Genomic DNA, 72,089 nt, shown 5'->3' on the forward strand with positions numbered 1-72,089 from the left:
GTATAGTGCAGAGAGCATCTCCTTAGTCTTGGTATAAGGTCACCTATGAACTATAAACTCCTTTTCTCTACCCGCAGTCAGGTTAAGTTCCCAGGTTATGGGGTTGTGTATTTGTTGCTTTAGGTCCAGGTCACATGGTTTGTGTATGTATTTGTTACCCTTCCACTTTGTTATCCACATATGAACGGTTGTTGATCAGCTACAAACTACATTCACTAGTTCACTCTGTTGGCAATTTGTTGCTTTTGGTCTGCAAGTACTTTCGGCTATAGGTCTCAGTTACCTAGTCGCCTCCAAAGCAGTTACTGACAGGACAGCCACCTCATGTTCTGTTATTTCTTCTTTCACTGCTATTGCTAATTGAGGAACTCTGTGTTGCCCTCGACCGTTTCTGCTGGCAGGCTGTTCCATGTATCAACCGGCCCTCTCAAAGTTTCTTCACGCTACTCTACACTATTACAGCTTGGCCGTGTGTGGCTCTTGTATCTGCAGGTTACATTTGTTGTGTTTTTCTGGTAGTAGGCACTGTTACTGTTCTCTCGCTGGCCCCCGTACTCTCGCTGGCCCCCCTTTTTATTCATTATTGGTGCTTGTTATTTAGGATAAGTGCCCAGGTCATGTGGTTTGTTTATGCAAATTTGTCACCTTTGGTCTTCAAGTACTTTCTGGTATAGGTCTTCTTAACGTGTCGTCTAGTCCGTTACCAAGCGGACCACCACCTCAGGTACTGTTATTTCCTCTTATTGCTAATTCAGGTACTCAGTGTTGGCCTCTGCCACTTCTGCTGGGAGGCAGTTCCACGTATCAACCGTCCCGCTCAGAATTTTTCTTCACATTACTCTACACGATTACAGCTTGGCCGTGTGATAAGTCTTGTAGGTTTTTATGTTTTCACTGTGCTGCTTGTTATTTAGGATAAGGGTCCAGGTCACATGGTTTGTTGCTTTTGGTCTTCCAGTACTTTCTGCTATAGGTCGCCTCTTAAGCAGTCATCAAGTGGACCACCTCCTCAGGTACTGTTTTTTTTTTTTTCTCTTGTTGCTAATTGAGGTACTCGGGTTTTATATCTCTGTCTATTTTCCCATTTCTATAATAAGATTGCCGTCAGGTGGGTTCCTGTCATTACATCCGGGCCCCTCCTCCAATAATTGGAAGAAACAGATGGTCCATGGGGTTGTTAACCTTAGAGTGTCAGGTTTAGTGAGTCACATAGGAGGCAATATTACAGAGACCTCGTTACGTCACCGCATAGGTAGTTGGCCTCCTTGAACTAGGTAGTTGCCCCCCCCTCGAGGCAATCTCCCCTCCTCGTTTGGAGGTTACGCCCCTCAAGCTAGTATTCGTGCCTCACTATTAATTAATTAGGCCTCCCCTCTACGTTTTTGTCCCGTTCCATCGCAGAGCTTGGTTAGATATTCAGTTAATTCAGATTTAGGTCTGGGGTATCTGTCCAGGTACCTTTGCATAGACATGTCATTCCTATCTGATCAGGAGGATAGGTCCTCCATTCCCCGTTCACACGCTCCGGGATCAGAGTTTGCCTCCTCACATTCCCTCCGTGCTCAGACTATGCCTAAATCGACGGCTGTATTATCAAGGTGAGACATTCCATTCTCAGCCTCTGCCAGCATAGCGGAATTTTTCCGCCTACTGTTTGCTAGTCCCCTGTCTTCTCCTCATAGATCCAGCCCTCCACAATCTAGTTCTGTGGACTGGACGCAATGAGGGACATGCTCAACTTACTAGTGGTATTAGTCTCCTACATTCTTGCGAGGTTGGTCAATTTTGGAAGCCCAGCCTGCACCGGCAGGCCCGCCCAAAGCTATGTACCCCGGGGCATTATTTCCCAAGCAATGTGTATCTCCTATTAGTGTGGAATCCGTTTTTAAGAGAAGTTGCTGTTTTCATCCCTCCCCGGAATTAGTGAATTCCTGATTAAGGGTTTATCATGTTGTTCCTATACAGGTATTGTGGCTGTACCTCAAGAAGCTTCCATATGTACAAACCTCATTTCGGCCTTAAGTAGACACAGATGCGGAGGATCTTCTCTTGTTACAAGAGTTGGCAACAGGGTTTTATTATCGTCCCTTTGATTCCCCTCCTTTTCCGACCTTTAATACGCCTCTGTAGGTACAGTATTCAGGCCATAGTCAATGGGGATAAACCTCATGGTTGTCAAAGGCAGATATTACGGATGCTTTTAAGTTGTTACCCGTCCATCCAGATGTGTGGCATCTGTATAGGATTAAATGAAGGCAGTAATACTACTTTACGACTTGTTTAATTTTTTGGGTTCTAGGAGTGGTCTGAAACTCTGACATTTTAGTTGTGACTTTGTGTTGGCTCCTGCTGAATTCGACATCATACAAGCGAGCCTGGTCCCTGTTTTGTACAGTTGTACGTTCGTTGCCTCCCTCCAATGTTTATTCGATTAGCACTGTCCTAACCTTCGCGGCCTATTGTTATTCTAACCGAGCCCTTTCATTTAGCTATGAAGCTTTTTCCTAACAGAAGTCCAACATCACATATTGTAATTCTTAAAAGATCCCTCTTTGGTTTCTTCTCATCCATAAATATCTTATTAGAGGTCTGCAAGATCAAGCCAGTGAAGTCCCCCAGTCATTTACCAATTGATGGCGAGTAAGAGCTTTGCTAATGTTAAATGAACATCCCGTTTTGCCCTGGTACATGTATAATCCTTCAGCTTCTATGTAACCTTTTTTTTTTTCCTCGGATGCAGGCAGCTTGGCGAGCTGGCTACTGTACTTAATTCAGCTTTGGTTCTTCAAATTTCCGACTTGTGTCGTTCTGTCCCTCGGTCATATGAAAACGAATCAGTCCAGTCCAAGTACACAAATTACGTTCTTTCCTACCAATGCCCCCTGGTGCCCAGTTGCAGTCCTGGGACGCATATTGTTTTTCTGGTACAGTAAGCCAGCCTTTTTTGGTTAATGCGGTGAACTGGCCATTACGCCTTATTCTTTGTTATTTATGGAAGTCTCGGACTTGTGTCCTGTTGCTAATCATTTTGTTCTGTCCCTCGGTCATATGAAAACTAATCAGTCCGGTCCAAGTACACGAATTACGTTCTTTCCTACCGATTCCATTTGGTGCCCAGTTGCAGTCCTGGGAGCCTTATTGTTTTTCTGGTACGGTAAGCCAGCCTTCTTTGGTTCATATGACCAGGGAAACGGGCCATTACGCCTTATTCTTCGTCATTTCTGAAGTCTCGGTCTTGTGTCCCATTGCTGATCATTTCGTTCTGTCCCTCGGTCATACGAAAACTAATCAGTCCGGTCCAAGTACACGAATTACGTTCTTTTCTACCAAGTCCATTGGTGCTCAGTTGCAGTCCTGGTTGTTTTTGACTGGGAAACCGAGAGCCAGTCCTCTTTTGCCCTTCCCCAGGGAGCTGTTGTCGTCAGTCACCTTTATCAGATATGTTAGGTTATTACGTACCAAGATTGGCCTTAACCCGCTCGCATAATCGAGGCAGCCTCGGTCGTTGATCGCCTCCTAAACGCTTTTAAAACGGGCGTCCGCCGCCATACAAAGTATGGCGGATGTTGACGCCCCGTGGAGGGGCCAGAGATGGCCCCTTCGTGCCGATCGCGGCGTTGCTGAATGCCTCGAGGTCGAGGCATTCAGCAACGCTTTTTGGGTGCAGAAAGCGAAAGTAGATCGCTTTCTGCACCCGTTTAAAGACGTGCACGTCAATTGTCGTAAAGCACATGCTTTTCCGTGTCGTGCCAGGACCGGCAATTGTCGTTAAGGGGTTAAAAGGAGAAATACTACCACAACAAGAGGACACAACCATAAACTAGAGGGGCAAAGGTTTAATGGTAACATCAGAAAATATTACTTTACGGAAAGAGTAGTGGACACATGGAATAGTCTTCCAGCAGAAGTGGTAGATGTTAATACAGTAAAGTCATTTAACCCCTTAAGGACCGGGCTCATTTTTCGTTTTGTACCCTGTGGGACCGAGGCTGTTTTAATACTTTTGTGGTGCTTGTGTTCAGCTGTAATTTTCTCCTCACCCATTTAGTGTACCCACATAAGTTATATATTGTTTTTTTCAGGACAAGATGGGCTTTCTTCAGATACCATTTTTTTCATACTATTTTGATTGTATCATCTTATTTACTATAAAAAAATAAAAAAACATGGTGAAAAATTGAAAAAAAACACATTTTATGAGTTTTATTTGAAAAATCTTTTACTCACCTAAAAAAGCAAGTAAAAAAACTAGCTAAATAGATTCTACTACTTGTCCTGAGTTTAGAAATACCCAATGTTTTTATGTTTTTTTGCTGTTTTTTGTAAGTTATAGGGCAATAAGTACAAGCAGCGTTTTATGATTTCCAAATCTTTTTTAACAAATCTGGTCTGCCTCCATCTCCTCTTTGGAACATCTTTGAAGCCGGTTAACTCAATTTAACCAATTCAAACCATATATTTTTGAAAACTAGACACCCCAGGGTATTCCAAATGCTGTTATTTTAACCCTTTCCATGCACCAATTATACAACTACACTTTGTCAAATTTTGTAATAGTAATTTTTTTTAATTTTTTTTCACACAAATTGTACTTTAGTTATAGATATACAGGTCCTGGTATATGCCACTGTCAAACAACACCCCAATGTGTGTTCAGGAACATCTCCTGAGTGCAGTGATACCCGACATGCATGGATTTGTCGTGTTGTTTGAGATTTAAAATGCCACATTTGGGAAGTGCGCTTTTTTTGTCCATTTTGGAAAGTCTGTACCTATGCCCTATCTTTGAGCTCAGCCACTCCAATTTACCCCATCAGCCATTTTTTTTTATATTAGACACCCCTTGGGTATTTGAAGTGCTTTTATTTTAACTCTTTGTTGAGATTTTTGAGAAATTTTAGCACTTGCTCAAAATAATAAACTTTATTTTTTTATTTTATTTTTTTTAATACTTTTTTTTTTTATATATTTTTTACACATTTTGCTGGTACTGGATGGTTCATCTAGTGACATCACTGCATAATTATTTTTAAATGTTCGCACTTTTAATTTTTTCCATATTTTTTTTTTTTTTTTATATTTTACTAATCACATTGTGATTAGAAAGCTGGGCTCCATTGACTTGCATGGTTGAATGCAGTACCTGTATTCAACCTGCAAGTTGAGCCAGAGTTCTCTAGACCATCTAGCGAACTTTAAAAACTTGGTTGTTTCTTTTACAGGGCGGCCGCCATCTTGCTGATGGCGAAGAACACCGGCAGCTGCGGCTGTGACCGCTCTCTGGAGCGGTCACAGCCCACCCAGAGGTAGGTGTTTGGTGTCGCTGGATGCCTCCTGATCGAGGCATTCCACGCTTTTAAAACGGGCGTCCGCCGCCATACAATGTATGGCGGCTGTTGACGCCTCGGGGAGGGGCCAGACATGGCCCCCGATGCCGATCTCGGCTTTGCTGAATGCCTCGACATCGAGGCATTACAGTAACGCCGTTTAAGCGAAGAAAGTGATCGTTGATCACTTTCTAAGCTTATTTTACTTTTTGACGGTTCAGGACCGTCAAAGGTCATTTAGTGACCTTCATGTCATGACTGTCCTGAACCGGCAAAGGTCGCGAAGGGGTTAAGCAAGCATGGGATAGGCATAAGGCCAAGCTAGATATAGGATAAGGGCAAGTACTAAAGGAAAGTACTCAGAGGTTGGGCAGACTGGATGGGCCTACTGGTTCTTATCTGCCGTCACTTTCTATGTTTCTTTCTATATTTCCAGCAGAACTAGACTTGTTTTGTGTGCAGAGAAAATCACTAAACGCTCAACTACATTTCCTACTTTTGTACATAAAAAAATATCTGCTTACAAACATCCATCTTTTGATTACAATCTTTTGATCACATTTTTTTTGTAGTCAACATGATTGTTATTGTACTGTCTCTTGAAGACCAATGTGTACATATAAAGCATATTAGCTTTCAATTTAACTTCACAGTATCAGGAACCAGGGGTGTGGGAAGCCTCTCTCCATGCCTTCCTCGTAGCGAAAGCTAGCTATGAGAAAAGTAGCCCCTCTGGTTCTCGGAGTAAAGGTGCTCCTCCTGCATTAATGAATCTCCCAAAGAACCGTACCACCAGTCATGACATAACACACAGAATGCAAAATAACACACCGATGGTTTATAAAGCTACTTTACCAGTGGTGGGGAAATATGACATAAAGGCAAGGAATTGTGCACACACATTCGCAAATAGACATTTTCCACATTTCTTGATCAACTCTACACTCCTGATAAATTCTTCTTTACTTTAAATATATATTTTAAAATAATTGTGATTTTGTGCTGCTGGCTATAAGTAGCCAAACATGCAGGTTTTTTTTTTAAATATATATATATATATATATATAAATTTTTTTATTAAACTTTCCAGTTAAAAAAAGAAAGGTAAAAACGGATTGCCTTGCAAGGGAGAAGAAAATCAGAACCTGTACTCACAGAGGCTGCTGAGATAGAATACACAGGGGAGAGATTCAGGGGAACAGGAAAACACCCAGGACAAACCAACAACAGAAAAGTTGCAGGGGAGGAGGAATAGACCAATTTCAACTATGAGAATTGGAAACTTGTTCCATGACCTCACTAGTTCAGAAAAATTGAGATTGTGAATACAGTTGGGTTCTCTAGAAACCTGAATTCTCAGTAGGATATGATTTTGAATTGAATTTTGATTGTAAGATTTCCAAAGAGTGTAGGTAAAAAGGCAAAGCTTGAGACTTTGTTACACTGATTTTTTATGATATAACACTCGACCTAACAATTTGGTAATGATTAGCTAGTATAAGAACTACTCTATATCATCTACAAATACTCTCTATATTGTGGTTCTGTCAGATAAACATTGCTAGGGGTTCAAGGGATAGCACATATGGGAGTGAAGACAATGGACTTTTGGGCCCAGTTTGGACATTTCCACTTAGGGGTGTACTCACTTTTGTTGCCAAGGTTTAGACATTAATGGCTGTTGAGTTTTTTGAGGGGACAGCAAATTATACAGGCTGTACACTCACTACTTTACATTGTAGCAGAGTGTCATTTCTTCAGTGTTGTCACATGAAAAGATATAATAACATATTTCCAAAAATGTGAGGGGTGCACTCACTTTTGTGAGACACAATATGTCTTCAACCCCCACGGTAGAGGATTTATAATGTTTTTCACACTATTAATGTAGCCATCCTGATATATCCCTGAACACTCCCACTATGGTGGGTAAACAGTGGATAAGATATGAAGAATTTATTTTGGGATAGGATGCACAGCTCCAATGGGTAACATGTAAAAATGAAATATATGTTATGTCTGTAATTCCTTTAGCAGTGAGAGAATACACATATTCTCCAGCATATGTCAATACTTGGTGTTAAAATTGAAGGCTCCATAGATGAATTGAGATAATATCAGGTTAATAATAAAAGGGCTTGAGAAGGTTGGGACAGCAAGCACCTGATTAATTTTATGGTATTTTACTTATATTTTATTAAGCTGATACTTATTTTTTTGTTTTGCAAGCTCAACCAGATTGCATAAATACAATTTAGGGAACAACCCATCTAATGCTGCAGATATAAGCTAATAGGCTATTCATAAATTTAGTTAAAATATTACCATTTTGAGCATTCAGACCAAATTATGTTTTCTTGATCCTGTAAAAATTGACATAATTTTGATCCTATTATAGATGCCTAAAACTCAAGGCTTTGCTAGTAGTAAAATCTGAAAATATAAACCACTGGATTGCCTATAAATCTCGCTAAACTATAGGTAATAAAAGAAGCTGTGATCTCTTATTCATGATAATTGATATTACCTTGATAACTTAAACCTTTAAACCTGTAAACTTCACCCCCCCATATGGTTTATTATTTAGTAAGTGACTTAGTATTATTTGCCAGTTTGATTTTTGTTTTTTGTTTTTTATAATCTCTGCTTTTTTTCTATCATGTCTCTCTTAGTACAATGTTTATTTTTATCCTTAAATGTTAAATGGCTGAACTCACCCCACAAAAGAAGGTAGCAACAGAAGAGGACCTTAAATCTGAATCAGATATGTTATATTTTCAGGAAACTAATTTCCATAGATTAAAACATTCCAACATATACAACAAACACTATCCTATTTAATTTCACTTTGTGACTAAAACTGTAGGGTGTATCAATATATATAAGCAACTTTTCCCTCATAGTTAAATTAGTAGATGCCAACCGCACATTTTTAATATTAAACTGCATAAAGAATTATATACACGATTCATTGGTTAACATATATCCTCCAAACGCTAATCAAATATCTTTTCTGAAAAAGAATAACAAAGATATCAATTTTGGATGGAGAGTTTAACCTAACGCTGGAGCTCGCTTTGGTCTATTTTGTGTTAGCAAACAGAACTAAACGTATAGATAGACAAGGTCCAAAATTAGGCACCCTAATGAGAAAGATTTTTCTTTCTATGCAACACCTCATAACACATATTCTAGTACTGGTTGTTTTATAGTGGATGCATTCAATATTGGAAAACTTGAATCGAGTCATATGATCATGCTCCCATCACAATAACAATTACCGAACAATATCAATTGAAAAGCACACATTATTTTGAAACATATTTTGAAAACCCTACATTGAAGAGATTTCTAATTGTACCTCAACAGGAAACACATTCTTTCTGGACTCCAAATCAAAAGCTACAACTAGCAATGTTTTTGTAAACAATCCAGTAATATTCTTCTTTGCTAATGAAAAACAAAAAAGCACAAATAAAACCCAAGCCCATCAATTAAATGCAATAGCAAAACCACCGTGAGTATGTCAATTTCACATCTTTGCTTAAATCTAAAGCAGTGAAAAGGCCTTTCTACAAGTCTGAACGGATGTCCCCTTGGTCTTGGTACAGTCATATTAATGAACAGGTCATTAGAACCAGTGGTGTCTCCAGCTTTCATATTTAGGCCCCCAAGATGGGGGAGGGGCAGGGACCAAAATAGAGGGGGGCAATTATAAAACACATATATATATATATATATATATATATATATATATATATATTAGACATGCATTTTTTTACTATATAATATGTACTTTTCTCTTTGAAGTGAACTGGCCTTTATTTTTCATTTTTTAATATTAGACCCTGCTTCCAATATATATTAATATTAGACCCTGCTGACCAATATATTTTATATTAAAAAAAGAATTGGACCCTAGGCAAGCATTTCTTAGGGTCTCCTCCACGCTCCCTGGCATGCAATCACTTCCTCCGCTCCCACGCCCCCAAAAAATTTGCCACACTGACTGTTGATTAGGGGAAGACTGTCCTGACCCTACCATGACATTGAGAGGTCCTCTCTCCCGTAATCATCCCCAAAGCTCTTTTGTACCTTATACACCCTACATGCCACTCTGCCATCAGATATGCCTTATGACCCCCCAATATGCCACTCTCCCTCCCCTAGACTACCTCCACTTCTGCCCGACACTTCCGCTTGAGCTTCTATGATGGGGAGCCAGAAGGTCATGTGACACCGGCACTCCGTTATTGAAGCCCCAGCGGAAGTGGAGGGCAGTAGCGGAGGTTGTCTGAGAGGAGGATCCAGGTCCCCTGCAGCGCTGCGAAGGGATCCTCCTCTCTGGGGAACATCTGTGCGATGCACGCAGACATCCTCCGCTGCTGCTGGTACTTCCGCTGGAGCTTCTTTGATGAAGCACCGGAAGGTTATGTCACGCCGGGCCTCCATTATAGAAGCCTTGGTGGAAGTGGAAAACTCAAAAATACCTGCCCCGCGCCCAGAACAGCATGTCTCGGGCAATCCGAATTCCGCATCCCTGCACTGCCTTGGGGCACTGGGTAGAAGTCCGCGAGGGCCAGTGAGGGGGCCATGACAAATCAAGGAGGACAGCACTACCCCCCATACATGCCCATCCATTTGTACTGTTTGTACCCCCCTGATGGTCTCCTTGCCACTATATAAATATAAACATATGTCCCTCTATATCCTTGTCTCCACCAACATAAGTCTACAGAAGTAAGATTAATGTGGTATTTAAGTGCTGGGGGTAATAGTATATGCCTTAAAATTGTACTCATGAATAACTGTATATTTATATTGAACTATCTTTCCTAGATTTTCAGTCATACATCGCTTGGCATTATGAATTACAGATACAAGTTTGCTGTGGTTGTAGCCACCGTTTGGGTGTTGAGCATTTTGTTCCATCGAAGGATTGTTACGGTATGTCTCATTTCCTTAACCGCTATATTTAATGTCATTGCTAGAGGGTTTTTTTGTTCTTCAAAAATTACGTTGTTTTTATACTCTGAAGCAGCTACAAACTTGTTTTTGTATTTGTTTAGGCACAAAAAGAAAATAATTCACTCCTACCCCATCAATTGCACAAACTTCAATTGACAAAGTCCTTGTCCATGTTTTTTGTCCCTCTCCATCTCACTTTCACCTTGAGCTGGAGCGACTAGAGAACATGTTGCAGTGTTAATCCAAGCACCTTTCTTTTATAGTATTAGTATAGTAGTATTAAATTGCTGTACAGGGCAGCCATCAGGGGAGGTACACCCAGTTACTTGGTTACCTGTCCTGGCCATGCAGGGGGCCTGGCCACCATGCTCTCTCACCTAAGGGTTAGCCCTGCCTGGGAGGAGCATGAGAAAGAATGTGTGTATGTAAGTGTACAGTGGGTGTTAATGTGAAGGCTGATGTATATTAGCCTGTAGTTGTGGGAGGGGCTATGGTTATTTAACCAACGCCTCTCCCTTCCACAGCTACGTTACAGCGCCTAACATTGGCTGATGCAATACAGGAAGAGATGTCATGGAACTCGTTGCTTGCTATGTCGTTTATTATCTCATTTACGAGGTCTATGTGGGGTTTTGTTGTTGTTGTTGTTGGTACAGACTGCTTTTTGTATGCAGGGCGCTGCGCAGGTGCTGTTAATCATACATAAACCTTCCCAAGCCTGTTTTCACTTTCTTCGTAATCTCTACATGTTTCCTTTACTAACCGTGCCTAATTACAACATCTGTGTTAAAGGTGGCAGTTCACTGGAGCTATGCTGGGTACTTTTCTTGATTCGGATTGTTTATATGTATGCCTGGCCACACAGGTGCACTTCTCATACTCAAACGTTACTAAGCCTGTTTAACCCTTTTACTATCAATACCTGTTGGATACGTCTAGTCCTGCACTACACATCATTAAGCACGCTCTTTCACCTTCATGCTTTAATACTGTTCAGCTCATGTTACTATGTCTGCACTTTTACGGAGGTTCATTTCCTTATCCAAGCGTATTTACAGTCGCTCGCTATCTCGTTCTTGGAGTTACTCATTGTATGTTACAGCTGGTCAATTACATTGTTTGTTGTTGGAGTACTTTCAAAAATTACTTAACTCCAATTAATTCATGTACACACCATTTGTGGATAACAATCAGCATACAAGCTACATTCACTAGTTTACTCTGTTGGTCTCCTACCGCTTCTGCTGGGAGGCTGTTCCACGTATTAACTGGCCCTGCTCGAGAAAATTTCTGTTGCTAGAGTCAGATAGGGTTGCCAGTTAACCACTTTTTTTTTCTCCATCTTTCTTCATTAACCCTTTGTTCGCTGTTAGTGCATGTTATTTAGGACAAGTGCCCAGGTCACATGATTTGTGTATATATACCGTATTGGCTCGGATATAGGCCGCCCCCGTATATAGGCCGCACCCTAAAAGTTTGGTGCTTTTTTAAAGAAAAAGTTTTTTTCTTTAAAAAAGCACCAAAAAAACATGCTGCCACTCTGTCCCTGTCTGGCACCGCACGATGCACTTAGACAACCTCCCGTGCCGGCACCCCCCCCGTGGGAAGTGCTGGCAGGGGAGGCTGTCTGAGCGTATCGGAGATTAGGATGCAGGTCCCCTGCACCGCTGCGGGGGATCTGTATCCAAACCCCGCTGCCTGCCCGGCGCCCGGGACTGCATGGGGGAAAAAAGTGCGGCCTATATTCGAGCCAATACAGTAGATTACATCCACTGCAACACCCTGATCTATACTTCTACTTATTTTTCTTTAAAAAGCACCAAAAAAAATGCTGCCACTCTGTCTCCCCCCCCCCGAGATATGCTGCCACTCTGTCTCCCCCCCGAGATATGCTGCCACTGTCCTCCTCCCCCATCGAGAAATGCTGCCACTGTCCTCCCCCCCCCGAGATATGCTGCCTGTGTTCCCCCCCCCCGAGATATGCTGCCACTCTGCCCCCCCCGACTTACCAGAGGAGACTCCCGGGTGTCTTGCGGGGCTGGCGGAGGACATCTACGCAATACGCGTACACAACTTCCGGTGCCGGCACCGGAAGTTGTGTACGCGTATTGCGTAGATGTCCCCCGCCGGCCCCGCAAGACACCCGGGAGTCTCCTCTGGTAAGTCTTGGGGGCAGAGGTAAAGCTTAGACAACCTCCCGTGCCGGCACCCCCCCCCCCGTGGAAAGTGCTGGCAGGGGAGGCTGTCTGAGCGTATCGGGGAGTAGGATGCAGGTCCCCTGCACCGCTGCGGGGGATCTGTATCCTAACCCTGCCCGGCGCCCGGTACTGCATGTCCTGGGCATCGGGCGCTAGACCCCGAATATAGGCCGCACCCCAGCCAATACGGTATATATTTTGTTGCTTTGGTCTGCAAGTGCTTTCGGCTATAGGTCTCCTTTACCTAGTTGCCTCCAAAGCAGTTAATGACGGGACAGCCACCTCATGTTGTGTTATTCCCTCTGTCACTGTTATTACTAATTGAGGAACTGTATGTTGCCCTCGGCCGCTTCTGCTGGCAGGCTGTTCCACGTATCAACCGGTCCTCTCGAATTTTCTTAACGTTACTCTACACTATTTAGCTTGGCCATGTGATAAGTCCTGTATGTTCTTATGTATTCTTTGTGCTGGTTCTTGTATGTGCAGGTTACATTTATTGTGTATTTCTGGTAGTAGGCACTCTCGCTGGCCCCCCCTCTTTTAGTCATTATTGATGCTTGTTATTTAGGACAAGTGCCCAGGTCACGTGGTCTGTTTATGTATATTTGTCACATTTGGTCTTCAAGTACTTTCTGTTACAGGTCTTCTTAACTAGTTGTGTAGTCAGTTACCAAGCGGACAGCCACCTCAGGTACGGTTATTTCCTTTTATTGCTAATTCAGGTACTCATTGTTGGCCTCTACCGCTTCTGCTGGAAGGCGGTTCCACATATCAACCGCCCCGCTTGGATTTTCTCCTCACGTTACTCTACACGATTACAGCTTGGCCAAGTGATAAGTCGTGTAGGTTTTTATGTTTTCACTGTGCTGCGTGTTATTTAGGATACGTGTCCAGGTCACGTGATTATTGAGGTACTCTGTTTTATCTCACTGTCTGGTTTCCCACTCCTATAATTAGATTACCGGCAGGTCGGTTCCTGTCATTACAACCGAGCCCCTCTTCCAATAATTGGAAGAAACAGATGTTCCGTGGGGTTGATAACTTTAGAGTGTCAGGTTTAGTGAGTCAGATAGGAGGCAATATTCTCTAGACCTCGTTACGTCCCCGCTTAGATAGACGGCCTCCTTCCTATTGAACGTTTGGAAGTTACACCCCTCCTCGTTTGGAAGTTACGCCCCTCCGCGTTTGGAAGTTACGCCCCTCCGCGTTTGGAAGTTACGCCCCTCCGCGTTTGGAGGTTACGCCCCACGAGCTAGTATTCGTGACTCACTATTAGTTAATTAGGCCTCCCCTCTACGTTTTCGTCCGGCTCCATTGCGGAGCTCGGTTAGATATTCAGTTAGTTCAGATTTCGGTCCAGGGTATCTGTCCAGGTTCCATTACATAGACTTGTCATTCCTATCCGATCAAGAGGAGAGGTCCTCCATTCCCTGTTCACACGCTCCTGGGTCAGACTTTGCCGCCTCACATTCCCTCCGTGCTCAGTCTATTGCTAAAGCGACGGCTGTATTAACAAGGTGATGCATTCCTTTCTCAGCCTCGGCCAGCATAGCGGAATTTTTTGACCTACTGTTTGCTAGTCCCCTGTCTCCTCCTCATAGATCCAGCCCGCCACAATCTAGTTCTGTGGACGGGGCGCAATGAGGGACATGCTCACCTCACTAGTGGGTGGCATCGGTCTCCTTCATTCACGAGAGGTTAGCCAATTTTGGAAGCCCAGCTTGCACCGGCAGGCATGCCCCCTTCCTCTTCTGCATGCCCTGCCACCACTGGTTGCCATTTTAGTCTGTACATGCTACTGCATATTTGCACTGATGCCATTGGGCCCTACCAAAGCGATGTGCCCCAGGGCATTATTTCCCAAGCAATGTTATCTCCTATTAGTGTGGAATCTGGTTTTAAGAAAAGCTGCTGTTTTTCCATCCCTCCCTGAAATTTCTGATTAGGGTTTATCATGTGGTTCCTATACAGGTATTGTGGCTGTACCTCAAGAAGCTCCATAGGTACAACCTCATTCAGGCCTTAAGTAGACCCAGATGCGGAGGATCTTCTCTTGTTACAAGAGTTGGCAACAGGGTTTTATTATCGGCCCTTTGATTCCCCTCCTTTTCCGACCTGGAAGGTTAGCCTGATTGCTATTGCTGTAAGCAAATTCTCAAATCGAACAGGCCGATTTTGAATTGTCTGCCCCTTATTCCCCATACGCGCTTCAGCATCAACTCCCTCATTCCGGCTGATGAGTTTTTCCTTAAATGCGCCTCCGTGGGTACAGTATTCAGGCCAGAGTCAATGGGGGGGAGGGGGGTAAGCTCATGGTTGTCGCTCCACGTCCGTGAGTCCGTTACATGTCTGCTTCTCAGGCTCCACATCCGTGAGTCCGTTACATGTCTGCTTCTCAGGCTCCACGTCCGTGAGTCCGTTACATGTCTGCTTCTCAGGCTCCGCGTCCGTGAGTCCGTTACATGTTAGCTTCTCAGGCTCTAGCTCCGGTGAGTGGGACGTTTAGAGAAAGGATAGAGTGTGAGCCTTCTGGTCTCACTCATCTTCTTCTAACGCATTGACGATTATACGCAAACTGTTCCTCAGAGCTGACAATCTGATTTTATCCGCTATTAATTCATGGTGATCACAGTTAAGCCTTTTCATTTAGCGATGAAGCTTTTCCTAACAGAAGTCCAAGATCAAATATTGTAGTTCTTCAAAGAACCCTCTCTGGTTTCTTCTCACGTGGAAATACCGTATTAGAGGTCTGCAAGATCAAGCCAGTGAAGTCCCCCAGTCATTTACCAATTGATGGCAAGTAAGAGCTTTGCTAATGTTAAATGGACATCCCGTTTACTCCTGGTACATGTATAGTCCTTAAACTTCCATGTAACTTTTTCGGATGCAGGCAGCTTGGTGAGCTGGCTACTGTACTTAATTCAGCTTCGGTGATTAAAAGCTAGGCAGATGGAACTCCTCCTGTTTCCCTCTTTATATCTCACAACCAATCTCAGAATGCGTAATGCCTCTATAAGCTTGGTCATTCATATTGTCATGTTATGGTACAACTAACTTTGTGTCTTCTTCTTTTTGCCCTCTATAGGCCTACCTGGTATGTCGGTCATGGCACACCTCAGACCGAATGGACCCTCTCTTGGTCTTTGGTTCTCCGTTCCACTAATCCTATTCGTTTGCCCCTAACACAAATGTGAAGGCTGATGTATATTAGCCTGTAGTTGTGGGAGGGGCTATGGTTATTTAACCAACGCCTCTCCCTTCCACAGCTACGTTACAGCGCCTAACGTTGCCCTCCCTGCCCCCCCTTATTCATTTCCTTTTATTTCCGCTTTTCTCCTCTATCCTTTCTTTCATTTTCTATTTATGGGGGGGCCCTCTATAGGCCTACCTGGTACGTCTGTCATGGCACACCTCAGACCGAATGGACCCTCTCTTGGTCTTTGGTTCTCCATTCCACTAATCCTATTCGTTTGCCCCTAACACAATATAGTTATAGCAGGGTCTCAAATAAATACTGCACCCAGATGCCACTAAACCAATGCTTGCCCCTGTTCTCATACAAAAAAATGGTTCAGTGCTGGGAATAGTCTTTGAACGGAGGTGTAGGCAGAAAGTGTTTAAAGTGTTTGAAAAAAGCCATTTCTAGGGTGAAACTTGTTATGTTTTATCCATTTTTGCTTTTATTATCTAATAAAGCTTTGGAATTTTTCTTATTTTTGGACCTCCATTTTCATTTTTTCTTGACTTTTATCTTGTTTTTTTATTTTGATTTTTCTCACTGGAGCTATTTCCTTGGTGGGGAAAATACCACCCATGCTGATGAGGATTGAGCAACCGTTATTTGCTCTCACAAATGTGAGTACTTTTTAATTTCTTTAACCCCTTCAATTCCAGGGTTTTTGGTACCTCAAGTCCCGGAGCAATTTTGCTATTTATGTGCTATGTCGGTACAGCGATTATTCTCTTTTCCTGTGAATAGTGTACCCATGTAAACTATATAATGTTTTTTCAAGGAGAGATAGAGCTTTCTTTTGATACTAGAGTTAGATGATTAGCTGAAAATTTAGAATGAGAAATTTAGTAAAAACTAGTGAAAATTAGAAAACAAAACACCTATTTTTTTTTATATATATATATATATATATATATATATATATATATATATAAATGTTCCCTCTGAAAAATTAGGTAAAGTGATGGAAAATCCCTTCCAAGTTTATCAATTCAGGTGTCATGATTTCAGAAATACCTAATTTATATAGGATTTTCCATACTTTTCCAGCACTTATAGGTGTGGTGTTTAAACCAAATATAAAAATATAACAAAGGTTTGTCTACAGTCAAAGGTATTTATTATAAGGTAACATTTATCTCATATACACACGCATAGCCAAACCCCACAGGACAACCCCCTTTTATCTCTCTCTCTATACATATAACAATTCCCTTCAACACAATTTGATCTCACCCAATGTTAAGCCTCCGGATCCGATAATAGCTCACTGCTGGGAGCTGACTCTTACCACATCCACCATGGAGGAAAAGGAAAAAAAAACTGAAGGAGTCCATGTGTGGTATTATATTATATACCCTTCATTTGACATCACATCCTGTTTCATCACTTCCTTTAGTGAACTATGGGAGGGAAGGATTCTAAGAACGCCCACCTTAACCTATTCCCTTTGTTTATGGGGAGAAGACAAGTTACCACAATAGGGAACATACTATAAGGTGTACATTATTCGTAGAATTTTTATGCTTATGGCTTAACGGGTTTAGGGGTTGTGAACGGGGACAGGAGGGTTATACTGGGTAGATGTTGTGTTAGGGCAATGGGATGTAAGGTTTTTTTTTTTTTCCTTTTTTAATTTTTTTTTTTGTATTTTTTTTAATGGTTAGAGGTCCTCTTAGGCACCTCTTGAACATGTTATTAATGCCAGTGATTCAAAATAGAAAAAGGCTCCAGGCACTCATGGGTTCCATCAGGCAGATTTATTGGAAGAGACGACCAACAACGTTTCGACCTCACGATTATAAAGACCTCATCGTGAGGTCGAAACGTTGTTGGTCGTCTCTTCCAATAAATCTGCCTGATGGAACCCATGAGTGCCTGGAGCCTTTTTCTATTTTGATTTATTGGGGAGCTGGCCCTTCCTGGCACAGCTAAGCACCTGAGTTCCTGTGGGGAGTGAGTGCAGATTCCTGATTTTGATTAATGCCAGTGATGTCATAATGACATCCCTTAGCTCACATTTATTTTTTTTTCCCTCAGTTGGGTTTTTCAGCATGAGAGGAGGGTGAGAAACATGCAAGAAGGGCAGGACGTACCTGTACGTCCATAGGGGATTTTTAGGATGCGTTTTTTGGACATACCGATACGTCCATAGGGGACTGAAGGGGTTAATGGGGTAACTTGCATTGGTCGGCTTCAAAGATACCTAAAATAGCACATGGGGAAGAATTACTAGATTTCAGGAAAAATGGTTTTGAAATAGCAAAATGCTACTTGTAATTATTTCCCAATAACTTACAGAAAAAAGCCAAAAAAAAAACCATAAAACATTGGGTATTTGTAAACTCAGGACAAATAGTAGAATCAATTTAGCAGGTTTTTTCATTACATTTTTTTGGATGAGTAAAATATTTTTTTTTTAACAAAAAAACACCATATTTTATCATTAATAGTAAATTAGATGATATGATAAAAATTGTATCTAAAGAAAGCCCTGCTTGTCCTGGAAAAAAACCAATATATCTGTGTGGGTACACAAAATGAGAGAAGAAAATTACAGCTAAACAGCAACACTGAAAAATGTTAAAAAAGAGCCATTGTCCCACAGTGTACTACGAAAAAGAAACAGTCTCGTCATTAAGGGGTTAATGTAGAAAAAGCTTATATAACAACCCAAGCTTCTATGCACTCAAAGCCCTTTAAATTGTTAGCATACCATAAAAAGGCAGGCAAAATATTCAACTTTTCCGGGTCTTTATTAAGGCTGCTCATGCCCCAGTTGGCCACCCTGCACGTGTCGCTTAAATGTGGACAGGGTTGTCAACTTGCTGCTGTGCAACTAAAACATATTTACTGAAATTAAAGAATTGATCTTAAACAAAAAAGGCAAATCCAGACACTCACAATAATGTACCCACTCAGAGCCTCCAACATAACCAGGCACAGGAGTCCACCTTGTCGACCACTGCTTGCTAAATACCTGCTATGTAGCTGACATTCTAGAATTGAACATGTAAGGCAAGTTAAGTTGCTAAAAAACAAACAAACAAAAAAATAAACAGTTTAGGACTCCATGCCAATAATGAAAGAAATGTTGGGAAACTAGAAACCTGTGCAAATAAGTGCATTTATTTTCAGCACTTACAGATGCCCTTGTCCTGGTGGAAGGAAATAATGCCTTACATGTTTCATGCCCTAAGGCACTTAATCATAGGCTGACACATGTGATCATATAATGGCAAAGAATAAATAGATCTCCTAAAGTGACATGTGCTTGCCAATAATCAAAGCGACATACACCAGTGAACAATAAGGTAAAAAAACGGGTACATACCTATATCCACAAGGGTAGAAAAACATATCAGAATATGCATCCCTATAATTAAATAAGTGATTTATATTTACATAAAATCTGCCCATTATTGCGTATATCCTGGAACATGTATACTTAAAGTTAATACTTGGGTAATTATACCCTATGCTAATTACGCAAAATACATGAGAGCTAGGCAACAAGCTGAAAATGTATCATATTTATACCTTGATATATTTTGGTAAACAAATGCTTTTGTGTGTGTAAAATACTACTGTTGGAAAGCCTGCAAAATATATATGGTCCTTAATTTGTTATACTATGCATCATCCCACTACGCCCTCTTTCTACTATGTTGCAAACATACATAAATCCTTTATTGACTCACCCCACCACCCCATTATATCTGGGAAAGGCTCTTTGGGTGAAGGCCTGTGTTAATAGGTTGATGAGCATCTACAGCTACTGGTAAAAATATACAAAGGTTATATTAAGGATACAAAACATCTGCTCACTCATATGAAAAACTTAAGTTGACATGAGAACTTTAAGTGGGTCTGCATGGATGTCTCATCCCTCTATTCTAGCATCCCACTGGTCTACATGTTAAGAGCTTTAACACTATGATGATATATGGTCTCCAAGTATATCAGTGAACTTCCCTTATGTAATTCAAACTGACTTAGAACCATAGGTAATTACAGATGTGGAAGCGGGATGCGGTCAGGACTACCCGCTGATGTCGGGGACGGTCCCGCTGACGTCTGCTGGAAACACCCCTAATTCAAGGGAAAATGGGCGGGGAGCGGGGCGTGTCAAGACCCCGCTCCCGTGACCCGGAGGATTCAGGTCTTGACCTGAAAATATAGGGTCTAAAAATGAGGAAGACCCTAAAACAGCAATAGGAAAACATTTTAAAGCTTATGAAGGACAAGACAGAAACTGTCAGGTGATAGAAAGGTTTACATCAGGTTTATAAGGGTTGTTTACTGTACCTTACACAGTCGTTGCCTATACTATATAATATACTCATTCATCATATAACACCTTTTAAATGTATCTTACTACTAAATAATTTTGTTATACTTAATTCAGATGAGCTGCAGTGTTTTCATTTAACATGTTTCTTTTTAATTAGTCTTTGGTATGGGACCTTTCCCCTCCCACCATAGCTCCTATAAGAGGCATGGGTGAGAGGTAAGAGGTGTACCCATGATTATGCCTGTGTAGCACAGGTGAAATGCATTAGGTAGAGTAATCACTCTGCCTAATGCAAGAGATAAAAGTTAAGTCTTAAGGTCCAGCCTTTACAGTAAGTCTTCATAATGCCACCAGCGGATGGTCCTTAAAGGGAGCTGTACCCAGGAGATGTAGCTGAACATATATTGAGGAGTTGTTTGGCTGTTACACATACCAGGAGTTGAACATTCATGCCTAAATTACAATGTGTGTGAAAAACATTGGCCCAAATAGTACATGGAGGAAGGATTATAAGATTTTAAAAAAGGATTTTGAAATAGCTATATCTATAACCTGTGCAGGTACGTTAAATGAGAGAGAGAGAAAAAAACTACAGCTAAACATGAGCACTGCAAAAATGTTAAAACAGCCAGTTAGGAAAGGTACAAATGGGGAAAAAACAGCCTGGTCCTTAAAGGGTTAAAAAGTAGAGTGGACTATTTCCTACTTGATTACGTGAGCTGCATTAAATATCCACATTTCATCTTTATAAATAGCACCTGATCACCTTTTTTCATTCAAACCTTATATTCAAACCTTAGCCTTAAATCTCTACCTCACAAAGATGACTGACATTAGGTGACTCATACTTTACATGGTGTCTATTTACTAAAGGAAGGAGTTTATGAGCATTTGCAGGAGGGTTGTGGTTCAGGTCTTTTCACTACGGTGCACGTGCTTGTGACGTGGGAGTTTGCTGCTGCTGAGTTTGAAGCAGCAGCAAGCTCCCAGACGTATGAAAAAAATCTCTTTTGCAAACTCATTAAAGCTAACTCGCATTAGCATTCACACCAAAGAGAAAAACATTGCATTCACTGGTATGTAGAATCTGCAAGTAAGTGTAAGTTTTAAAAAGCAGGCAACTCGCAAATTCACTAATTTGGAAAGTTGCATGCAAGTACTTACCAATGCCAACTTGAAATCCCAGAGCCCCTCTCACAATGTAAAATGTAGTAATAAAAACAATGTCAAGCAAAAAAAATAGAAGTAACTGTGAATCTCAATGTGACGCCCTCTCTCTGGGTAGTAATGATTAGACTTGTGCATTCGTCTTTGGGCGAACATGAAAACGAACACGAAGAGTGCGTTTTCGTGTTCGTTCCAAAGACACGCCGAAGAGAAGACATCGGCGGTAAAACGTAGGCGAAGACGAATGTCACGTACCTTTACCCCGAAACTTGAAGAACCGCAACTTCACCCTGGGAGATACCGAATGGGAAGGCCCAAAGGGAACACCCAGGGCCGAAGGGATATTGAGCAGCCAGAGGACAGGGTATAGGCAAAATAATATAGGCAGTCTCTGAGGAGTAGATGGCAGTAGCGTGGACAGTGAAGGTAGCACCGGAACTGCAAAATGAAGTGAAGAAATCAAGCCAGGAGTCGGTACACGGAGGAGTTACTCAGACAAGCCAGGATTCGGTACACGGAGGAGTTACTCAGACAAGCCAGGATTCAGTACACGGAGGAGTTACTCAGACAAGCCAGGATTCGGTACACGGAGGAGTTAGACAAGCCAGGATTCGGTACACGGAGTAGTAAACAAAGCAGGAGCAGCTAGCAGCACGTCAGACTCAAAGACCACACAAGGGTAAAGTGCAGCAGACCAGCAGGCTTTTTAAATTAGGAGCCACACCAAGCCACGCCCCCGGAACTGCACTGGAGATTGCTCAGGCAGCAACACCCCCAGTCATCTCCCAGCCTGGGCACGCCCCCTCCTGTGACTCACACGCAGGTTGCTAGGAGACATGTGGCTAGAAGCAGCTATACTAGTTTTGCTGTTATGCCGCAAATGCGAGGAACGGCGCCCTGACAAGGATTCTCCGGAGAGGTAAGTTGTGACAACGAAGACACACACCACGAAGATCTTCGTGATCGTCTTCGTCTACCATTCCCCCCCCCTTCTAACTTACCTTGTCTTCGCGGCATCGCGGCAGTTCCCGGAAGTGGAAATCCGCAGGTTCGCCTTCACGGGTTATAGGGCAGTGCGAATGAGCCTATTGGTCGCCTACAGGGACCTCCTCTGGCATCAACCAATTGGTTGATGCCAGAGGAAGACCCTGCAGGTGACCAATAGGCTCATCCCACTGGTCTCCCTCCCTGTTCACAATTAGTTAAATGTCCGTACGAGCGACTTTATTGGTCGCTCATACGGACATTTAACTAATTGAACAGGGAGGGAGACCAGTGGCATCTGCAGGGTAAGTTGCAGCATTGGGGTTTTAAAACCTCAATGCTGCAACTTACCCGGCACATCCCACTGGTCTCCCTCCCTGTTCAATTAGTTAGTCTGTGCCGGTTAAATGTCCGTACGAGCGACCAATAAAGTCGCTCGTACGGACATTTAACTAATTGAACAGGGAGGGAGACCGGTGGGATGTGCCGGGTAAATTACAGCACCTGGAGTTAACAGTCTGTACGAGCGACCCGATTGGTCGCCAGCAGGGGGCTCGTCTGCCATCATCCAATGGCAGACGAGCCCCCTGCTGACGACCAATAGAGTTGCTCATACGTACATTTAAACTCCTGGCGCCAGAGCTGCGTTAACCCTGTATTAACCCCTTAACCGGGGAAACGAAGAAAAACCGAACACGAAGAATGTCCACGAATATTCGCCCGAAGAGAAGACGGGAACGGGCGAATATCCGAAGAATACGAAGATTCCCCCCCCCGAAGACGAGCACGAAGACGAACACGAAGAGCCCCCTGGTGCCCAAGTCTAGTAATGATACTAATGTTAAGCAGGTTTGGCATCCAGTAGTCCAGTAAACAAGGTCAGAAGTAGCAAATGCTCTGAAAATTTCCCTCGTCTTATATTCAAGGTCATCTTCTAATCAGACCTCAAATAGAGGTTTAAAACAAGGGGGATGGAAAAAGCGCTAGACAGGACTTTCTGAAGGTAATTCTTTGTTAGGAATGTATTAAACAGATTCTTGAAAATCCTAAAAGTTCGTAAAATAGAGCAGCAGCCCACTTGCCAAGGTTTCCTCTTCTTGGCTTGATTGATAGTAGAAATTCACAAAGGGGGTAGTGGTTGCGCTTCAACAATAAAAAATAGAAAAAATGGTGTAGTATGTTTATACTCCAGGTATATATATATATATATATATATATATATATACATATATATATATATGAGAAAAAAATGTGGTACTATCCTAGCTCCAAAATGCACGTATGGGTGATACAATCCTCGCCTAAGGATGAAAATGCACTAAAATCATGGTTAAGAGCAATTTAAAGGTTGCTCTTTCCTACAGGCGTAGGTGTGGTATGATCCCCACCAAGGATATTCGAGCAGCAAGTGTCCTTCTTGATAAAAAAGAAAATTATCCCAGGAGCCATGTAAAAAGGTTATTTACAGAATAAAAAGTATAAAATAACACACTAGACGTTTCACCTTTACAAAGGATTTTTCAAAGTGCAGCCTCTACCTCCTTTGTGAACCTCAAGTAGAGGTCCCGCAGCGCTACAGGCGACCCCGATCCTCCTCTCTGGCTGGTGACCGTTTGTGGGATGCGCACGGACAACCTCCGGGGCTTCTATGGTGGAGCACCGGAAGGTCATGTGATGCCAGCGCTCAGTCATAGAAGCCCCGGCGGAAGTACTGTCCACCAGCAGCGGAGGTCTACATCACACAGACCTCCACCCGCTGCCCCACTAGACACCAGGGAGTCTGAAGCACGGGTCACAAGTAAAGGGATGCACTGGTAAGTCGGGGGGGGTTAAGAGTGACATGGGAGGGTTAAGAGCGGCATGGGTCAGGGTTCAATCGTTTGCTGGAGGCAGAGTTGTATATAGGGGGTTAAAAGGCATATCAGGGAGGCAGAGTGGCATATAGGGGGTATAAGACATACCTGGGAGGAGGATTGGCAAATAGGGGGTTAAAATGCATGCAGGGAGGCAGAGTGGCATATCTGGGAGACAGAGTGGCAAATAGCGGGTATAAGGCATTTCCGGGGGATAAAGTGGCATATAAGGCATATCTGGGGGGCAGATGTGCATAAATGGGGCAGGTTGGCAAATAAAGAAATAAAAACAAAAAAATCATTCTTTTCAATCAGTTTTTATTAAATATGAAAAGATAGTTTACATGTGAATTAATATTTACTAGTAAAACTTTTTTCCTATAGGGTCATCTTATATTCAGGCTTTTTCTTTTTTTCCTAAATTAATATTCAAATTTTGGGGGGGTCATCTTATAATTGAGCAAATATGGTATTTTTTCTTTTTGGTTATCTTTTTTCAGACTTCCTTTTTTGGTGGGAGGGCGTGGCTCCTCCCCATGGGCCAAATATCAAATGGAGAAAAGGCAGGGCTTTGTCCCACAATGTAGTATAACGTTTTTCAGTGTTGCTGTTTAGCTGTGATTTTCTTCTTTCCCATTTCGTGCACCCACACATATTATATATATTTTTTCAGGACAAACAGGGCTTTCTTTAGATACCATTATTTTTATAATATCATCTAATTTACTATAAAAAAAAATGATAAAATATGGTGTTTTTTTGTTAAAAAAATTACTTTTTTCTCACTGCAAAAACTAATGAAAAAATCCTGCTAAATAGATTTTACTATTTGTCCTGAGTTTTTTGCTTTTTTCTGCACGTTATGTTCCCTAAAGCTGGTTATTCTGCCCCATGTGCTATTTCGGGTATCTTTGAAGACGGCCAATGAAATTTACCCCATCAAACCATATATTTTTAAAAACTAGACACCCCAAGGTATTTCAGATGTTGGTATTTTAACCATTGTCATTCACTAGTTCTACCATCAGCCTTTGTCAAACTTTATGGTAGTAAAAAAATGTTGGTTTTTTCACACACGTACTCCAGGTATGAATTAACCGCTCCTGGTATATGTCACTGCCAAACATACCCCAATATGTGTTCCACATCTCCTGAGCGCAGTGATACCCCACATGCATGGGTTTGTTAGGTTGTTCGGAGACTAAAAGGCCCTTTTTGAGAGGTGTGCATTTTTCAAATTGCAATTTTGACTTGTCAAAAAGTCTGCCTACATATCCAGTTTCAGGTGTCTTTGAAGCCGGCCAATACAATTTACCCCATCAAACCAAATATTTTTGAAAACTAGACACCCCAAGGTGTTTGAAATGCTGGTATTTTAACCCTTTCCATGCACTAATTTTACCTCCAGCCTTTGTCAAACTTTATGGTAGTAATTTTTTTTTGCATTTTCACACACGTTGTACTTCAGGTATAAATGTACTGCTCCTGGTATATGTTTGTGTCAAACACCCCAATATGTGTTCAGTAACATCTCCTGATACCCCACATGTATGGGATTGTTGGGTTATTTGGGAGGTAAAAGGCCACCTTTATGAGGTGTGTATTTTTTTGCCATTTAGACATCTGGTCAGTCTGTGCCCACATCCCATATTTGTCAGCTGGGCTCCATTGACCTTGCATGGTTGAATGCAGTATCTGCATTCAACCTGCAGGAGGAGCTTGAGAGTTCTCAAGAGGGTCTGGATAGACCCTTTGTGAACTCATTGATTTTTCAGTTGGTGACGCCATCTTGTGAATGGCGGCAATGTCATTTGCATGATGGTACTTGTGGTTGCTCTTCGTAGCAATCACAAGGCTATCGGGGTAGGGGGTTGTGTTGCTACATGCCTCGATATCGAGGCATGTCAGCAACACAGATTCCGATCGCTTCCTAAGCTGTTTTAGCCATGTTTGATGATCGGTGCGGCGGCGGCCATTTTTTTTGTGGGGAGGGCTTTCCTCCCCGGATCCACAGTCAGCCTCAATTGTGAGGCTTCTGTGGAAGCTGCCAAGCCGCCGATCCAGCTGTTTAACAGCAGTCCGTACATGTACGGGCTTTGTCGTTATCACGTTGCACTGCAAGCCCGTACATGTACAGGCCTTGTCGTTAAGGGGTTAAAAAGGTAAGTGATGTGTTTTTTTTTTGGTTTTTTTTTCTACAGGTGGCACACTTTTGGTGCCAAACTCATAGCGCTTAGTGGGAGCCTGGATAACCTTCTGCACCACCACCACCAGGGAGACTAAAGATAAAGCACAACAGTCTGTGCCTCCCTTAGTGTTATTTAATATATTTTTCGACCCCTCATCTCCTTTAGTGGGGGTAATGGTCAGATCCTTAATAGGTCAATAGGGGGTTTTGGGTACTCCAGGTTCATTTAGTTTAATTTTGTAGGGGGTTATTTTCCAAGTAACAGGTGAGGGTATTCTAGTTCATGCTCTCCTCTGTAATGTACCAAATTTAATGTTGCAGGCACTTGTAACTCTGCTAGTTGCTTTTGCAAGTATTAGTCTGTAATTGAGATCACTTGGTTGCTTTGTGAACAGACACAATAGTCTACCAAATAACAACAATATGAAATGGTCACATTGGTGTTTAGTAAACCTATGTTTCTTTTTGGGGAAGGGTTATACTTTTTACTATTAATAATTTTTTTTTCTATATTTTACAAGATCCCTACATTTGCGAATTTCATGAAAATCTGTGATACAATGGAGCCGGAGGGCAAAACCAAGAGCAAAATGACTCTGTTACAGGAGGAAGTAGATAAAGTATTCAACAAATTTGACAGCATGATCCCCAAGATTAATTTTTCCCACCTAGACAACACAACCAGTCCCCAGAATAGCAGAGCCACAATGATCAACCCTAAAGAAAAATACTGTGTTGGAGACTCCCTTATTGTCCGTGTTGACATGTTTGATCACTTGGCCAAGAGGAAATGCCATGGAGGAGATTTTCTAATGGCAAGAATATATTCTCCTGATATTCAAGCAAGTGCTTCTGGAAGGATTGAAGATTTAGGAAATGGTTCTTACAAAATTAATTTCACACTTTTTTGGCAAGGGACAGTACATTTTTCAATTCTTCTAATCCATCCCAGTGAAGGAGTCTCTGCCCTGTGGCAAGCTAGAAACAAAGGACATGGTTATGTATCTTACACTGGTTATTTTATTAACAATGGAAAGGAAGCCAAGACGAAATGCGGTTTTGACCTAAACAAAACACTTGAATTGTGTGATTATTCTGATCTCAAAGAAGAGGAATATTTCTACTGTGTGAAACCAGAAAACATTTCTTGTGGATCCCTTGTGAAAATGAAGAGTGTCTTTGTAGACACCCATTCTTACTTAAGCATTTTGGAAAAAGCTCTTTTTGACAGGTAAGGTTTAATATTATTACAATTGAAAATTATTATACATTAAATTGTATATTTAGAAAAAAATAAAAAAATAAAACATTTTTCACATCCACGTTGTAGTTGAACCATGTTTTTTTTTCTGAGTGGATATGTGAAAGAACAAAAAAGGTCTTGATTTGTGTTCAGTATCATCCCCAGAGTACAGCAACACTCCATATACATGGCTAAGTAATGTTTCTCAGACATTGTTGAGTCAAAACTGGAACATGCACATTTCAGTTTTCAAACTTGGAATTTTAACTGATCACTTTACTGGACCCATGTCTCATTTGAGACACAGTAAAGGTCCCAAATATGAATTTAACCCCATAAAACTATATATTCCCTGAAAACACAGATCCAAAGCGCCTCAAAGTCACCTTTTAGTTTAGTGAAAATAGGGGTTAGCTGGTGCGGCTTATAATCGGGGTTTAGCGCAGGGATGCACAATTCGTATCGCACGACTCCCGGGACATGCAGTTCCGGGCACCGGCCTGGTGTTTTTTTTTTAATTATTATTTAGCCCCGCTGCGGGGTTAGGATCCAGATCCCCCGCAGTGCTGCAGGGGACCTGTATCATACTCTACGGCAGCCGGTGGGCATCTGCACGATGCGCGTAGACAACCTCCGCTGCAGGCACTTCCGGGGCTTCAATGGTGGAGCACCGGCGTGGCATAACCTTCCAGTGCTCCACCATAGAATCTCCAGCAGAAGTGCCAGCAGCGGAAGTTGGCTAAGCGCATCGTGCAGACGTTCATCGGCAGCAGCATATACCGTATTTGCTCGATTATAAGATGACCCTGATTATAAGACGACCACCCAAAATCTGAATATTAATTTATGAAAAAATAAGACGACTCTATAGGAAAAAAAGTTTTACTAGTAAATGTTAATTCACGTAAACTATGGGAACAATTTTTTTTAAATAAAAGCTATGATTCAGAAAAATATTTTGTGCACATGTTATGTTATGCACATCTGCCCCCTGGCTTGCCGCTCTGGCCCAGAAATGCCTTATGCCCCCTATATGCCACTGTGCCCCCTGATATGCCTTTTAACCCTCTAAATGCCACTGTGCCCCATGATATGCCTTTTGACCCCCTATGTACCACTCTGCCTCCAGAATTGCCTTATACCCCTATATGCCACTCTGGCATTTAGGGGGTTAAAAGGCATATTATGGGGCAGAGTGGAATATAGGGAGGTGTAAGGCATTTCAGGAGGCAGAGTGGCGTATAGAGGGTTAAAAGGCCTTTCTGGAGGCAGAGTGGCATTAAGGGGGTTAAAAAGCATTTCACAGAGCACTCTACCTCCAGAAATGCCCCCATTTAACACTCCCTCCCTCCTCCAAACTTACCAGAGCTTCTGCGTCCATCGTGCAGACCTTCACCGGCTGTCAGAGATCACGGAACTCCTCTGACAGCCGGGGAAGGTCTGCGCGATGGATGCAGACAACCCCCGCTGCTAGCCGCACCTCCTCTCGGCTTCAGCGGAAGTTGTGTACGCAAATCACGTAGAGCTCTACTCGCTGCCCGGACTAAGCACCGGGGACTCAGAAGTACCGGTAAGTTGGGGGGAGGGGGGGGAGACAGGAGGATCCAGGTCCCCTGCATTGCTGCGGGGGATCTAGATCTTAGTCTCATAGTCAGACCTAGTTGAGGTCTGATTATAAGACGACCCCGATTATAAGACGAGCATTTGCTCTGGAAAAAACCTCGTCTTATAATCGAGCAAATACGGTATTGGCAGCAGGGTCTAATATTAATATATAATGGCAACAGGGTCTAAAATTTATATGTATCTATTGTCAGCAGGGGCTAATATTAATATATATCGGCAGCAGGGTCTAATATTTATATATATTGGCAGCAGAGGCTAATATTAAAGCATTATAAGTTCAGCTGTTATTTTGAAATCATAAAGTACATATTATGTAGTTAAAAATGCATGCCTAACGCATATATATGTGTATATGTAGCATTTTATAATTCCCCACCTACTTTGGTCCGTGTCCCTTCATGTGCCCCCCTCTAAATATGAAAGTTGGAAATGCCACAAACGTTGGAAGGTGTTGGTGTGGAATCAGCTGCATGGTACAGGCCAATATGCCCCTAACTTGATTCTCCATGCTGTCTACTTTTAATAATTATATAGTCTTAGGAGGATAAAATCAAATATGGGACATCTACTGTGAGACCTGGACACAGCAAACTGATCTGTCAAAATTCCATGTTTGAAAAAACTGTAATGCACATGTTCCAATTTTGAGCCCATAGTGCCTAAAAGACACAGGTTATTCCTGTACTGTGGAGGTGTTTCAGAATACAAATCACAAGTTGTTAAATTCTCAAGATGGACATGTTATTTAGGAAGGATAGAAAAAGCAGGAAGGGTGGTGGAGTATGCTTATATGTTAATGAGCTAAAGTCTAGTATTAACTTGAATGTGACAAGGAAAATGTGGAAGCTTTATGGGTAGATATCAGCTTGGGGCAAAAAAAAAAAAAAAAAAGGAAATCAAATACTGGTTGGGATATGTTATAAACCACCTAATGTTAATACTGATGAGGAAGAACAGCTGTTAGAGCTAATTGAGAAAGTTGCACATCTGGGTAACACGTTAATTATTGGAGATTTTTATTACCCTGACATAAATTGGGATAGAGCGACTAGTAGTTCTGCAAGGGGATTCAGGTTTTGAACCTGTTAAATGACACCTTCATGTCACAACTGGCACAAGCACCAAACTAGGGTTTGTCTCTGGATCTTGTTATAACAAACAATGTTTATCTACTGTCAAACATTCAAGTGGGGGAGCACTTGGGTAATAGTGATCACAATATGGTTTCTTTTGAAATAAATAATAAAAAAAAAGAAATTGCACATGGGAAATACTAACATATAATTTTAAAAAGGCCAATTTGAATAAGATAAAGGCAGCTTAGTGATAAAAATTGAGTATCTTCAAACAAATATTAGAAAGGTACACTTCTCAGTATGTACCATTGGGTAATAAACATAAAAGAAACAGATTGAAACCAATGTGGCTTAGTGGGGAAATAAACCAAGAAATGTAAAATAAGAAAAGGGCTTTTAGAGCAGACAAATCAGAGGCATCTTATATAAGATATAAGGAAGCAAATAATACATGCAAAAAGGTGATTAAATGGGCTAAACTAGAAAATGAGAGAGGGATAGCCAAAGAGAGCAAAACCAACCCCAAAAAATTCTTTAAGTACATAAGTAGGAAAATGTAGGTACACAGAGATGGGAGTATTAGTTAATGAGGACCAATTAGTATATATTAGGGAGGAACTTATGGCAAGGGATATGCAAATTACTAATTGTGATTGGATGACCCAGGACAAGGTGCTGCAGCAACTAAAGAAAGTTAATTAAAGACCTGTGAGCTTAATTTAAGTGGCTGGGAAAGTATTTGAAGGGCTATTAAGGGATAATATTCAGGAATTCATCGGGAAGAACAGTGTTATTAGCAAAGATCTGCATGGTTTTATGAAACATAGGTCATGTCAAACTAATTTAATTGCATTCTACAAAGAAGTAAGTAGAAGTGTAGATCAGGATGTTGCAGCGGATGTAATCTACTTGGATTTTGCCAAGGCGTTTGACACGGTTCCACACAATAGGTTAATATTCAAACTGAAAGAAATTGGTCTAAATGCAAATTCTTGTTCTTGTGTTGAACATTGGCTTGGTGATAGAGTACAGAGAGCTGTTATAAATGGTAAATCTTCAAGCTGGACAAAAGTGGTAAGTGGTGTTCCTCAGGGTTCTGTCCTGGGACCAGTTTTATTCAACATATTTCTAAATGACCTTGCAATAGGCAGAGGCGTACCTAGATTATTTGGAACCTGGGGCGGATCCTGTATGTGGCACTGCCCCCCCACACACACTTTAAAACTGCATAGCTTCTGTCGTTATATACTGGCACATACATTGAAGGTGGTACAGCATTACTGTTATCATTATATACGAAGGCAGACATTGATGGTGGTACAGCATAACACCTATCACTATATTATGAGGCAGACAATGACAGTGGTACAGCATAACACCCATCACTATATACTGAGGCAGACATTGACGGGGGTAAGGCATAACACCTATCACTGAACTCTGAGGCAGACATTGACGGGGGTACAGCATTACACCTATCACTATATACTGAGGCAGACAATGACAGTGGTACAGCATAACACCTATCACTATAAACTGAGGCAGACATTGACGGGGATACAGCATAACATCTATCACTGTATACTGAGGCAGACATTGACGGGGATACAGCATAACATCTATCACTATATACTGAGGCAGACATTGATCCCTATCACTATATACCAAGCCAAACATTGATGTGGTGTACGCCTACCACGTCAGTGTCTGTCTTAAGAGGGATGCACCAAAATGAAAATTCAATAACAATATTAATATATATATCATTGTTAACAGCAATCACACTCCTATCATGCCCAGGCATACCCAGGTTCTAGCATTTACTGGTTGCCTGACCATGATAGGAGTGTGATTGCTGTTAGCAATATATATATATATATATATATATATATATATATATATATATATATATTATTGTTATTATTCACATGTGAACTCAGCACGGAAGGCATAGAATCAGACATACAAATCCCATATTTGCAGGTATACAATAATAATGTATGGAAACATAGCATTGCAGTTATAGATCAACTGGAAATCACATAAAAACCTCAGCAAAGAATGTATAGATAAACCCCCCTAAATTACAGGCATAGATGACAACCCTGGTGTCCACACTGCCCACATAGAACCTGACCAGCACCCAAATTACACACAGCCCAGCATGAGTCAACTTTGTCAACAAACATCCTGCTTGTGCCATCTTTACCTTTCCATAAAGCATTTATACATCTATGATACACTCAAACACTTTTACAGTCACTCACTAATTCACACTTTTCATTCTCATAATTAATTCATATAATAATTTATTCTCTCACTCATTCACACAAACTCATTAATTATCTCCCCCATTCAGACAATTCATCCACACATTCAGTCACTCACTCATTCACACATTAATTAATTCATTATCTCACTCATTCTCACTGTTTATTTCAAGATAATTCCATGCTGGCACCGCAACGGAGTTAGAGGCCTCGCGGAGGAGACTGAGGGGTGCTGAACGGTTGCTAGGCGCCCCTCTCTCTCCTCCAGGTAAAAAGAAAAGTGACAAGGCCGTCCGGGACATGTGGTCACCCTAGCTGTAGCACCCCCATAATGAGCAACACCCGGGGCGGACCGTCCTCCCCCTGCCCCCTGCTAGGTAAGCTACTGGCAGTAGGCATTAGGCACCGGTGAAGTCTTCGTGTTTGTCTTAGTCTTCGTGGAAAAAAAAAACTTTGTATTCTACGAATATTCGCCCATTCCTGTCTTCTGTTCGGGTGAATATTCGTGGACATTCTTCGTGTTCGTTTTTATCTATATTTTCTCCCGGTTTCCTAGCAGGGGTTAATACGGGGTTAACAAACACATCACAACAGCAGCGTTGGAGCTTTGGAGCCAGGTCTCTATTGGTCGCTGGCAGGGGGCTCGTCTGGCATCAACAAATGAATTGTAGCACTCCAGCGGTGCAGGGAACTCTCCTCTCTACAGCCAGGGAAGGTCTGCGTGATGGACGCAGACAACCCCCGCTGCTAACGGCACCTCCTTCCGGCTGCAGCGGAAGTTGCCTACGTGAATCGCGTACACATCTACCCACTGCCCCGACTACATACCAGGGAGTCAGAAGCACCGGTAAGTTTGGGAGGGAGGTTACCAGACAGGAGAATCCAGGTCCCCTGCAGCGCTGCTGGGGATCTGGATCTTAGTCTCATAGTCAGACCTCTATTAGAGGTCTGATTATAAGACGACACCGATTATAAGACAAGGGGTATTTTTCAGAGCATTTGCTTGGTACCTTGCATGCTGCTCGTGGATGGGGAAGATGCTGCTTGGGGCAAAAGGCACTTCTTTTTACTCACTGGGCGAGTAGAAGTACTAGTTGTGCTACCCTTTAACTTTAAACGTGCTTCTGGTGCTTTAGGCTTTCCGTAAAAATACAGAGCTGGTGGGCCTAGCAGCACTACTACTGCCTGCTATTGGCGCCTTTCCTTTACTTGATGACATAGATCCCTCAAGCAATGATTCCCCAAACGATAACCGAGAGCTTGGCCTACTTGGCCGACTAGACTGATGCAAAGGCTGCATCATAGAAGAACTGGTGGTGGTGGATGCAGCTTGTCTCTCCTTAGTCTCAAAAGGAGGATCCATTTAAAATCTAAAACCACTAAATGGTGTTATTAATTCAAGTTTAACTATAATACACTAAGTAGTAAAACTACTAGCAGTATTTTATTTTTATTTTAAATTTACACGGGCCTAAGATCCTACTATTATGCTAAAGCTATATTTCCTTACTATTCTAAGTCTACCTCTAGGCAAAGGCTGATGATCTCAAGCCCACTAAGCTAAAGTGAGACTATATCAGTATATTATTTATTTATTAATATTATTTATATAATATTAATAGATTATAAATTACAATTACTTATTATATTATAACTTTTACTTTAAATCAGATACAGAAGCAGACAGATATAGTTGTCCTACTTCTGCTAAATCTACAAAAATGTGCTAAATTATTTTCTTTTTTTACCGGGATCGCCGAACAGTGTGTTGTCTGCCTGGCGCTCGCGTTCGGCACATCGCGGATCGGGTTGACAGATTACTGTGGGGGGCTGGAGAAGACCCAGCAGTCATGGTGCACATTGGCACCAATGACAAAGTGAGAGGTAGGCGGAGTGTCCTTAAAAATGATTTCAGGGACTTAGGTAGCAAGCTTAAGGCAAGGACCTCCAGGGTAGTATTTTCTGAAATATTACCTGTACCACGTGCCACACCAGAGAGGCAGCGGGAGATTAGGGAGCTAAACAAGTGGCTCAGAAGCTGGTGTAGGAAGGAGGGGTTTGGGTTCATGGAGAACTGGGCCGACTTCTCTGTCGGATACAGGCTCTACGGTAGGGACGGGCTGCACCTCAATGGGGAGGGTGCAGCTGTGCTCGGGGAGAAGATGGCCAGAAGGGTGGAGGAGTGTTTAAACTAGGTAAAGGGGGGGAGGGAAACTACAATATAGAAGGGGAAGATGGTGTAGATAGAAAGCTGGGGTTTATAAAAGTACCTGGGGGTGGAGCGGAGGGAGGGGTTAGAATAGTCAATAGGGATAGGCTTCATAGGGAAAAAAACCATACACCTCTAAATTGTATGCTTACTAATGCCAGAAGTCTGACCAATAAAACTGACGAACTGGAGTTAATAATGTCTGAAGAAAACTATGACATAGTGGGTATAACAGAGACATGGTTGGATGATAGCTATGACTGGGCGGTTAACATACAGGGTTATAGTCTATTCAGGAAGGATCGAAAAAAATGAAAAGGGGGAGGAGTTTGCCTTTATGTAAAGTCCAGCCTAAAGGCCACACTGCGGGAGAATATATGTGAGGGAAATGATAATGTGGAGTCATTATGGGTAGAAATATATGGAAAGAAAAATAATAAAATACTGATCGGGGTTTGCTATAAGCCACCAAATATAATGGAAGCAGCAGAAGATCAATTATTAAAGCAAATAAACAAGGCAGCAAATCACAATGAGGTGGTTATTATGGGGGACTTTAACTATCCCGACATAAACTGGGAAACAGAGACCTGTGAATCTCATAAAGGAAACCGGTTTCTGACTATAAGTAAGGATAATTATCTGTCCCAAATGGTACAGGACCCGACCAGAGGGGGCGCCCTACTGGACTTAATATTGACCAACAGACCTGACAGAGTAACTAATGTGCAGGTCAGGGGGCATCTAGGAAATAGTGATCACAATATGATACATTATAACTTGTCCTTCAATATGGGAACTCTTAGAGGAGCCACAAGAACCATGAACTTTAGGAAGGCAAAGTTTGATCAACTAAGAGAAGCCCTTAACACTGTAAATTGGGAAAATGTCCTCAAAAACAAGAGTACAGACACTCAATGGGAGATTTTTAAGGATATCTTAAATTCTCAATGTGAAAGGTACATACCGTATGGGAATAAAAGAGTCAGGAACAAGAGAAAACCAATGTGGATAAATAAAAATGTAAAGGGGGTAATAAATGGCAAAAAAAAGGCATTTAAGCTACTAAAACAGGAAGGCAGTGAGGAAGCACTAAAAAGCTATCGGGAAAAAAATAAAATATGTAAAAATCAGATAAAAGCAGCAAAAGTGGAGACAGAAAGACTCATTGCCAAAGAGAGTAAGACAAACCCCAAAATGTTCTTTAACTATATAAATAGTAAAAAGGTTAAAAATGAAAGCGTTGGCCCCTTGAAAAGTAATGAGGGAGAAGTTATAGACGGGGATCAGGAAAAAGCTAATCTATTAAATATATTCTTCTCTGCTGTATTCACAGAGGAAAATGAAATGCCAGGTAATATACAGCAGGATGAGATAACTGCCCCAGTACATGTCGCCTGTCTAACCCAGGAAGAAGTGCAGTGCCGCCTAAAAAAAATCAAAATAGACAAATCACCAGGTCCAGATGGCATTCACCCCCGCGTTCTAAGGGAGTTAAGTAATGTAATAGACAGACCCCTATTTCTAATATTCAAGGACTCTATAGTGACAGGGTCTGTTCCCCAGGACTGGCGCATAGCAAATGTTGTGCCAATATTCAAAAAGGGGACAAAAAGTGACCCGGGGAATTATAGGCCTGTTAGTTTAACTTCTGTTGTGTGTAAACTGTTTGAGGGTTTCCTAAGAGATGCTATTTTGGAGTATCTCAATGAAAATAAGTGTATGACTCCATATCAGCATGGGTTTACAAGGGATCGGTCCTGTCAAACTAACCTGATCAGCTTTTATGAGGAGGTGAGCTCAAGACTGGATCGGGGTGAATCGCTGGATGTCGTATATCTTGATTTTTCCAAAGCATTTGATACGGTGCCACATAAAAGGCTGGTACATAAAATGAGAATGCTTGGGCTGGGGGAGAATGTGTGTATGTGGGTAAGTAACTGGCTCAGTGATAGGAGACAGAGGGTGGTTGTTAATGGTGCATACTCTGAGTGGGTTACTGTTGCTAGTGGGGTACCGCAGGGGTCAGTTTTGGGTCCTATTCTTTTTAATATATTTATTAATGACCTTGTAGAGGGATTGTATAGTAAAGTATCAATCTTTGCAGACGATACTAAGCTCTGTAACGTGGTTAACACAATAGAGGACAGTGCACGATTACAAATGGATCTGCATAGGTTGGAGGCTTGGGCTGGGATGTGGCAGATGAGGTTCAACACAGATAAATGTAAGGTTATGCACATGGGGAAGAAAAATCCAGGCTGGGAATATGTATTAAATGGGAAAACACTGGGGACGACTGACATGGAAAAGGACTTAGGAGTTTTAGTTAACAGTAAATTTACCTGTAGCAACCAGTGTCAGGCAGCTGCTGCTAAGGCAAATAAAATCATGGGGTGCATCAAAAGGGGCATAGATGCCCACGACAAGGAAATAATTCTACCACTGTACAAGTCACTAGTCAGACCACACATGGAATACTGTGTACAGTACTGGGCACCAGTGTACAAGAAAGATATAGTGGAGCTGGAGAGGGTTCAAAGACGGGCAACCAGAGTAATAAGGGGAATGGGAGGACTACAGTACCCAGAAAGATTATCAGAATTAGGGCTATTTAGTTTGGAAAAAAGACGGCTTAGGGGGGATTTAATAACTATGTATAAATATATAAGGGGACAGTACAGAGATCACTCCCAGGACCTATTTATACCCAGGACTGTATCTATAACAAGGGGACATCCTCTACGGTTGGAGGAAAGAAGGTTTCTACACCAGCACAGACGGGGGTTCTTTACAGTAAGAGCGGTGAGATTATGGAACTCTCTGCCAGAGGAAGTGGTTATGGTAAACTCAATAAAAGAGTTCAAAAGGAGCCTGGACGTGTTTCTTGAAAGCAATAATATTACAAGTTATGGATATTAGATTAATAGGGACAGAACGTTGATCCAGGGATTTATTCTGATTGCCATATTTGGAGTCGGGAAGGAATTTTCCCCCTGGTATGGGGCAATTGGCATCTGCTTCATAAGGGTTTTTTTGCCTTCCTCTGGATCAACACAGTAGGGACACAATATGTATATAGGTTGAACTTGATGGACTTTGGTCTTTTTTCAACCTTATGAACTATGTTACTATGTTACTATGTTACTAGTACTACAGCTACCTTGAAGCTTTGCTTAAAACAGTTGTCGTCAAACAGTCAATCTTTCTTGAAAAGAAATTAGAAAATAAAATTTAACAGCATTCAAAATTTAATGTAGAAAAATGCATTAGTTATTTTAAATCTGTTTAGTTTAGAAAAACGGTGCCTCAGAGGGAATATAGTTACATAGTTATATAGGCTGAAAAAAGACACGCGTCCAGCAAGTTCAGCCTTTCCTATATCTGTTAATTTGTTGCTGTTGATCCAAAAGAAGGCAAAAAACCCCAGTTTGTCTCTTTCCAATTTTGTACTAACCAGGGAGAAAATTCCTTCTTGACCCCAAAATGGCAGTTAGATTTTTCCTTGGATCAATAAGATGTTTCCCCATGATTAAAGATTATATCCCCGAATATTATGTTTTTCCAAGTATCCATCCAGTTATTTTTAACGTCTGTACAGACTCCGATAAAACTACCTCTGCAGGCAGAGAATTCCACATCCTAATTGTCCTTACTGTAAAAAAAACTTTTCCTCTGCTTTAGACTAAATCTCCTTTCTTCCAGTCTAAACGCATGACCATGTGTCCTATGCATAGTCCCCCGAATATATTTATATAATACTATCATATCCCCTCTGAGGCACGGTTTTTCTAAACTAAACAGATTTAAATTTGTTAACCTTTCTTCATAACTATAATGCTCCATTCCTTTTATTAATTTTGTAGCCCGCCTCTGCACCCTTTCTAGTGCTATGATATCCTTCTTCAGAAAAGGTGTGTAAAATTGCACAGCATATTCAAGGTGCAGCCTTACCATCGATTTATACAGAGGCAAAATTATATTTTTATCCCGTGAATTGATGTCCCTTTTTATAAACGACAATACCTTACTGGCTTTAGCAACTGCTGACTGACATTACACATTGTCCCAAATCCTTCTCATTTGTCGTTACCCCTAATTCGTTACCGTTTAGGGTGTAGGTTGCTTGTGCATTCCCTACCCCGAAGTGCTAACTTTACATTTATCTACATTGAATTTCATCTGCCATTTGTGTGCCCAGTCCCCAAGTCTATCTAGATCCCTCTGCAGCACTGTAATATCCTGCTCGCATTGTATTACTTTACCTAGTTTAGTGTCATCTGCAAACACAGAAACATGACTTTTAATGCCTATTGCCAGGTCATTTATAAATATGTTGAATAAAATTGGTCCCAGAACAGAACCCTGAGGAACACCACTTACCACTTTTGACCAGCTTGAAAATTGACCATTTATAACAACTCTCTGTACTCTATCTCTAAGCCAATGTTGTACCCAAGAACAAGAATTTGCATCTAGACCAGTTTCGTTCAGTTTGAATACTAACATATTGTGTGGAACCGTGGCAAACGCCTTGGCAAAATCCAAGTACCGTATTGGCTCGGATATAGGCCGCCCCCGTATATAGGCCGCACCCTAAAAGTTTGGTGCTTTTTTAAAGAAAAAGTTTTTTTCTTTAAAAAAGCACCAAAAAAACATGCTGCCACTCTGTCCCTGTCTGGCACCGGAAGCTGTATACGCGTATTGCGTAGATGTGCCCCGCCGGCCCCGCAAGACACCCGGGAGTCTGCTCCAGTAAGTCGGGGGGGGGCAGAGGTAAAACGCATCGTGCGGACGGTCCGCACGATGCACTTAGACAACCTCCCGGGCCGGCCCCCCCCCGTGGGAAGTGCTGGCAGGGGAGGCTGTCTGAGCGTATCGGAGATTAGGATGCAGGTCCCCTGCACCGCTGCGGGGGATCTGTATCCAAACCCTGCTGCCTGCCCGGCGTCGGGTGCTAGACCCCGAATATAGGCCGCACCCCCACTTTGAAAAAGTGGGGGGAAAAAGTGCGGCCTATATTCGAGCCAATACAGTAGATTACATCCACTGCAACACCCTGATCTATACTTCTACTTACTTCTTCGTAGAATGCAATTAAATTAGTTTGACAGGACCTATGTTTCATACAACCATGCTGATTTTTGCTAATACTGTTCTTCCAATGAATTCCTGATTATTATTCATCAACAGCCCTTCAAATACTTTCCCAACCACAGAAGTTAAGCTCACAGGTCTATAATTTCCGGGAACAGAGTGTGAACCCTTTTTGAATATAGGAACCGCATCTGCCTTCCTCCAATCCTCTGGTACAATTCCTGAAAGAAAAGAATCCCGAAAGATTAGAAACAGAGGTTCACTTATTTCCTGACTCAGCTCCTTAAGTACTCGTGGGTGAATACCGTCAGGCCCCGGAGCTTTGTTAACATTAACTTTCTTTAGTTGCTGCAGCACCTTGTCCTGAGACATCCAATCACAGTTTGACTGCAATTCTTTTTTTAGTAGTCCTATGTATATCCATTGCCATAGGTTCCTCCTTAATATATACTGAGGAAAAATAGTTATTTAAAGTTTCCGCTTTCTGGTCCTCCTTAACCAACACTCCCATCTCTGTTTTTAATTAACCTACATTCTCATTTTTTGGCTATCACTCTCTCATTTTCTAGTTTAGCCCATCTAATCATCTTTTTGCATGATAGCATTATTTAAATATATTCGAGGCCAATACAAACTATTGTGTGGAAATCTATTCATAAACAGGACTATGCATAGGACACGTGATCATGCATTTAGACTGGGAAAAAAAGGAGATTTAGTCTAAAGCAGAGGAAAGGGTTTTTACAGTAAGAACAATAAGGATGTGGAATTCTCTGCCTGCAGCGGTAGTTTTATCGGAGTCTGTACAGACATTTAAACATGAATACTTGCAAAACCATAATATTCAGGGATATCATTTGTAAATTATGGGGAAACAGCTTCTTGATCCAAGGAGAGATATGAGCATTCTGGGGTCAAGAAGGATTTTTTTCCCCTAGTTTGTGCACAATTGGAAAGAGCCACAACTGGGTTTTTTGCCTTCTTTTAGATCAACAGCAAGAAATAAACGGATGTGGGAAAGGCTGAACTTGATGGACGCATTACTTTTTTCAGCCTATGTAACTGTGGTAAGTAGGGTGCCTCAGGGATTCTGTCTTGGGTTCAGTTAGCTTATTTATTAATGATCTTGCAATAGATATTGGAAATCACTGGTCTGTGTTTGCTGATGACACAAAATTAGGTAAAGTTATAAAGTTTCACCAGGATGTAGCTTCTCTGCAGAATGATTTGAATAAACTAGGGGACTGGGCAAATAAGTGGCAGATGAGATTCAATATAGATAAGTGTAAGGTAATGCACTTTGGTACCAGAAAATACGCATGCAACTTACAATCTAAAGGGCATAGCCGAAAATGAAAAGGACATGGGTATAATTGTAGCCCATAGTGCAATGCCAGCCAGTGGTTGCAAAAGCCAGTAAGGTATTGGCATGTATAAAGAGGAGTATTAAATCACGAGATGAAAATATAATTTTGCCTCTTTGTAAAGCAACGGTGAGGCCTTACCTTGGATATGCAGTGCAATTTTGGGCACCGCTTTTTAAGAAGGATGTTATAGAGATGGAGAAAGTGCAGAGCCGTCTAAGAGGCGATCTGATAACTTTGTACAAATACATACAAGGTCAGTATAAACCAGGGGTGTCCAAGTTTTTTCTGCAGTGGGCCACTTCATCAGAATTGTATACGTGCATGGGCCGCACTCATTTTTCACTGTGTGAAAATATGGCCTTTAATAAGATATGCAGATTAAAATAAAGTAAATGACACAAAACCTTTACTTTTCCTCTCACTGATTTCTGGGTCTAGAAAGTTTTGTGACTACAAATTCAGGATTCTGGATAAGTTAAAATGAAATAGTTCTATTTATCCTAGGGATGCACCTAAGTGAAAATTCTGGACCAAAACCGAAAATTCAGTTCACTTAGCCAAAACTGAAAATGACCCCCCCACATACTTTTAATAAAAGTAAGTTGCACACCAAAATTGTACAAAAAAACTATATATTATGATTGTTAACAGCAATCTCAGGCATACCCAGATTCCAGTATGTACTGGTTGGCTGGGCATTGTACCAGTAATTTTTGTCCAATTTTAGTGTGTAACCACACTTTTATTAAAAGTAACACACCACAATTGGACAAAAAAAATCAACAATATGACTTGGCATGATAGGAGTGTGATTGCTAACAGCGAACACACTCTTTTCATACCCAGGCAACCAGTAAATGCTGGAACCTGATGATGGGACTGTGATTGCTGTTAGCAGATTGCTGTTAGCAATCACACTCCTATCATGCCAAGTCAGCCAGTACATGCTGGTACAGGGTGGCTGTAAGTGCAGACCCCATACTGCTGGCAGCATCAATACACAAGGGGGGCAGCTAGCCAGGTTTCAGCATTTACTGGCTGACTTAGCATGATAGGAGTGTGATTGCTAACAGCAATCACAGTCCCATCATGCCTAGGTTCCAGCATTTACACATCCATGCTATCACACACACTCATTCATTCATATACTCATTCATTCACACATTCATTCCCTCACAGGCATACTTATTCAAACAACCTCCCCCACCCCCTTACCTACTACAGCTCTCGATGCCGCTCACAGACTTCAGCAGGGGGCGCGGCCTCCCTTGTTCTCCCCACAGAGGAGGCAGGACTGGAGCAGAGAATAGACCCTCCCACAAGTAAGCGGCAGGGCTTGTGATGATGTGATCCTGGCTGCCGATCTCACGCGGGCCGCACCTCGAGGTCACACGGGCCGCATTTGGCCCGCGGGCCGCATGTTGGACGCCCCTGGTATAAACTAAACTTGTGCACCAGTCAACTCTTCGTGTTCATCTTCATGGTGAAAAACATCTTCGTATTCCAAGCCCGTTCCTGTGTTCGCTTCGGGCGAATATTTGTGTACCTTCTTCGTGTTCGTTTTTTTTTCTTCGTGTTTGCCGTTTTTTTTTTTAATGGGGTTAATACAGGGTTAACGTGGTAACGGTACATAGCAGCTTTGGTGTCTGGATTTTAAAGGTCCTTGGAAGCAACTCTATTGGTCGCTCCCCCACCCGACGGGTGACCACATGTCCCGGGTAGTGTGAGTAGAAATGCTCTTTATTTTTTATTTTTTTGACACGGAGGAGACAGAGGGGCACCGCTCGGCGCCCCCCAGTCTCCTCCACGAGGCCTCTACCTCTTTCACGGTGCCGGCATTTCATGGTGAGCGCCAGAATATGAAGTCATATTCTGGCGCTCAGCAGTGAAGCAGCGCACACCCCGGCAGAGCGGGGTGATGGAGGCCTCGTACTCCCACCGCAGGACCTAAAGATAAGTTAACTACATAGGGGGGAGAGGGGGTAGAAAGTGATAAGAGGAAGTAGAGGGGGTACAAAGTGATAAGGGAGGGAGTGGGAGTAGAAAGTGAGAAGGGGGTAGTAAGAATATTGAAATAAGTAAAGAGTGTGAATGAGTGAGTATGAATTAATGTGTGGATGAATTGTCTGAATGAGGGCGAGAATTAATGAATTTGTCAGAATGTATTAATTAATGTGTTTAAATGATTTGTGTGAATGTGTGAGAGAATAAATGATTATGTGAATGAAAGTGTGAATTAGTGAGTGACTGTAAAAGTGTTTGTGTGTATCAGGTGTATAATTGTGAAAAGGCAAAAATGGCACAAGCAGGGGTGTTGGAGCCATGGGGACCAAGATGGCAAAGGCCAGGCTGTTTGGGGACAAAGTTGCTGGGCTGTTTGGGGCAAGTCCTATGTGTATAATTTGGGTTGGCTTTGGGGTGTGAAGCCTGTGATCTATGCCTGTAATTTAGGGGTTTTATCTATACCTTTTAATGCTGAGTTTTTATGCGAATTCCAATTGCTCTATATCTGCAAAGCTGGGTTTTTGTGTTATTCTGTAGATCCAGATCTGCTATGCTATGTTTCCATACATTATTATTGTATACCTACAAATAGAGGGTTTGTATGTCTGATTCTGTTTATTTGATCTATACCTTCAGTGTGGAGTTCACAAGTGAATTTCAATTGATCTATACATGCAAAGCTGGGTTTGTGTGTTAATGTGTTGATCTATAGCTGCTATCGGCATAAGGGTCTAATATTAATATATATATGGGCAGCAGGGTCTAATATTAAAGAAACTGCCAGTTCAGCTGTTATTTTGAAATCATATTTCAATTTTAAGAGAGAAATACTTATTATGTAGTTAAAAATGCATGCCTAATGTGTATATGTGATGGGGCCATCTGCTGAAATGACAGATATGTACCTACAATGATAAAAAAAAGTAATCCATACACACCGAGCAAATACTATTTAAAAACACACATCTGAATGATGTAAATGCAAAAAATCCACAACAAGTGTTACAGCAGAAGGGAGTACGGAGGGTGTGAGTGGAGTCCCGCTTTACTAATCTGTAATGTTAGTAGGCAAACCTAGCTATTGCATACACTCTGCTAGTGTGAGGATTTTGCATGATTTTGCATGATTTCAATGACTTGTATTGTCCATTCATATACATATAATCAAATAAGCATACAAAAAACAATAACACATGTATTCAGCAACAAATCTGGGTTTGCCAAAGATTTTCTTATAATTAAGAGAGTAATGTTACATGAAGATGTTTATGAGAATAGATTTTAAGAGAAGTGATGTGATGTACACAATCTCTAGGGCTAGTTTCATTGAAACAACAACAACATTATTGCGTCACAAGATCTGACATCAGTCCACAAGCTGAAAGTTTAGTTTGTTCCTAACAACTCTTAATTAGCAAATATGCATTAATGCAGATAAAAACACACATAGATACGTACATACATACATTCAAGCATACACATGCTTTATGTTACACATATAGTAAATTATTTGTGAAAATTGTAACAATATTTTGTCTTTATTCCAGGTCCAATATGCGTATTGAAATACCAAAGACATTTGAAAAAATATCCGTATTCAATTGTGGCAGTAAGTATTTTATGATAGAAAAACAAAGTTGTATTTAATATATGAGAGCCTTACAAACAAATTTACATGTTCAGGGCCCTGGGTAGCAATATGTCAATAAAATGGGTGCCAAGATGATCCTTAGGACATACCAGAAATTTTTAATGAAAATGAACTTTAATCACAACCATTAGGTGGCTGATAGGGTCATACTCCATTGGTAATCACAGTGATTATGTCTTTTGGGTTGACTTACTCTTACCTCCATAGATCTGAAGGAGAGTGAGTGTGATACAGTGGGGCAAAAAAGTATTTAGTCAGCCACCAATTGTGCAAGTTCTCCCACATACAAAGATGAGAGAGGCCTGTAATTTTCACCATAGGTACACTTCAACTATGAGAGACAGAATAAACAACAAAGTCCATAAATCACATTGTCTGATTTTTAAAGAATTTATTTGCAAATTATGGTGGAACGTTTTCTGTAAGTCTTCACAAGGTTTTCACATACTGTTGCTGGTATTTTGGACCATTTTTGGGGCTGTCGCTGGGCAACACGGACTTTCAACTCCCTCCAAAGGTTTTCTATGGGGTTGAGATCTGGAGACTGGCTAAGCCACTCCAGGACCTTGAAATGCTTCTTACGAAGCCACTCCTTCTTTGCCTGGGCGGTGTGTTTGGGATCATTGTCATGCTGAAAGACCCTGCCACGTTTCATCTTCAAGGCCCTTCGCAGATGGAAGGAGGTTTTCACTCAAAATCTCACGATACATGGCCCCATTCATTCTTTCCTTTACACAGATCAGTCATCCTGGTCCCTTTGCAGAAAAACAGCCCCAAAGCATGATGTTTCCACCCCCATGCTTCACCGTAGGTATGATGTTCTTAGGATGCAACTCAGCATTCTTTCTCCTCCAAACACGACGAGTTGAGTTTCTACCAAAAAGTTCTACCTGGGTTTGACATATGACATTCGCCCAATCCTCTTCTGGATCATCCAAATGCTCTCTAGCAAACTTCAGATGGGCCAGGACATGTACTTGCTTAAGCAGGGGGACACGTCTGGCACTGCATGATTTGAGTCCCTGGCGACGTAGTGTGTTACAGGTCTGTGAGAGCCAGATATCTTGCTTGTTTGTAGGTGACCAAATACTTATTTTACCGAGGAATTTACCAATGAATTCATTAGAAATCCTACAATGTGAATTCCTGTATTCTTTCCCCCCATTCTGTCTTTCTTAGTTGAAGTGTACCTGTGGTGAAAATTATAGGCCTCTCTCATCTTTGTATGTGGGAGAACTTGCACAATTGGTGGCTGACTAAATACTTTTTTGCCCCACTGTATGTACTTTAGTTACTAGCAGGCGTTTTCCTTGTACAACCCCACAATACTTACAACAAAAGCCACAGAAAAGGTGAAAAGTCTTCTTTAGGGAAGGGGTGAGGATGGACTTTAGGTACCACTGCACTTTTTGTCAGGATTTGGGATTAACAAGTTTCATAAAAAAGTAAACTATAAGAACTTTTCAGGGATTTTAGGGTTGCAACACTGCGACCGGCTTTCTTTTTTATACGACGGACAGCTAGTAAGAAGCTGGTGCTGGCTCTGAAAGTATAGGACATGGGGGGGGTGTAATAGTGGGCATGCTGCTCAGGTACCAGAGGAACCTTCCAGTAAAGTGGTTATGGACTAAGCAAGCTAAGTAGAGCATGCGTCTGGAGGTAAGCGTCAGCCAGTTCACCTCTACTAGCATTTCACAGCGATGCATGTCATAACAGTGGAGAATAAATCGGCACAGCACATTGTACAGCATGTCAACTTTACCGAGATGGGTCTGCAATGCAAGAGTTGTAAACCACGCCCCCTTAGTCTAAGACTAGCATTAACATTTGCTGCGCAACACATTTCCTTAAATGGTGATCCATGCTAGATTTGTTCTGGTGGAGACACTTCTAGGATAAAGCTTTGATGATATATTGTCCATATGAAGACCAAAAGAAGAGCTGGGATCTAAACACATACCGAGATACTTGTAGAAATTGACCTGGGTCGGGTTATTACTGGATTTTCTTTTGATGTATATTTGAGAATTGTTTAATTTATGCAATTAAGGTTTTGTCCCAAACAACATGGCCTTTTCAGTGTTGAGGAATAGTTTGTTGTTAGTTATCTACTTTTCAACCTTAAAAAAATGATGTTTACCACAAATTCCACTTACAATAGTTTTACCCTGCTCATGTTAATGATGGTATCCTCAGCATACGTATGCATATTAACTTTTAATGACAACCCAAAAGTTGCTCGGATTGGCTATTTTTCTTTTCAGCGTATCTGTGAAATAAGTCGTTTTGGCAAGTTTGATTTGATATCTGTAACGGACTGAGCAGGTGAATCTGGTAGGTGGTAGATGTCAACAATTACTATCTGTTCTGATAAGGGTTTTTTCTATTGTGCCTGCTGTAAAGACAAAAGGGGCGTTTGAAAATGTTAGGACTGAGAAATGTAGTGAATATATATAGCATACCTCCTCCTGGGAGTTCTCGGGCTCAACCAGGATTGATTAATCAATAATCTTTGTGGGCAGTGCGGGCAGTGGGAGCCACAAAACCAGCAAGATGAAAGGTTGCAAGGAGGGACCAAGTGAGGCTTAGTCAAGTAAGCCGGCAAACTGGTGTGGGGACAAAGTTGGCACTAGGAAGCTATTTTATGGGACAAGGTTGGCAATGGGAAGCTGTTAAGGGACGGGGTTGGCACTGGGAAGCTATTTTTTTACAAGGTTGGCAATGGGAAGCTGTTAAAGGACAGGGTTGGCACTGGGAAGCTGGTTTTTTTGTGACAAAGTTTGCACTGGAAAGCTGTTAGGGGACACGGTTAGCAATTTTAAAACTGTTTTTGGACAAATATGCACTCGTCAAAGTAAGTGTCCCTGAATGGCAGTTAAGAAATGTGATCACCATAGCTGCAATTCATAGGAGTTAATAGTAGATCCCCTTAGATTGGAAGAACCTGATTGCAGAGTTGTTATATAAACACTGGTCAGGTATGTAGTTATGGCTTTTGCTGATGGAATTCTGAAGGAAATATGTTCATTAGTTAACTGGTGGGGTGCTTCCATCGATTCATGGAACTACTAAAACAAGCGGAAAATGTTGGAGTAGGTTGAATTGTCACATAAACTCTTTAAAACTGTCAACATGTTTGTGCCCTGTGTATTTGCATAATCCAGAAATGCAAAAATGCAACAAAATGCTGTTCACGAGTGATTAAGAACTATGATCAACAAAATAAAGTGGATATAAATGTAGTCCATAATCTGAAACCTATAGTTTAGTTTAACTGGGATTGTGCAGTATAGGATTTAATTTATTTATATACCCAAGAAACAATTGAAGTGCCAGACCAGAGTTTTGTTACATGTCACAGCTCTTGGTAGTTTGTGGACGTTGTAATATTTTCATGAACCATCCAGTAATTTGCTGTGCTGCTACTCTGTAGCCTGTTTACTGACATTTCCCACCTGTTGTCCATTACTCATTGGGACCAGTTTTTCCAGTAGGGCACCTTCCCTGAGGCCAGTCCTCCAATTATAAATATGTCCCTGCAGCTGCATTGACAGCCATGGTCACAGGTATATAACTGAGCGGCTTTGCCTTTGCCATAGGGTCTCATCTGCCAGTCAGCGCTCTACTGGATATGATGTCATATCCGGCGCAATACTGACTGGCAGACTAATGTGTTTTGTTTTTTTATGAAATATATTTTGAAATGCAGGGTTTGTTCCAATTCTAAACAAAAACTATTGGGACTAGAACCTGGATTGTGCAGTGTGACCATAAATGGCAGGATGCGGGGATCGAGCACATCACAGAGAGACACCTGATAAACTGGTAATCAGAAGTAGATGCAAACACCCGGGAATGATACAACTGCAAAGGTTTATTCCACTGAGCAAATGCAGGCAGCAATAAAAAACAACAATACCGTACAGCAATCCAGGGTCTGGGGTAGGAGACAATCAGCAAAGTCCATAAAAAAGCCAAGGTTAAAGTCCATAGAATCCAAAATGAGTATCATGGAACAAAGTACAGCAATTCCAAGAAGGAACAAATAAGCACTGATTGAACAGTGCTGGGGGTTTAACTAGCCCTGGCTCCTCCCCCAGATCCTAGAGACACTCCTCTCCCAATAGGAACCTATGAGTATTATCCTGTCCGTCACAACTCGTCCCCACCTTCAATCCGTCCTCGTCCCTTTGAGATACGTCATTGGGTCTCCCCCTGCCAGTACCAAGGCGTTGGCACACACCCTCCGCTGTGCGCGTCTTACTAGGAGGCCTGGGATGCGACAGCGCGGTCCCCTGACAGAGGCATCCGGTGTTGTCCCCATCGGAAGAAGACCTCCTGGTCCAGAGGAGAGGTAAGGTAGGAGCCTGACAGGCACCATGGGGCTGCTTTTCAATATTTCTGAGGCTGGTTTTATTTCTTAGTCTGGCCCTGCTCTTAAGCAACCTCAGCCTGCTGTCTGCCCCACCACTAACCGTCAGCTACATGTGGTTGTATGGTGTATTACAATGTAACCAGATAATAAATAAAAACACAGATACAATTTCTTTGGATGAACAAAGGCCGTGGTCTTTTATTTAGCTTATAACAAATTTACCATATAAACACTCAACCAATAACTTAGTATCAACTTCATAAATAACCACAACTCTTGGCCCAAACCACACAGTTAATAACTTAAAACAAGGCCGACTGCCCCAAAGCCGGTCGGCCTACCACTGAAACAACCCCTATGTTCACTCTCTTTACAGAAAGCAACTTAACCTCAATAAAAGCCACGACATGACATATACTTTTTTTTTTTTTTTTTTAATATAAAAATACATATACGTAAAATAAAAAAGGGAGGGGGGGCGGGCGACAATTCAGCAGCTCTTCCATGCTGCCCCCCGAAGCCGTGCTGAAAACCGCCGCTCACCAGACACAATAAAGGTCAGTGCAGTCGGTTAACGCAGCCTGGGGTAGTGAAACGAACGCCTCAGGCACAGCGCTTATATAGTGCAAAATCCCGCCCAAACCATAGCGCGAGCTGTCCGCGAGCGCAACAAAAAACAGCAGCGCGAGGAAAAACTAAGCGGCGCGAGGCAAACTAAGCGGCGCGAGCCGCCACCAGAACATTCTTTTCAAACAAAAAGGCGGGCAAAACTGAGTGGCGCGAGCGCATTCAAAACACAAACCAGGCTGTCCTTTGCCTGACCCCTGCAGACTTAACCTCTTCACATCCTTAGCCTCCCCAACAACCACATGTAACCCTGTGCTATTTACACAGGGTTTTTTCATTAGTCCCCTTACCTGCCCTCTTAACATACAGATCACTTACTTTGGTTTCCTTAATATTCTTTTGAAACCATATTCATACATGCAAGACATTATTTTGTATATATATACACACACACATTTGTAAAAATTACAATAATTTTTTCCATAATTTTAAATGTACATATGTTTTTTAAACATACATCACTTGCAGGTAATGCCCAAACTTTTGTTCTGGCATTAAAATCGGTCACATATTTTATCCCCAGTTGTCAAAGCAAGAGGCCGGGATTTAGCCCTGCTGGTGCAAAAAGGACGTAATGTAGGCGATAAATCCTTGGTCCTCAAGGACCAGTTATGTGCCAGTTACTGGACATGCCAAATATGTGCATATGCTCCTAGTTGACATTTTCACACCAAGCTTAAAAATGCACAACATATACAAGTCTCAGATGTCCTAAACATTTATTTGCTTGACTGACATTTCAGCATCCATTTCAAGCAAAACACTGGTTGAGTAAGAAAAGGCCTGGAATTAACCAAGGGCTATATGACTGAATTTGGGAAAAGGCATTCAACTATACCTAGTACAGAGATTATACGTTAAGACTTGGTAAGAGTCCTCCGTGTTATGAGTTGTAGTTACATATTCTTAAAAAGCCTTGGCCGTGGTAGTAAGCAGTCATAAAATGGCTGATTTCTGGAACGGTAATGACATACAGAACACAGGGTTTATTCAAGACTAGATAACAATCCTCATTATCATTGGGGGGTAGTTACATATTCAATAACAGACGTGCAGTGGCCTTGCTTCCACTTTGCGGAGGTTGCACATGTCAGTATGTCGCTTCTAATAAAAACGGAACTTCAATCCAAGTTGGTTGATTTGCGACACTGAAACTTGTATAAAACAAAATGTAAACATGGGAAGTGAACTGGCCCTCCCCCGGGTTAGCCCCCCATATCAAGAATTTTAACAAGAGATCATTCCATTTGTTAGATCAGGTTTGATCAACTGTTTTTTTCGTTAGATCTACTCTAAAAGGGGCAATATTAACATTAACTTACTAGTAGCCAGCCCCCCCTCAACAAAATTTCAAAAATCTAGTCTAATTACTGAGATGGCCCCCCCTCAACTGAAATTTGGAATTTTTTTAATGGATTTTGGTAGATATTTGTTAGATCCGGTAAGATCAACTGTTTTTTCCGTTAGATCTCTCATGCAGGAGGCGGTATTCACAATCCTATTTTGTGTGCGGGGGATTGGAATACATATGGGCTGGCCCCTCTCAACTGAAATTTGGACATTTTTCAATGGATTTTGGTAGATATTCGTTAGATCCGGTTAGATCAATTGTTTTTTTTTGTTAGATCTATCACGTAAGAGGGGGTATTGACAATCCTATATTGTGTGCGGGGGGATGGGAATATCATTAAATATGCAATATCTCAGTAATTAGACTAGATCTAACAAAAAAAAAATTTCTGATCAAAACTGATCTAACGCGGAGCTATCATAATCAGTAACATTTTGTTTAAATTTTTGTTGAGGGGGTGCTGGCTACGGGTTAGCCCCCCTGAAAAAGATTGTTAATATTGCCTCTTTTAGAGTAGATCTAACGAAAAAAACAGTTGATCAAACCTGATCTAACAAATGGAGTGATCTCTTGTTAAAATTCTTGATATGGGGGGGCTAACCCGGGGGAGGTGTGAACTGGCTGTGGTGTGGGTCCTTGAGATCCAGCATCAGTACAGGTGTTTGCTGTCTCATGTACTGCTAACTTGTGTGGCACTAACGAAGTAGCTAAGTACACGATTCTCCATGGATTGGGACCATGCAGGGTAATATTGTGGCTACTGCCAAGGACCACATATCATAATTAATAAGGAATATATTCAGTTAGCCAGTTCAGGCTACTAATTTGGAGATAACCATAATATGATTATAGTTGTTAGTCTTTTAAATATAGAATCAAATTGTCACAGTGTTTTCATAAACATATGTATATTAAAAAATATTATATTGAGTATGTTTCCATCAAGTTAATATTCTTTTTTAATCTTATTAGATATTATAACAGAGAAGAAACAGAAATGCAGCACAGGGATTAAATACCAATTTCCTGGTGGATATAGTTATCGGAACATGTGGAATCATCTAGCTTGCAATATATCAAGATATCGCACTATGGATGCTATTAATGAGTGTATTAAAGGGAAAATTATATACGTTACTGGAGATTCCACTATGCTTCAATGGATGACCTACCTCACCAGCAACGTCAACAGTAAGTAATCAAGTTGGTCACTGAAATTAATCTAGTTCTAAATAACTGAAATATGATAACTTAATATTAAAGCCCCCGGGACTGAAGAGGTTAAGGGTAGTATTCGGTCTGCTAAAATGGCTGGAACATACTCCATGTACCTAAATTAGCTAGAACACACTTCAGATACAAATTACCAGCTGGAAGAGCATCTTAAAGGACAAATGGATACTAAGAAAACCCAGTACCTTGTCTCATGAAAGACAATGATGTGAAGACATGTCAACTCCATACTTGAAGAAAAAAAAAGAAGACCCCAAATATAATTTACTCTATAGTATGCCTATTCCTAAAACCTTGGAAATGTTATTGTACAGTTACCTCACTCCAAAAAGTATACTTGTAATGATACATTGTAGCCCCCTGAAAGGTTAAATGAGACATGGGCTCCTTTCTTGAAAATGTCAAAGAAAGTATGGTAGACCTCTGGTATTCTTTCCAGTGCATGGGTATGGGTATAGGTAGAGTAAGGGTGCTCAACAGCATAAATTTAAGAATGCTTCTGTGGCAACCTTATAGGCAAGCTCAAGACAGGACAGAGACCGACCTAGAAGACCAGCTGATGGAGGGTTATGTTTTCTATACCCTTCCAGAGGCCTTTCACCCTGTCTTAGAGTCCAGAACTGTACTGAATGAGACGCAGGTACCCAGGACTCTGGGTGTAAAGCCAATGATGAGCTCATAGAAATATAGAAAATGACGGCAGATAAGAACCATTAGGCCCATCCAGTCTGCCCAACCGCTGAGTACTTTCCTTAGTACCTGCCCATATCCTATATCTAGCTTGGTTTTATGCCTATCCCATGCTTCCTTAAATGTCTTTACTGTCCACTTCGGCTGGAAGGCTATTCCATGCATCCATTACCCTTTCCGTAAAGTAATATTTCCTGATGTTACCATTAAACCTGTGCCCCTCTAGACTATGTCCTATTGTTGTGGTAGTATTTCTTCTTTTAAATAAACACTTCCTTTATCTTGTTGAGTCCATTTAAGTATTTAAATGTTTCTGTCATATCCCCCCTGTCACGTCTTTCTTCCAGGCTATATACGTTAAAATCCTTTAACATGTCCTGGTAAGGTTAATCCTGTAATCCACGAACCATTTTAGTAGCCCTACCTTTAAATCCTCAGAAATAATTACCCCTAAATGCCTTTCCTCACACGTTGAGGTTAGGACAGTATCAAATATTCTATACTCTGCCCTTGGATTTTTATGCCCTAGATGCATTACTTTGCATTTATCCACATTAAATGCCAGTTGCCACAGTTCTGACCATTTTTTCAGTTTACCTAAATCATTTGCCATTTGGCTTCTCCCGCCAGGAACATCAACCCTGTTGCAAATGTTTGTGTCATCAGCAAATAGACATACCTTTCCATCAAGACCATCTGCAATATCACTAATAAAAATATTAAAGAGAATGGGTCCAAAGACAGATCCCTGAGGTATCCCACTGGTAACAAGACCTTACTCTGAATATACACAGTTGACTACAACCCTGTGTTGTCTGTCACTCATCCACTCCCTAATCCATTCAACAATATTGGGATCTAAACTCAGAGATTGCAGTTTATTTATAAGTTTTCTATGAGGCACAGTGTCAATAGCGTTACTGAAATCCAGATACGCAATGTCTACAGCACCACCTTGATTAATTACTTTAGTCACCCAATCAAAAAAATCAATAAGATTTGTTTGGTATGATCTTCCTGAGGTAAACCCATGTTGTTTTTGATCTTGAAACCCATGTGACTTTGGATGTTCAACAATCCTGTCCTTTAACATTGTTTCCATTAATTTCACCACTACAGACTAACTGGCCTGTAGTTGCCCGACTCCTTCCTACTGCCTTTTTGTGAATGGGCATAACATTTGCTAATTTCCAATCCCCTTGGACGACTTTTGCTAGTACACCACCAAGCTCTTTTAATAACTTGGGGTGTATCCCATCAGGCCCCGTCGACAACTGAAGTAGAACCTCCACCTCGATAAACTCACATTTTTCAAATGACTATCTTTTTTCCTAACTGAGGTCCCATTCCCTCATTTTCATTTGTAAAAACTGAACAGAAATATACTCAGTCAGCTAGACCTTTATCCTCTTCTACACACATTTCTTTTGTTTTTAATCTAACTTATCCTTGTTTTACCTTCCTTTTCTCGTTTATATATCTAAAAAAAAATCTCCCTTTTTTAGTGGCAGGGCAATTTGCTCTTCTGCATGTGATTGGGCAGCTCTTATAACTTTCCTACTAAAGGCTAACTTCTTGTCCTTTATGATTTTGGCCACTTCTGCAGAGTACCACAGCGGTTTCTTTAATTTTTTACTTTTACTGACCAGCCTAATACCATATTCTGTTTTCTTCAATAATACAACTTTTAAATAATCACATTTCTCCTGGGCTCCATTTTAGTTGCCCCAGTCTAATAATGACTCCTCTACCATATTCTCATTTTAGAAAAGTCAGCTTTTCTAAAATCTAAAACTTTTGTTTTTGTGTGGTGCGACTCTGTCACTGTTTGTATATTAAACCACACAGACTGATGATCACTAGACCCTAAACTTTCACCTACAGTAATATCTGTTAACAAGTCTCCATTTGTAAACACTAAATCAAATATTATTATTATTATTTATTGTTTTATATAGCACCATCATATTCCATAGCCCTGTACAATGGGTGGACAGGATTTAACAAGTAGTAATATGGCTTATTTATGAGTTGGTTCCTCAACTACTTGTTTTAAAGATAATCCCAGTAGGGAGTTCAGAATATTTGCACTCCAGCTACTTTCGTTTTCCAGTTCACATCAAGGAGATTAAAGTCGCCCATGATTATAACATCCCCCTTCACTGTCATTTTAGCTATTTCCTCTACTAGTAATCCCTTCACAGTGGTTCCCCTCCCTACATCTCCTCACTCATCTTTAAATACACTCCTAACCGGTCTCTCCGTTCATCCAATGATCTCCTTATATCCTCTCCTCCGATTTCTAGCTCTCATGCATGCTTACAAGATTTCTCAAGGGCTGCCCCTATCCTCTGGAATGCTCTCCCCCGGCCTATCCGTCTTTCTCCGTGCCTTTATTCCTTCAAGAAATCCCTCAAGACCCTCTTCTTTAAGGACGCTTACAACATAGCACATTAACGCCCTCCCATATTCCTTTAGCTCACCTTTCCTAGTCCCTCTCCTGCAATACTTTTACTAGTGTGGCTGGTCCCAGGGTCGGCTCAAGACATAGTGCCGCCTGGGGCAAAGTTTGAAATGCCGCCCCCCGCCCATTATCTACCATATCTCCCTCCCCCCCTTTGTTCTTCACTTACCTTCCAGCAGTCCTGCGGCGAGAATCTCCCTGCTCTGCCGCAGTGTGCACTGCTTCACCGCCTCTTCAAAAGGGCCGCCTGGGGCAATTGCCCCACTCTGCTCCATGGCAGGGCCGGCCCTGGCTGGTCCATCCTTTACACTGGCACTTTTACTTTTTACCTATTGTGTAATATACCCTAAATCCCTCAAGATTGTAAGTTCGTTTGAGCAGGGACCTCCTTACCTGTTGTCTCTCTATATAAAAAATACCCCGGTATTGATATGTCCCAGTCATTTTTCTCATTATACCATGTCTCAATAACTATATCAATATTCTCAGCTGCCACTACTGTTACAAGTTCATGGATCTTATTCCCTAAACTGCAAGCACTTGTAGACTTGACCTTTAGCGTGTCGTTTAACACTAATCCCGCAATCGCTTTCAGTCCTTGTTTTGGGGGGCAAAATATATGCTTCTCCCTATTATCTGTATAGACCAAGCCCCCAGATCCACCCACCTGGTTACTAAGTAAATCACCTTCCCTTTCTATGCTGTGTAGCCCAGTATTAACCCCCCCCTTCCTAGTTTAAAATCTCCTCCAACCATCTAGCCATTCTCTCTCCAAGCACATTGGACCCTCTTGCATTTAGGTGCAATCCATCACAACTATAGAGATCATTCCCCAAAGCAAAATCAGCCCTGTGCTCTAAAAACCCAAAGCCCTCCTTCTTACACTAAGACTTCAGCCATGCATTTAGATGCCTAATCTCCCGCTGTCTTTCTGGTGTAGTACATGGCACAGGTAGTATCTCTGAGAATACTACCTTGGAGGCCCTTTTTTAATTTTACTCCCTAAAATTACCTTTTAGGACACTCCATCTTTCTATTTCTATGTCATTGGTGCCAATGTGCACCAAGACAGCTGGATCCTCACCAGCCCCTCCCAATAAATCGATCCACTCTGTCTGCAACATGACAAACCCATGCACCCGGGAGACCCGGGCAATCAGAGATACAGATTACCCTGTCTGTTTCCCTAATTATAGAATCCCTGGATTTATATATGAATTATAGACCTGCCTGGGCTTCCCTTCCCTTCAGATCCCCTGCACACTGGATGAGCTGCTCTCCCGGCTGTTAGGCAAAACAGCTTTTTCCGGAAAGCCCACCTCCAACATACTCACTTAAATGGGCAAATTTGTTGGGATGGAGAAACTCTGGGCTGGCTTCCATCTGTGTACTGCAACCACGTCTGTCACCCAGCTATGTGCCCGCTTCCCTTCTGACTGATCTCCTCCCTCATTGCCCCATCAAAACTCTGCTCAGTGAGCAAGAGACTCCTCTCAAGATTGTCAATCTATCTCAGTGTTTCAATGTGCCTCTTCAGAGCTCCAACCTCAGCTTCCAGATAGGCCAATTGTTCACACTTGCCACAGCGATATGGACCCAGGAACTGCTGTTCCAAGCATGCATTCATCTGGCATGATGTGCACTGAGTAAGATCTCCAAGCTTGTTCATACTTTAGGGAGGGACATGAGAATTTACAGAATTTAAACAATTAAGTTGCAAGTGTTGCAAGTCAATTAAACAATACAAGCCCATTACTCTGAGCAAGCTTTGTGAGTTTAACCACTTCCTTTATACAGAGCAACACGGATAATTGATTATAAGCCCCACCCTTAATTACTTACACTTTAGAAAAGGGGAAAAAACACAGTTAGGCTAGGTTTCCACTTGGTTTTTTTATGCTAAAAACGCCCATAAAAACGCCAATAGCGCCACCTGGCGTTTTTTTAGTGGAAAAACGCAGCAGCCAGATGTTAGATGTTTTTCAATAGGAAATCGCAAAATGCCATTTCCACTTGGCGTTTTTCTGTCTGGCGTTTTTTCAGTCCTCTTTGGCGTTTTTCTGCTTTTTTGGGCTCTGTGGCAGTTTTTCAAAATCGCAGCATGTTCACACTCTGGCGTTTTTTCAAGGAAATCTTGGCGTTTTTCTCCAATAGAAGTCTATGGGAGAGAAAAAACGCCATGAAAAAGCCATGTGGGTTTATTGCCTTGGCGTTTTTTATGGCGTTTTTTCCACAGTTACAATGCAGAGGATGGACCCAGTATCTGTGTGTCCTACGAGAAATAGGCTGAAAACAAAGAGTTTCACACAAAACAAAGTTCATATTGAATTTTACACCATTTGGAACAAACATGCCATTACAAACAAACATACCCGACGCATCAACTGGATCCTGCGTGCCAAAAGCAACAGCAAACAATTTGCACCATCATTTGGGGCCAATCTTCCTAGAGGAGCAGACATTCGGAATAAAGCATGCCTTACAAACCACAGAAAAGAGACAAAAGGGTCTGCCGGGGCGTGTTTAAGTAGAACTCTACCAAGGAAATGACATCTGGAAGGGGCAGATACTTGCCATTTATCCTAATCCCTTTTAGCTGGGTGAAAATTCTAACGTGTAAAGGCTGGAAAAACTGCTTAAGGTCAAAAAAGCAATTTCCACAGAAAGGCTAAAACGCCAAAAAATGCAGTGGCAGTTTTCTTGCCGTTTTTCCTGGCGTTTTTCATCAAGAAAATAACCCAAGTGGAAACCTAGCCTTAAGCAGAAATGCATTTGAGGGAAATTTGCGAAATCCCCCATGCATTTGCAAAACAAACTACATAAAAAAATTAAAGGGAATATAAAATTGCATATGATGGCTGGAGTGTCCCTTTAACTCTAAATGCGTAAACTAAGCTGATACCATAGGAGCTGAATGCCTTTACCATAATAGTGTTTGATGCTGTTGAAAAGATTGTAATGTCATTTAAGCAGGTTTGTCGTCACCGTTTGTTTCTGCAAGTCCAAAATATTATGTGATGCACTACTTACGTCCTATTTACCCATTGTACAGTACTGAAGAATATGATTGCGCTATATAAATTATGCAATAATAATAATAATAATTGTTTTCGTTAATTCTTAGGTTTAAAACCATTTAATCTATATGGGGAAAATTGGCCAATGACTCGTTTGTACATCGACATGGAGAGAAATGCTAAAATACAGTGGACCAAACATGGTAACCCTTTTATAATGTTAGTGTTCCACACTTTCAAAGAAGAATTCACTACCCCCCATCAAATTGACCAGATTGGAGGAAACAAGCACACAGTTGTTGCCCTTACATTAGGCATGCACTTCCGCCTTTTTCCTATACAACATTTTATCCGCAGAGTGATTAATATAAAAAGAGCAATTGAACGTCTACTTCTTCGCAGTCCTGAGACTAAAGTTATAATCAAGACAGAGAATACCAGTGAAATGAATGTGAGGGTGGAAATGCTTAGTGACTTTCATGGATATTTACACTACTTAATCATCAATTATATTTTTCAGGATATCAATGTTGGAGTGGTAGATGCTTGGGACATGACCAATGCTTTTGCTTGTGAACAAATCCACCCACCAACAGAAATAATATCAAATGAAATTGATCTGCTTCTAAGTTATGCATGCATTTAGAAAACTGATCTTACGTGCAGATGTAAAAAAAAAACTATTCACTAAGATGCAGGGGAGGGCTGGTACCTTCTGGCATTGTACAAGCCTTTCATAATTTTACTCAATTACCTAAATAGCTATCAATATCAAGAGAATTCCCAGGTATGGTTATATGTCCAACTATTTTTTCTTTCGTTCCTTTTACCTTGCTGTTTCACCTCTCCACTGTTCCTTGTAGACTGTAAGCAGATACTGTTTAACTGATATTTTGGTTTTAGTCTTTATAATAAAGTTGCAATGTCTTTTACATTCTCTATCTAGTTCTGTATTTTTCAGTGGAGGTATGCAAACAAAAGATAACAGTAATATTAATAAACTGAATTTATAACCCAAAACATGAACTGTGTAGAGTGATGTATTTTCCTTTGGGGCCGCTCTAGGTCTGTCCTAAGGCAGCACCCTCGGCTGAAACCCCCCCCCCCACGGTCAGTATCCCACAATAAACTTAATGACGTACAGCACCTTTTAATGAAGTACTGTGTATATAAAAAGTCTACACACTCCTGTTAAAAAAAAAGGTGTAGAAAAGCACCTTTAAAGCCCGGGATATATAACCTTCACCCGTCTGGCTTTCCTTTAACTACTACAAATTCCTCGTCGTATGAAACTCCACTTACACCAGTGGCTTAAAACAATGGGTTTATTAAAATAACACATACATTTATATGAGTATACAGAGAAGCGTCTGAAATCCAAGGCTCTATGACTCTAACTACACTATGCTAGTGACTCTATCTGTGCATGTAAGGATGGGGTGTCCCTGTCACCTTGATGTTATCTTTCTTTCCTTCCTTCTTTCTTTTCTTTTCTTTCTTTCTTTCTTTCTTTCTTTCTTTCTTTCCTTCCTCTTTCCTTCCTTTCTTTCTTTCCTTCCTTTCCTTCCTTCCTTCCTTCCTTCCTTCCTTCCTTCCTTTCCTTCCTTTCCTTCCTTTCTTTCCTTTCCTTCCTTCCTTCCTTTCCTTCCTTTCTTTCCTTCCTTTCCTTCCAGTGTCAGACACTTGCTGGCATCTGTATTAGCAGGGTAGAAGGAGCCCAGAATGCAGGACTACCAGAGGTAAGTGAAAACAGTCCAGAGTAGTGGAGATAGGGCACAATAAAAATAAATCAGGTAGAGGCAGCACACAAAGTGTGGTCAGGACACAGGCAGAGATCAGGTTCAGGCAGCAATCAATAGCGTAGACAGGTCACAGGCAGAGATCAGGTTCAGGCAGCAATCAAATATAGTGTAGTCGGGTCACTGTCAATGGTCAGGCAACAGATAGGGTCAAACAGGAGGCAAACAGCTTAAGGAGCACAGAACTGGGGACGCTATGTAGGGTACAGAGCGTCTCAGAATATCTGAGCGCCGACATAAGGGAGCTTGGGAGTTTTATAGAGATCCCAGACGTGGCGTCTGACGTCACGTCTGGATCTCCACCCTCAGTACCGCCCCCAACCACCTCTTTCCTATGGGACGGCACCAGAGATGCCGCCCCTTCAGGGGAAGTCTCTGTCCCCACTCCTCCCCCTCCCTCCGGCATACAGTTAGCAGGAGGAGGAGGACTTAGGGCGGCGTGCCAAAGCGCCGCCCCCTTCATGGGTACCCGGACCGCGTCGCCGACTTGTTCCCCGGCTCCCTGCGTGGACGCGGGGAGTGAAGAACACGCTGCCCGCGCTGGTGACCGGGACCAGGAGGCTGCCGCAAGCAGATGCGGTCTGCCCCGGGAGGTACGTCCCGGACCTCGGACGGCGTGCCTTACAGAGCCCCCCTCCCAGATGACCCCTCCGGGGGCGATCAGGTTTGGGGCGATCTGGGTGGTTATGGTGGAAAGCACGGAGTTTGGCAGGAGCATGGATATTACTTATAGGTTCTCAGGAACGATCCGTCGCCCCATAGCCCCTCCAATGTATGAGATATTCCAAACGGCCGTTCTTTACTCGGGAATCGAGAATGTGCTAAACCTCGTATTCATTCTCTCCTGCAATCTCTACCGGAGGCGGAGGAGGAGGATCTGACGAGGACCTCCAAGGTTTCACAAGGGAAATGTGGAAAACAGGATGGATACGGTATTTATTGGGTAGCTGGAGGCGGACCGCAGCAGAACCAACCATCTCAAGGACGGAAAAGGGACCAATGAAACGAGGACCGAGTTTCTTCGATGGACAGGATAGACGAAGATGTGTAGTGGAGAGCCATACTTTGTCTCCTTTTTGGTAGCACGGGGTTGGAGAACGGAGACGATCGGCATAGGTCTTGTATGTCTCTTGGGCCTTAAGGATGTTGGTTCGTGTGGTATTAAAGGACCGGATGAGATGTTGAAGTCTGGTTGCAGCCTCAGGCACTGAATCGGAAGTAGGAGCAGCTGGCAAGGAAGCAGGGTGATACCCAAAGTTGGCGAAAAATGGAGAACAGCCAATAGTCCTTTGTGTTTGATTATTATAGGCGTATTCTGCGGTTGGCAACAATTGGACCCAGTCATCTTGAAGATAGGTTATATAGCAACGTAGATATTGTTCGAGTATTTGATTAACTCGCTCAGTTTGCCCGTTGCTCTGCGGATGAAAGGGGGAGGAATAGTTGGGCTGTATTTGTAGTCCTTTACAGAAGGCACGCCAGAAACGAGAGGTGAACTGTGTTCCACGGTCAGTTGTGATTGAGCGGGGTAAGCCATGAAGACGGAAGATCTCTTTGAGGAATAAGGTGGCTGTTTCAGAAGAGTTGGGTAGACCCTTGGCTGGTAAGAAGTGGGCCATCTTAGTGAACCGATCTACCACTGCCAAGATGGTTGTATACCCATGTGAATCAGGTAAGTCTACAATAAAATCCATTGAAATATCAGTCCATGGTCGTTCAGGTACTGGTAGAGGTTGAAGGAGTCCGGCAGGTCGTTGACGTGAGGTCTTGGAGGTGGCACACACTCGGCAAGCTGAAACATAGGCGATGATCTCTTTACGCATAGCCGGCCACCAAAAGAGACGTTGGATTAACTCCACCGTCTTTCGTGAACCTCCGTGTCCTGCAGCCAAAGTAGAGTGGTGAAGACGGATTACCTCCTGATGTACTGGAGGAGGCACAAAAATCTTGTCGCGGAAGTAAAGCAACCCCTCCTTTCGAGTACAGAAACGAGGGGCAGTAAATCTCTCAGAGGTGCTATGATAACGAAGTCTCTCCCACATAGACGGAAAGGATGCTAAAAAATGGCCCTTGTGTAAGATGGTTTCGTCGATGTCAGGTGTACTCTCCGATCCTTCGTTTGTACGTGATAGGGCATCCGCTTTGCCATTCTTAGATCCAGGACGATAGGTGATGTTGAGATGAGATCGACTAAAAAACAGGGCCCAACGAGCCTGGCGAGGTTTTAGCCGTTTAGCCGTGCGGAGATACTCCAAATTACGATGATCGGTGTATACCAATACAGGATGGGTGGCACCTTCCAAATGATGTCGCCATTCTTCAAGGGCAGATTTTAAGGCAAGTAATTCACGGTCGCCAACATCGTAATTCCTCTCGGGAGGAGTCAGTCTCTTAGAGAAAAAAGCAACTGGGTGTACAATGTTCTGAGGGCCACTTCTTTGAGAAAGTATAGCCCCTATCGCAGAATCGGAAGCGTCTACTTCCAAAATATAGGGTCTGGAGGGATCAGGAAAGGCAAGGATAGGCGCCGAGGTGAAGAGACGCTTGAGACGATCAAAGGCATCTTGAGCGGGAGAAGTCCAGACGAATCTACCCTCTTTTTTGGTCAAAAGTGTAAGGGGTTGTATTACTTTAGAGAAATCACGGATGAATTTCCGATAGAAATTAGCGAAGCCTATAAAACGTTGTCCTACCAATAAGAAAGAAGTCCAAGACCAGGAAGTGATGGCCAGAACCTTTTTGTCATCCATTTGGACCCCTTGGGGGGTTACGAGGAAACCGAGGAACTCCACTGCGTTTGTTTCGAATGCACATTTCTCCAATTTAGCATAAAGATTGTTTTCACGCAACCGGATGAGAACCTTGTGCACATGTTCTCTATGCTCTTTCAGGATTTCTGAGTATATTAATATGTCATCTAAATATATAACAACGAAGACATCCAGATAGTCCCCAAATATATTATTCAGAAAATGTTGAAATGTCGCTGGGGCGTTGCATAAACCAAATGGCATCACGGCGTACTCAAAATGTCCGTACCGTGTCCGAAAGGCAGTCTTCCACTCGTCTCCCTTTCTTATCCGTACCAAATTGTAGGCCCCACGCAGGTCAAGCTTGGTATAAATATGGGCAGAGCTAAGACGATCCAAAAGTTCGGGTATCAATGGCAAAGGATAGCGGTTCTTTATTGTAATGTCATTAAGAGCGCGATAATCTATACAAGGACGCAGACCCCCATCTTTTTTTCCCACAAAGAACATCCCTGCACCGGCTGGAGAAGTAGAAGGTCTTATAAACCCTTTATTAAGAGCATCATCAATATAGTCTTTTAAAATTCTGAGTTCAGGACCCGAGAGAGGATAAATGCGTCCATACGGAATAGGTGCACCACGAAGCAAGTCAATAGGACAGTCGTAACTGCGATGAGGCGGGAGCTTGTCTGCACCTTTCTTTTCAAAAACATCGGCAAAAGTGTGGTAAGCAGGAGGAATACCCGGCGTTATCTTATTGACAGGTTGTGACTCTAGAGAAAGCAACTGTCCATGTGGAGGAGCGGGTTGACACAAACAAGTAGTTCTGCAATGGATGGAGGAGAAGGAGAGTGTTCCCTTCTCCCAATTTATACAGGGGTTATGCAGTCTTAGCCAAGGTAAACCGAGGATAACAGGAAACATGGGGGACTGGACTAAATCAAATTGAAGAAGTTCGTGATGACGGGTTCCAAGGAGAAGATCGAGGTGAGTGGTTTCTTGGGTAACTGGACCGGAGGCCAGAGGATTACCATCGACCAGGTGAATATGAAGAGCTCTAGACTTGGTGAGACGAGGTATCCGATGCGCAGACGCAAATGCAGAATCCCTGAAGTTCCTGCTGGCACCAGAGTCCACCATGGCCGATGTGGTGACGGAGCCCTCAGTCCACTGTAGAATGAGACAGACGGATAAGTGAGGAGCAGAACGAAACATAGTGGGTCTTTCTGTGGTGTGCGTCGTAAACAGCTTACCTCCGCTCTTAGAGGGTCTCACTGGGCACTCGCAGAGCATATAGCCTGCCTTACCGCAGTAAAGGCAGAGATTCAATGTCCTTCTGGAGTGCTCCACAGCAGAAAGTGGTCCCTGAAAGAGGCCTATTTGCATAGGTTCCTCTGTGGAGGGTGCAAAGGTCTGAGGGGATCGGACAACAGCTGGAGCCGGAGCAGGAGCAGGAGCCTGGTAGAGCCGACGTCTTGGAGGGCTGGATCCCAAGGTACGTTCTTGTCTACGCTCACGCAAGCGACGATCTATCTGGATAACCAAGTCCACAAGTACCTCCAGGGAGGTAGGGATGCCAACGCGTGCCAGTTCATCTTTCAGGGGGTCTGAAAGACCTAGACGGAACTGATCGAGGAGGGCAACCTCATTCCACATGGATTCAACAGTAGCTTGACGGAAGTCCGTAACATACTCCTCCACTGGTCGCCTACCTTGCCTGAGGTGGCGCAGTGTGTTCTGGGCCGTAGCTGCTCTTAGAGGATCATCATAGATCTTGGTTAAAGCTGACTGGAATGTGGACCAGGATTCAAGGACCGAGTCATTAGTACGGAGAAGGTGATGGGCCCACTGCTGAGGTTCACCTGCTAGTAATGTTATTACTGTGTGTACTTTTGCACGGTCCGAGGCAAAGGTGCGAGGCTTGAGTGTAAACATCACTTGGCAGGCAGTAAGAAAAGTCCGGAATTGGGACCTCTCCCCGGAAAACTTGTCAGGCATCGCTATATGAGGTTCGGGATCCATAGCCCCTGCAGGAGCAAAAGCATTGGACGGATCCAGGGCCGATGGTGCAGAGCGTCCGGATCGAAGTTCCTGTAGCTGATACCGGAAATCAGCCACCTCCGCCTGGAGTTCCCCCACAGTGCGATTAAGGGAGGTTAATTGGTGGGCCATAGATGTAATGGCCTCTGCTAGCCCCGCGGACTCCATGTATGGCTCAGATATTATGTCAGACACTTGCTGGCGTCTGTATTAGCAGGGTAGAAGGAGCCCAGAATGCAGGACTACCGGAGGTAAGTGAAAACAGTCCAGAGTAGTGGAGATAGGGCACAATAAAAATAAATCAGGTAGAGGCAGCACACAAAGTGTGGTCAGGACACAGGCAGAGATCAGGTTTAGGCAGCAATCAATAGCGTAGACAGGTCACAGGCAGAGATCAGGTTCAGGCAGCAATCAAATATAGCGTAGTCGGGTCACAGGCAATGGTCAGGCAACAGATAGGGTCAAACAGGAGGCAAACAGGTTAAGGAGCACAGAACTAGGGACGCTGTGTAGGGTACAGAGCGTCTCAGAATATCTGAGCGCCGACATAAGGGAGGTTGGGCGTTTTATAGAGATCCCAGACGTGGCGTCTGACGTCACGTCTGGATCTCCACCCTCCATACCGCCCCCAACCACCTCTTTCCCATGGGACGGCACCAGAGATGCCGCCCCTTCAGGGGAAGCCTCTGTCCCCACTCCTCCCCCTCCCTCCGGCATACAGTTAGCAGGAGGAGGAGGACTTAGGGCGGCGTGCCGAAGCACCGCCCCCTTCATGGGGACCCGGACCGCGTCGCCGACGTGTTCCCCAGCTCCCCGCGTGGACGCGGGGAGTGAAGAACACGCTGCCCGCGCTGGTGACCGGGACCAGGAGGCTGCCGCAAGCAGATGCGGTCTGCCCCGGGAGGTACGTCCCGGACCTCGGACGGCGCGTACCGTACGCTGGACGGTACGTGCCTTACATCCAGCCAATCATCTTCTGAGTTTGTGTCCACTCATCCTTAGGAAGGCACAATCTTGTACCTGCACCAGCTGCCTGTAGCGATCACTATTGTCCAAGAAGTTAGGTTGCCCCCACAGTGAAGTTGATGGTCCTCAGGGTAAATTCAGGGTTGGCCTCTGGAATGTTGATATTGTCTCCTGCAATCCTTTTGTTGTAGGAGATTGTATCTCCTGTTTATTGTTCCCACCTGGTAGAGCCCTTTGATGTATTGGGAGTTCCTGGACATTTGGGTTTTGCCCCTAGTGTAATTCTTTGTAACTGGTTGACTCAAGAGGAATCCCATTGTGTTGGGAGCCAGCTGTTGTCCTTGGAGATTAATAATTGACTTATATTTATTACAGTAACCTTCTGAGCAGCCCGCTCCCTGGAATCTTATCCAAAGGTATCCTGCATAGCACAAGCTCAGCATCAATCTTGATCCCAAAGAAATGCACAATTAAACACGGGTCCTCGGTCTTGTCCTAACGGGTCTTCTCATTGTCTCTAACAAAACTGCACAAACCGTCGTATCCCTTGGTCCCACTCATAGAAAATCATCCAGATAATGGACATAGGACTAGATACGGCCGTACATATGATAACCCACTCCGGAAAACAACTAAAAGTCTTAAAGTGTGCACAGGATATCGCACAGCCCATAGCCAAAGGAAGGCCTAGTAGAAACCAAGAAACTAAAAATTCTCTGGGTGTACCGGCAAAAGCCGAAAAGCTGATTCTACATCAGCCTTAGCCATAAGGGCACCCGGCCCAATCTCAAAATCCTGTAGCCAATTGGTAAGAGCATTTAAGCAGGGAAAAAGATGTACAATAAATACAAATAGCACACAATAGGAAAAAATGAATATCAAGACGAACCTTATACACATCATTAAAATGTAAATGCATATATAATAAATCTATGGATGACTATACAAAAAATTCAGTGTATATATAAAAGTATACAATTATAAAAATATGTGAAAAATACTTATAGATATAAAAAGTATATAAAAAGGTATAAATATGTTATAATAATATCTATATATATAAATATTAATTAAAATCCATGACATTATTTAAAATACAACCGCAGCTGGCTGCCCCACTAGACACCAGGCAGTCTGAACACTGGTCACAAGTAAAGTGATGCACTGGTAAGTCGGGGGGGTTAAGAGTGGCATGGGGGCGGTTAAGAATGGCATGGGGGGGTTAAGAGTGGCATGGAGGCATATCAGAGAGGCAGAGTGAGAATAAAATAAAAACACTTTAAAACTGTAGACACTCATAATTTTATTAGTAATGAAAACTGTCACTATGTCCCTTGGTTAAATTTTTTTATTTTTTTTTGGAGCCCGAGGTGCGTGCTCCTGGGTGCCGCAACTGTGCCGTAGGCAGCAGAAGCCAGACTACGATACTGAGTTCCCTCACGGGGAACCCAGACAAATTCCCCCCCCATGGGAGGGTCGGATCTTGAGTCTTAGCCGTACGGCTGCATCTCTTCCCATTCTCCGCCCAGATATGCTCAGCTGCACCTCTTCCCATTCTCCGTGCAGCTATGTTCGGAGGCCTCCTTTATCTCTTCGCCTGTCTTGTCTGGTTGAACCGTATGTAGTCTTGACCCGAAGGAAGGCCTGAAAAAGGAAATAGAGGGGACAGGAAAGAAGGGGAGGGAGGCTCTGGTACTGGAAAAAGAGGTCTCACCCTTGCAGCTTTCTTCTGGGAATGCGGATGCATCCCCTCTACGACAAGCCTCAGGGGTAGAACTTCTCTTCCACTAGCATCATCTGAATCCCAAATCAGAAACGGTTAAGCCTTGTCGGAGGTTTGGACACTCGCTCCCTGGAAGATCTCCGCACATGGTCAGCCGGCACATCCACAGAGAAAGCTGGCTTGTTGACAGCTTCCACTGCAGTAAGCTGAAGGTTACATCCAGTGACCAGTATAATGCTTCTTTTACAGTGCAATAAACTATAATTGGGATAGATTTGAGTATCAATTTATTTTTTGATTATTAGTTAACGGACTGGTATAATTCAGACTATATTTATAGATACAGATTATAATGCCATGTTTATATTAACCCCTTGATGACAATTGCCTGTCCGGGCACGTCACCGAAATTCAAGTCGTTAACGACAATTGACGTGCCAGAACCGGCACGTCTTTAAACGGGTGCAGAAAGCGATCTATTTTCGCTTTCTGCACCGAAACGGCGTTGCTGTAATGCCTCGACCTCGAGGCATTCAGCAACGTCATGATCGGCACAAAGGGACCATCTCTGGCCCCTCCCCAGGGCGTCAACCGAAATTCATATATTCATATATGAATATGGATATATGAATATGGGCGGACGCCCGTTATGAATATGGGCGGACGCCCGTTTTAAAAGCGTTTAGGAGGCGATCGACGATCGCCATCAGCAAGATGGCGGCAGCCCGGGAAAAAAAGCAATAAAGACGAAAAAGTTCGCTAGATGGTCTCCAGACCCTCTAGAGAACTCTGGCTCCACTTGCAGGTTGAATACAGGTACTGCATTCAACCATGCAAGTCAATGGAGCTCAGCTTTCTAATCACAGTGTGATTAGTAAAAAAAAATAAAAAAAAAATACAATTAATAATAATTAGAAAAAAATAGTAAAAAAACAGTAAAATGTAAAAATAATCAGGAGAACCTTCAAGTTGAAAAAAAATGTTAAAAAAAAATTCAAAAAAGGCAAAAAAATATATATAAATATATATATATATAAAATATATTTTTGTAAGCAAGTCCTAAAATTAGCATATTAGCTTAAAACAATTCTCGCATGGAAAGAGTTAAAATACTGGCATATTAAATGCCCATGGGGTGTCTACTTTTAAAAAATGTATGATTTGATGGGGTAAATTGAATGGGCCGGGTTCAACAAGGTCCCAATTAACACGGGGGATGGATGGCCACAGATCTAATTTCCAATTAGAAAAATGCACACGTACCAAATGTGGCCTTTTAGTTCCCCCAAAAAATGACAAACCCATGCATGTGGGGAATCACTGTACTCAGGAGATGTTGCTGAACACATATTGGGGTGTCGTGTGACAGCGGCATATACCAGGAGCTGTAAATTCATACATAAAGTAGGTGTGTGTGTGGGAAATGCTGGTGGTAAAATGTGTGCATGAAAAGAGTTAAAATACCAGCATTTAAAATACCCTGTGGTGTCTAGTTTTCAAAAATATATTTTGTTGGGCACACTGAAATGGCCCGGCTCAAAGATGTACCAAATAGGGCATGGGCAGTGGATCCCCAAATGCCAAAGTTCAACATTGAAAAATGTGCATGCCCCAAATGTGGCCCTTTTGCCCCCAAACAGCCAGGCAAAATCATTCATGTGAGGTATCGCTGTACTCAGGAGATGTTGCTAAACACATATTGGGGTGTTTTATGATAGTGACATATACCAGAACCTGTTTATTCATACCTGAAGTAAAATGTGTGTGAAAAAACAAATGCAAAAGAATTACTACCATAAAGTTTGACAAAGGCTGATGGTAGAATAAGTGCTTGGAAAGGGTTAAAATACCAGCATTTGGAATACCCTGGGCTGTGTAGTTTTCAAAAATATATGACTTGATGGGGTAAATTGCATTGGCCGGGTTCAAAGATACCCGAAATGGCACATGGGGGGAAGAATTACCAGATTTGGAAAAAATGGCTTTGAAATAGCAAAACGCTTCCTGTACTTATTGCTCCATAACGTGCAGAAAAAAACAAAAAAACATAAAAACATTGGGTATTTCTAAACTCAGGACAAATAGTAGAATCTATTTAGCAGGTTTTTTTATTACCTTTTATAGATGAGTAAAAGATTTTTCAACTAAAAGTTAGAAACAGTCATTTTTTTCTAAATGTTTCACCATATTTTATACTTTTTTTAACAGTAAATAATATGATACAATCAAAACAATTAACCAAAATCAGGAATCTGCACACACTCCCCACAGGAACTCAGGTGCTTAGCTGTGCCAGGAAGGGCCAGCTCCCCAGTAAATCAAAATAGAAAAAGGCTCCAGGCACTCAAGGGTTCCATCAGGCTAGGTTTCCACTTGGGTTTTTGTCCTGCGTTTTTTTTCTTGATGAAAAACGCCAAGAAAACTGCCACTGCATTTTCCTGCGTTTTGGCGTTTTTTTCTGGAGTTTTTTCTGGCGTTTTAGCCTTTCTGTGGAAATTGCTTTTTTTGACCTTAGGCAGTTTTTCCAGCCTTTACAAGTTAGAAGTTTCACCCAGCTAAAAGGGATTCGGATAAATGGCAAGTATCTGCCCCCTGATGTCATTTACTTGGTAGAGTTCTACGCCCCTGCGGACCCTTTTGTCTCTTTTCTGTGGTTTGTAAGGCCTGCTTTATTCCGAATGTCTGCTCCTCTAGGAAGATTGGCCCCAAATGATGGTGCAAATTGTTTGCTGTTGCTTTTGGCACGCAGGATCCAGTTGATGTGTCGCGTATGTTTGTTTGTAATGGCATGTTTGTTCCAAATGGTGTAGAATTCAATATGAACTTTGTTTTGTGTGAAACTGTTTGTTTCCAGCCTATTTCTCGTAGGACACACAGATACTGGGTCCATCCTTTGCATTGTAACTGTGGAAAAAACGCCATAAAAAACGCCAAGGCAATAAACCCACATGGCTTTTTCATGGCTTTTTTTCTCTCCCATAGACTTCTATTGGAGAAAAACACCAAGATTTCCTTGCAAAAAACGCCAGAGTGTCAACATGCTGCGATTTTGAAAAACTGCCACAGAGCCCAAAAAAGCAGAAAAACGCCAAAGAGGACTGAAAAAACGCCAAACAGAAAAACGCCAAGTGGATATGGCATTCTGCGATTTCCTATTGAAGAACAGCTAACATCTGGCTGCTGCGTTTTTTCACACAAAAAAACGCCAGGTGGCGCTATTGGCGTTTTTATGGGCGTTTTTAGCTAAAAAAAACCAAGTGGAAACCTAGCCTCAGGCAGATTTATTGAAGGAGAAAGACAACAACGTTTCGACCTCACGATGAGGTCTTTATCAACACTTTGCTGGAACTGGATAGTTCCTCTGATGCATAATTATTTTTAAATGTTACCACTTTTTTTTAGCTTTTTTTCCATATTTTTTTAAAAAATATTTTAGTAATCTATTTACTTGCATGGTTGAATGCAGTACCTGTATTCAACCTGCAAGTGGATCCAGAGTTCTCAAGAGGGTCTGGAGGCCCTCTAGCGACCTTTTACAACTTCTTGGCAAAATCACTCGCAGTGGCTCTCCGGAGCGGTCACAGTGCGTCCTGGAATGAGTGTTCGTGTCGCTGAATGGCTCGTTATCGTTGATCACCTCCTAAACTCTTTTAAAACGGGCGTCCACTGCCATAAAGTGTATAGCGGATGTTGATGCCCCAACATCGAGGCATTACAGCAATACTGTTTAAGCAAAGAAAGTGATCGTCACCTGACCGTTTTTGCGTGACGTGCCTGGCCCTGCAAGGGACGTTAAGGGGTTAAATGATACCATGGAGGTGGCAATATTGAATAGCAAGTTGCTGACTATGTATATCACCAAACATACCACAGCCCCCTCGTCATTGAGGTGCAGAGCACCAGGGAGATGGCATCCTAGGTCTAGGTGCATGGGTTTTATGGGGTTGAAGATCCCGGACTCGCCCCTCTGCATCATCTGGCTCCTCCCCCACCATAAACTGCTATGGCATTAATTAGGCTAGTGCTATCCTAGGGCATCACCTCCCCAGCCCGCTTCAATGAAGACACCAGAGCGGATGCCCGGACACCCCCCTGCCGCCTGTACCACAGGGATGCGGCCTAGGACGCGGTGGCGCCGACACGCGTTGGGTCCCTGAGGAAGCGGGGATGGCTCCAGGAGGTAGGGCCTGACTGCGTGTAGTGGGGGCGGGAGCCTGACAGTATGTATATATATATATATAATATATTATGTAAGCATGGATGTGTACTTGCGTGTGTAAACATGGATGTGTACTTTTGT

At 42.3% G+C, this 72,089-nt stretch overlaps 1 protein-coding gene across 1 annotated transcript; it reads left to right on the top strand.

Moving 5' to 3' along the window:
- The first annotated feature begins 26,771 nt into the window (after positions 1–26,771).
- Positions 26,772–59,157, top strand: LOC149298088 (NXPE family member 4-like). The gene is made up of 4 exons (XM_089487977.1): positions 26,772–27,442; positions 44,651–44,712; positions 52,080–52,298; positions 58,619–59,157. Exons 1-4 carry the CDS (start codon positions 26,772–26,774, stop codon positions 59,155–59,157), a joined length of 1,491 nt encoding a protein of 496 aa, XP_089344103.1.
- Positions 59,158–72,089: the final 12,932 nt, after the last annotated feature.

Source organism: Sceloporus occidentalis, unplaced genomic scaffold (genome assembly GCF_023333645.1).
Source record: "Sceloporus occidentalis isolate IW3139 unplaced genomic scaffold, rSceOcc1.0.p SCAF_35, whole genome shotgun sequence".
NCBI lineage: Eukaryota > Metazoa > Chordata > Lepidosauria > Squamata > Phrynosomatidae > Sceloporus > Sceloporus occidentalis.

Bases quoted from the DNA above. Each gene is read 5' to 3' on its own strand.
- LOC149298088 (XM_089487977.1), top strand. From the start codon at position 26,772: ATGGAGCCGGAGGGCAAAACCAAGAGCAAAATGACTCTGTTACAGGAG. The intron at 44,713-52,079 runs GTAAGTATTTTA...TAATCTTATTAG, and splicing joins ATCCGTATTCAATTGTGGCA to ATATTATAACAGAGAAGAAA. The intron at 52,299-58,618 runs GTAAGTAATCAA...GTTAATTCTTAG, and splicing joins CCTCACCAGCAACGTCAACA to GTTTAAAACCATTTAATCTA.